Here is a 72,089-nt window from a genome sequence, read left to right on the forward strand (position 1 = left end):
GGGAATGTAAAAACCGCTACACTTGAACTGAATTACAAAACAGAACAGAGACACACGTTTACAAAACACACTATGGCTGCTTGACGGGAAAGGTGAGGTCGGGTGAGGTAGAAAACAGGGGTTTCAAATTAGCTCAGATACCGTTCCATAAACCCAATATGTAATAGACAAGACCTACTCCTTGCTCAGTGAACTGGACTCAACACCCCCTATTCACCGCCCAAGAATATATCTGACTAGGAACAATCTTCAAAGCTATGTATTGATATCCCTCTGTAAATGAGTCAAGTGGGTGTAAAGCAGCATAAACCCAGCAGTGAAAAGCAGCTAAACCCCATTATAAAAATCAATTACTTTTAAAATCCCATGAAACAAAGACAGTGAAAGGGAGAGAAATTCTTACAAAATTCGTTCAGGGGCTGTGATGCCACCTGGATTGACCATATCTAGACCCACAGCTGATTGAGACATAAGGGTGGACACTCTTGGGGCTGAGAGGTTTGGTGAGGTTGGGTGAGCAAACACAGACCCTTTAAAGTAATACTGTGTGGTACCCATCTCATGGGTCCCAAATCTCCAGGTTCAAGGGCATCTTCCTACATCGAAAACATGCATGAGAAACCCAGAAGATGGTACACCGTGTGATCGGGAAAGGTTTCGAAAACGCACCTCATTTCTCATCTCCTTGTGCTCGGGTTCGCCATTCCAGCCGCGTTAGTAGCAATCTCCCTCCGTGGAGAATCAGCACCTTTAACCTCCTGTTCCGTACAGGTTGCAATTTGTCCTGAGGATGAACGGGAAGAGGGGGAACCAATGAGAGACTAGGTCTAGGTGTTGGGACAAGCACAGGTCACTCTATTTTCCAATCAGGAAGAAGAATTAACCACAGGCTCAGCCTGCCGCCCGGAACCAGAATAGGGCCTGTAGCAATCCTACGCTTTTGTGGCCAGCTCCCAAGAAAACGAGTTGAAAAATGGAGTTCAGGGGCACTGCAATTCACAAACCTGCAGAGTTAGAAATGATAACTCTCGTCCACAAATATATTGAGGAAAGGCAACGAAGAGGATTTGAAAGCAAGGCAGAATTACAGGAAACAGATTTCAGGAGGTAGATTCGAATCGCCTTTAAAGCACAGGAAAAGCGGCAAAACCTCGACCATGATGCCCTTGGCCAAAAAGGGCGTCTGCGTTTTTTCCTGAATATATTCAGGAAAAAACGCAGACGCCCTTTTTGGCCAACCAAGCAACCTGGAAAGGCAAATCAGCGCTACAAAGAAGTCTCGCTTCCCATCGGTCAAAAGGGCCATGCTGAATAAAGTGTCAAAACCAGAAATGCAGGACAGGCCATGGAGAAACAGGAGCGTTGCTACGCTGATTGGCGTGATGTAAATTGCCAACAGCCACTCTGGAGAAGTGTACGGTGTGTCCTGAAACCTCTAAAAAACTCAGCTTAGAGAGCATAGGGCACTTCCACTCATGGGCGTATAAATTGGGAAAACTAAAAATCAGCAAGACACAGGCACCCCAAAGTTTAGGGCTGCTCTGTTGACAAGAACCTCCACTTCGTTACACCTTAAATATCCCAGGAAAGAGAAAAATGGATAAAGAAGTTGTGGTCCTTATGTACAATGGAATATCACTCAGCCATGAAATCAACGTCATAAGGCTAGTAGCAGCATGATGAGTGGATTTAGGTACGACGATTCTAAGTGAAATAAGTCAACCAGAAAACGACACTTATCATAAGATATCACTTATAGAGGGAATGTAAAAACCGCTACACTTTAACTGAATTACAAAACAGAACGGAGACACACGTTTACAAAACACACTATGACTGCTTAACGGGAAAGGTGAGGTCGGGTGAGGCAGAAAACAAGGGTTTCAAATTAGCTCAGATACCGTTCCATAAACCCAATATGTAATAGACAAGACCTACTCCTTGCTCAGTGAAGTGGACTCAACGCCCCCTGTTCACCGCCCAAGAATATATCAGACTAGTAAGACTCTTAAAACCAATGTATTGATATCTCTCTGTAAGTGAGTCAAGTGGGTGTAAAGCGGCATAAACACAGCAGTGAAAAGCAGCTAAACCCCATTATAAAAATCAATTACTTTTAAAAACCCGTGAAACAAAGACAGTGAAAGAGAGAGAAATTCATACAGAATTCGTTCAGGGGCTGTGATGACACCTTTATTGACCATCTCTAGACCCACAGCTGATTGAGACATAAGGGTGGACACTCGTGGGGCTGAGAGATTTGGTGAGGTTGGGTGAGCAAACGCAGACCCTTTAAAGTAATACTGCGTGGTACCCATCCCATGGGTCGCAAATCTCCAAGTTCAAGGGCATCTTCCTATATCAAAAACATGCATGAGAAACCCAGAAGACGGTACACCGTGCGATCGGGAAAGGTTTCTAAAACGCACCTCATTTCTCATCTCCTTGTGCTCTGGTTCGCCATTCCAACCGAGTTAGTAGCAATCTCCCTCCATGGAGAATCAGCACCTTTAACCTCCTGTTCCGTACAGGTTGCAATCTGTCCTGAGGATGAAAGGGAAGAGGTGGAACCAATGATAGACTAGCTCTAGGTGTTGGGACAGGCACAGATCACTCTATTTTCCCATCAGGAAGAAGAATTAACCACAGGCTCAGCCTGCCGCCCGGAACCAGAATAGGGCTTGAAGCAATCCTGCGCTTTTGCGGCCAACTCCGAAGAAAGCGAGTTGAAAAATGGAGCTCAGGGGCACTGCAATTCACAGACCTGCAGAGTTAGAAATGATAACTCTCGTCCACAAATATATTGAGGGAAGGCAACGAAGAGGATTTGAAAGCAAGGCAGAATTGCAGGAAACAGATTTCAGGAGGTAGAGTCGAATCGCCTTTAAAGCACAGGAAAAGCGGCAAAACCTCGACCATGATGCCCTTGGCCAAAAAGGGCGTATACGTTTTTTCCTGAATATATTCAGGAAAAAATGCATACGCCCTTTTTGGCCAACCAAGCAACCTGGAAAGGCAAATCAGCGCTACAAAGAAGTCTCGCTTCCCATCGGTCAAAAGGGCCATGCTGAATAAAGTGTCAAAACCAGAAATGCAGGACAGGCCATGGAGAAACGGGAGCCTTGCTACGCTGATGGGCGGGATGTAAATTGCCAACAGCCACTCTGGAGAAGTGTACGGTGTGTCCTGAAACATCTAAAAAACTCAGCTTAGAGAGCATAGGGCACTTCCACTCATGGGCATATAAATTGGGAAAACTAAAAATCAGCAAGACACAGGCACCCCAAAGTTTAGGGCTGCTCTGTTGACAAGAACCTCCACTTCGTTACACCTTAAATATCCCAGGAAAGAGAAAAATGGATAAGGAAGTTGTGGTCCTTATGTACAATGGCATATCACTCAGCCATGAAATTAACGTCATAAGGCTAGTAGCAGCATGATGAGAGGATTTAGGTACGACGATTCTAAGTGAAATAAGTCACACAGAAAAAGACACTTATCATAAGATATCACTTATAGAGGGAATGCAAAAACCACTACACTTGAACGGAATTACAAAACAGAACAGTGTCACACGTTTAGAAGACACACTATGGCTGCTTAACGAGAAAGGTGAGGTGGGTGATGCATAAAACAAGGGTTTCAAATTAGCTCAGATACCGTTCCATAAACCCAATATTTAATAGACAAGACCTACTCCTTGCTCAGTGAACTGGACTCAACACCCCCTGTTCACCGCCCAAGAATATATCTGACTAGTAAGAATCTTAAAACCAATGTATTGATATCCCTCTGTAAGTGAGTCAAGTGGGTGTAAAGCGGCATAAACACAGCAGTGAAAAGCAGCTAAACCCCATTATAAAAATCAATTACTTTTAAAAACCCGTGAAACAAAGACAGTGAAAGAGAGAGAAATTCTTACAAAATTCGTTCAGGGGCTGTGATGCCACCTGGATTGACCATCTCTAGACCCACAGCTGATTGAGACATAAGGGTGGACACTCTTGGGGCTGAGAGGTTTGGTGAGGTTGGGTGAGCAAACGCAGACCCTTTAAAGTAATACTGCGTGGTATCCATCCCATGGGTCCAAAATCTCCAGGTTCAAGGGCATCTTCCTACATCGAAAACATGCATGAGAAACCCAGAAGATGGTACACCGTGTGATCGGGAAAGGTTTCGAAAACGCACCTCATTTCTCATCTCCTTGTGCTCGGGTTGGCCATTACAGCCGCTTTACTAGCAATCTTCCTCCTTCGAGAATCAGCACCTTTAACCTCCTGTTCCGTACAGGTTGCAAATTGTCCTGAGGATGAACGGGAAGAGGGGGAACCAGTGAGAGACTAGCTCTAGGTGTTGGGACAGGCACAGGTCACTCTATTTTCCCATCAGGAAGAAGAATTAACCACAGGCTCAGCCTGCCGCCCGGAAGCAGAACAGGGCCTGAAGCAATCCTGCGCTTTTGCGGCCAGCTCCCAAAAAAGCGAGTTGAAAAATCGAGCTCAGGGGCACTGCAATTCACAAACCTGCAGAGTTATAAATGATAACTCTCGTCCACAAATATATTGAGGGAAGGCAACGAGGAGGATTTGAAAGCAAGGCAGAATTGCAGGAAACAGATTTCAGGAGGTAGAGTCGAATCGCCTTTAAAGCACAGGAAAAGCGGCAAAACCTCGACCATGATGCCCTTGGCCAAAAAGGGCGTATGCGTTTTTTCCTGAATATATTCAGGAAAAAACGCAGACGCCCTTTTTGGCCAACCAAGCAACCTGGAAAGGCAAATCAGCGCTACAAAGAAGTCTCGCTTCCCATCGGTCAAAAGGGCCATGCTGAATAAAGTGTCAAAACCAGAAATGCAGGACAGGCCATGGAGAAACGGGAGCCTTGCTACGCTGATGGGCGGGATGTAAATTGCCAACAGCCACTCTGGAGAAGTGTACGGTGTGTCCTGAAACCTCTAAAAAACTCAGCTTAGAGAGCATAGGGCACTTCCACTCTTGGGCATATAAATTGGGAAAACTAAAAATCAGCAAGACACAGGCACCCCAAAGTTTAGGGCTGCTCTGTTGACAAGAACCTCCACTTCGTTACACCTTAAATATCCCAGGAAAGAAAAAAATGGATAAAGAAGTTGTGGTCCTTATGTACAATGGAATATCACTCAGCCATGAAATCAACGTCATAAGGCTAGTAGCAGCATGATGAGTGGATTTAGGTACGACGATTCTAAGTGAAATAAGTCAACCAGAAAACGACACTTATCATAAGATATTACTTATAGAGGGAATGTAAAAACCGCTACACTTGAACTGAATTACAAAACAGAACAGAGACACACGTTTACAAAACACACTATGGCTGCTTAACGGGAAAGGTGAGGTCGGGTGAGGCAGAAAACAAGGGTTTCAAATTAGCTCAGATACCGTTCAATAAACCCAATATGTAATAGACAAGACCTACCCCTTGCTCAGTGAACTGGACTCGACACCCCCTATTCACCGCCCAAGAATATATCTGACTAGTAAGAATCTTAAAACCAATGTATTGATATCCCTCTGTAAGTGAGTCAAGTGGGTGTAAAGCGGCATAAACACAGCAGTGAAAAGCAGCTAAACCCCATTATAAAAATCAATTACTTTTAAAAACCCGTGAAACAAAGACAGTGAAAGAGAGAGAAATTCTTACAAAATTCGTTCAGGGGCTGTGATGCCACCTGGATTGACCATCTCTAGACCCACAGCTGATTGAGACATAAGGGTGGACACTCTTGGGGCTGAGAGGTTTGGTCAGGTTGGGTGAGCAAACGCAGACCCTTTAAAGTAATACTGCGTGGTATCCATCCCATGGGTCCCAAATCTCCAGGTTCAAGGGCATCTTCCTACATCGAAAACATGCATGAGAAACCCAGAAGATGGTACACCGTGTGATCGGGAAAGGTTTCTAAAACGCACCTCATTTCTCATCTCCTTGTGCTCGGGTTGGCCATTACAGCCGCTTTACTAGCAATCTCCCTCCTTCGAGAATCAGCACCTTTAACCTCCTGTTCCGTACAGGTTGCAGTTTGTCCTGAGGATGAACGGGAAGAGGGGGAACCAGTGAGAGACTAGCTCTAGGTGTTGGGACAGGCACAGGTCACTCTATTTTCCCATCAGGAAGAAGAATTAACCACAGGCTCAGCCTGCCGCCCGGAAGCAGAACAGGCCCTGAAGCAATCCTCTGCTTTTGCGGCCAGCTCCCAAAAAAGCGAGTTGAAAAATGGAGCTCAGGGGCACTGCAATTCACAAACCTGCAGAGTTAGAAATGATAACTCTCGTCCACAAATATATTGAGGGAAGGCAACGAGGAGGATTTGAAAGCAAGGCAGAATTGCAGGAAACAGAATTCAGGAGGTAAAGTCGAATCGCCTTTAAAGCACAGGAAAAGCGGCAAAACCTCGACAATGATGCCCTTGGCCAAAAAGGGCATATGCGTTTTTTCCTGAATATATTCAGGAAAAAACGCATACGCCCTTTTTGGCCAACCAAGCAACCTGGAAAGGCAAATCAGCGCTACAAAGAAGTCTCGCTTCCCATCGGTCAAAAGGGCCATGCTGAATAAAGTGTCAAAACCAGAAATGCAGGACAGGCCATGGAGAAACGGGAGCCTTACTACGCTGATGGGCGGGATGTAAATTGCCAACAGCCACTCTGGAGAAGTGTACGGTGTTTCCTGAAACATCTAAAAAACTCAGCATAGAGAGCATAAGGCACTTCCACTCATGGGCGTATAAATTGGGAAAACTAAAAATCAGCAAGACACAGGCACCCCAAAGTTTAGGGCTGCTCTGTTGACAAGAACCTCCACTTCGTTACACCTTAAATATCCCAGGAAAGAGAAAAATGGATAAGGAAGTTGTGGTCCTTATGTACAATGGCATATCACTCAGCCATGAAATCAACGTCATAGGGCTAGTAGCAGCATGATGAGTGGATTTAGGTACGACGATTTTAAGTGAAATAAGTCAACCAGAAAACAACACTTATCATAAGATATGACTTATAGAGGGAATGTAAAAACCGCTACACTTGAACTGAATTACAAAACAGAACAGAGACACACGTTTACAAAACACACTATGGCTGCTTAACGGGAAAGGTGAGGTCGGGTGAGGTAGAAAACAAGGGTTTCAAATTAGCTCAGATACCGTTCCATAAACCCAATATGTAATAGACAAGACCTACTCCTTGCTCAGTAAACTGGACTCGACACCCCCTATTCACCGCCCAAGAATATATCTGACTAGGAAGAATCTTCAAAGCTATGTATTGATATCCCTCTGTAAATGAGTCAAGTGGGTGTAAAGCAGCATAAACACAGCAGTGAAAAGCAGCTAAACCCCATTATAAAAATCAATTACTTTTAAAATCCCATGAAACAAAGACAGTGAAAGGGAGAGAAATTCTTACAAAATTCGTTCAGGGGCTGTGATGCCACCTGTATTGACCATCTCTAAACCCACAGCTGATTGAGACATAAGGGTGGACACTCTTGGGGCTGAGAGGTTTGGTGAGGTTGGGTGAGCAAACACAGATCCTTTAAAGTAATACTGTGTGGTACCCATCTCATGGGTCCCAAATCTCCAGGTTCAAGGGCATCTTCCTACATCGAAAACATGCATGAGAAACCCAGAAGATGGTACACTGTGTGATCGGGAAAGGTTTCTAAAACGCACGTCATTTCTCATCTCCTTGTGCTCGGGTTCGCCATTCCAGCCGCGTTAGTAGCAATCTCCCTCCGTGGAGAATCAGCACCTTTAACCTCCTGTTCCGTACAGGTTGCAATTTGTCCTGAGGATGAACGGGAAGAGGGGGAAACAATGAGAGACTAGGTCTAGGTGTTGGGACAGGCACAGGTCACTCTATTTTCCCATCAGGAAGAAGAATTAACCACAGGCTCAGCCTGCCGCCCGGAACCAGAATAGGGCCTGAAGCAATCCTACGCTTTTGTGGCCAGCTCCCAAGAAAACGAGTTGAAAAATGGAGCTCAGGGGCACTGCAATTCACAAACCTGCAGAGTTATAAATGATAACTCTCGTCCACAAATATATTGAGGAAAGGCAACGAAGAGGATTTGAAAGCAAGTCAGAATTGCAGGAAACAGATTTCAGGAGGTAGATTCGAATCGCCTTTAAAGCACAGGAAAAGCGGCAAAACCTCGACCATGATGCCCTTGGCCAAAAAGGGCGTCTGCGTTTTTTCCTGAATATATTCAGGAAAAAACGCAGACGCCCTTTTTGGCCAACCAAGCAACCTGGAAAGGCAAATCAGCGCTACAAAGAAGTCTCGCTTCCCTTCTGTCAAAACGGCCGTGCTGAATAAAGTGTCAAAACCAGAAATGCAGGACAGGCCATGGTGAAACGGGAGCCTTGCTACGCTGATGCGCGGGATGTAAATTGTCAACAGCCACTCTGGAGAAGTGTACGGTGTGTCCTGAAACATCTAAAAAACTCAGCTTAGAGAGCATAGGGCACTTCCACTCATGGGCGTATAAATTGGGAAAACTAAAAATCAGGAAGACACAGGCACCCCAAAGTTTAGGGCTGCTCTGTTGACAAGAACCTCCACTTCGTTACACCTTAAATATCCCAGGAAAGAGAAACATGGATAAGGAAGTTGTGGTCCTTATGTACAATGGCATATCACTCAGCCATGAAATTAACGTCATAAGGCTAGTAGCAGCATGATGAGAGGATTTAGGTACGACGATTCTAAGTGAAATAAGTCACACAGAAAAAGACACTTATCATAAGATATCACTTAGAGAGGGAATGCAAAAACCGCTACACTTGAACGGAATTACAAAACAGAACAGCGTCACACGTTTAGAAGACACACTATGGCTGCTTAACGGGAAAGGTGAGGTGGGTGATGCATAAAACAAGGGTTTCAAATTAGCTCAGATACCGTTCCATAAACCCAATATGTAATAGACAAGACCTACTCCTTGCTCAGTGAACTGGACTCAACACCCCCTGTTCACCGCCCAAGAATATATCTGACTAGTAAGAATCTTAAAACCAATGTATTGATATCCCTCTGTAAGTGAGTCAAGTGGGTGTAAAGCGGCATAAACACAGCAGTGAAAAGCAGCTAAACCCCATTATAAAAATCAATTACTTTTAAAAACCCGTGAAACAAAGACAGTGAAAGAGAGAGAAATTCTTACAAAATTCGTTCAGGGGCTGTGATGCCACCTTTATTGACCATCTCTAGACCCACAGCTGATTGAGACATAAGGGTGGACACTCTTGGGGCTGAGAGGTTTGGTGAGGTTGGGTGAGCAAACGCAGACCCTTTAAAGTAATACTGCGTGGTATCCATCCCATGGGTCCAAAATCTCCAGGTTCAAGGGCATCTTCCTACATCGAAAACATGCATGAGAAACCCAGAAGATGGTACACCGTGTGATCGGGAAAGGTTTCGAAAACGCACCTCATTTCTCATCTCCTTGTGCTCGGGTTGGCCATTACAGCCGCTTTACTAGCAATCTCCCTCCTTCGAGAATCAGCACCTTTAACCTCCTGTTCCGTACAGGTTGCAATTTGTCCTGAGGATGAACGGGAAGAGGGGGAACCAGTGAGAGACTAGCTCTAGGTGTTGGGACAGGCACAGGTCACTCTATTTTCCCATCAGGAAGAAGAATTAACCACAGGCTCAGCCTGCCGCCCGGAAGCAGAACAGGGCCTGAAGCAATCCTGCGCTTTTGCGGCCAGCTCCCAAAAAAGCGAGTTGAAAAATCGAGCTCAGGGGCACTGCAATTCACAAACCTGCAGAGTTATAAATGATAACTCTCGTCCACAAATATATTGAGGGAAGGCAACGAGGAGGATTTGAAAGCAAGGCAGAATTGCAGGAAACAGATTTCAGGAGGTAGAGTCGAATCGCCTTTAAAGCACAGGAAAAGCGGCAAAACCTCGACCATGATGCCCTTGGCCAAAAAGGGCGTATGCGTTTTTTCCTGAATATATTCAGGAAAAAACGCAGACGCCCTTTTTGGCCAACCAAGCAACCTGGAAAGGCAAATCAGCGCTACAAAGAAGTCTCGCTTCCCATCGGTCAAAAGGGCCATGCTGAATAAAGTGTCAAAACCAGAAATGCAGGACAGGCCATGGAGAAACGGGAGCCTTGCTACGCTGATGGGCGGGATGTAAATTGCCAACAGCCACTCTGGAGAAGTGTACGGTGTGTCCTGAAACCTCTAAAAAACTCAGCTTAGAGAGCATAGGGCACTTCCACTCTTGGGCATATAAATTGGGAAAACTAAAAATCAGCAAGACACAGGCACCCCAAAGTTTAGGGCTGCTCTGTTGACAAGAACCTCCACTTCGTTACACCTTAAATATCCCAGGAAAGAAAAAAATGGATAAAGAAGTTGTGGTCCTTATGTACAATGGAATATCACTCAGCCATGAAATCAACGTCATAAGGCTAGTAGCAGCATGATGAGTGGATTTAGGTACGACGATTCTAAGTGAAATAAGTCAACCAGAAAACGACACTTATCATAAGATATTACTTATAGAGGGAATGTAAAAACCGCTACACTTGAACTGAATTACAAAACAGAACAGAGACACACGTTTACAAAACACACTATGGCTGCTTAACGGGAAAGGTGAGGTCGGGTGAGGCAGAAAACAAGGGTTTCAAATTAGCTCAGATACCGTTCAATAAACCCAATATGTAATAGACAAGACCTACCCCTTGCTCAGTGAACTGGACTCGACACCCCCTATTCACCGCCCAAGAATATATCTGACTAGTAAGAATCTTAAAACCAATGTATTGATATCCCTCTGTAAGTGAGTCAAGTGGGTGTAAAGCGGCATAAACACAGCAGTGAAAAGCAGCTAAACCCCATTATAAAAATCAATTACTTTTAAAAACCCGTGAAACAAAGACAGTGAAAGAGAGAGAAATTCTTACAAAATTCGTTCAGGGGCTGTGATGCCACCTGGATTGACCATCTCTAGACCCACAGCTGATTGAGACATAAGGGTGGACACTCTTGGGGCTGAGAGGTTTGGTCAGGTTGGGTGAGCAAACGCAGACCCTTTAAAGTAATACTGCGTGGTATCCATCCCATGGGTCCCAAATCTCCAGGTTCAAGGGCATCTTCCTACATCGAAAACATGCATGAGAAACCCAGAAGATGGTACACCGTGTGATCGGGAAAGGTTTCTAAAACGCACCTCATTTCTCATCTCCTTGTGCTCGGGTTGGCCATTACAGCCGCTTTACTAGCAATCTCCCTCCTTCGAGAATCAGCACCTTTAACCTCCTGTTCCGTACAGGTTGCAGTTTGTCCTGAGGATGAACGGGAAGAGGGGGAACCAGTGAGAGACTAGCTCTAGGTGTTGGGACAGGCACAGGTCACTCTATTTTCCCATCAGGAAGAAGAATTAACCACAGGCTCAGCCTGCCGCCCGGAAGCAGAACAGGCCCTGAAGCAATCCTCTGCTTTTGCGGCCAGCTCCCAAAAAAGCGAGTTGAAAAATGGAGCTCAGGGGCACTGCAATTCACAAACCTGCAGAGTTAGAAATGATAACTCTCGTCCACAAATATATTGAGGGAAGGCAACGAGGAGGATTTGAAAGCAAGGCAGAATTGCAGGAAACAGAATTCAGGAGGTAAAGTCGAATCGCCTTTAAAGCACAGGAAAAGCGGCAAAACCTCGACAATGATGCCCTTGGCCAAAAAGGGCATATGCGTTTTTTCCTGAATATATTCAGGAAAAAACGCATACGCCCTTTTTGGCCAACCAAGCAACCTGGAAAGGCAAATCAGCGCTACAAAGAAGTCTCGCTTCCCATCGGTCAAAAGGGCCATGCTGAATAAAGTGTCAAAACCAGAAATGCAGGACAGGCCATGGAGAAACGGGAGCCTTACTACGCTGATGGGCGGGATGTAAATTGCCAACAGCCACTCTGGAGAAGTGTACGGTGTTTCCTGAAACATCTAAAAAACTCAGCATAGAGAGCATAAGGCACTTCCACTCATGGGCGTATAAATTGGGAAAACTAAAAATCAGCAAGACACAGGCACCCCAAAGTTTAGGGCTGCTCTGTTGACAAGAACCTCCACTTCGTTACACCTTAAATATCCCAGGAAAGAGAAAAATGGATAAGGAAGTTGTGGTCCTTATGTACAATGGCATATCACTCAGCCATGAAATCAACGTCATAGGGCTAGTAGCAGCATGATGAGTGGATTTAGGTACGACGATTTTAAGTGAAATAAGTCAACCAGAAAACAACACTTATCATAAGATATGACTTATAGAGGGAATGTAAAAACCGCTACACTTGAACTGAATTACAAAACAGAACAGAGACACACGTTTACAAAACACACTATGGCTGCTTAACGGGAAAGGTGAGGTCGGGTGAGGTAGAAAACAAGGGTTTCAAATTAGCTCAGATACCGTTCCATAAACCCAATATGTAATAGACAAGACCTACTCCTTGCTCAGTAAACTGGACTCGACACCCCCTATTCACCGCCCAAGAATATATCTGACTAGGAAGAATCTTCAAAGCTATGTATTGATATCCCTCTGTAAATGAGTCAAGTGGGTGTAAAGCAGCATAAACACAGCAGTGAAAAGCAGCTAAACCCCATTATAAAAATCAATTACTTTTAAAATCCCATGAAACAAAGACAGTGAAAGGGAGAGAAATTCTTACAAAATTCGTTCAGGGGCTGTGATGCCACCTGTATTGACCATCTCTAAACCCACAGCTGATTGAGACATAAGGGTGGACACTCTTGGGGCTGAGAGGTTTGGTGAGGTTGGGTGAGCAAACACAGATCCTTTAAAGTAATACTGTGTGGTACCCATCTCATGGGTCCCAAATCTCCAGGTTCAAGGGCATCTTCCTACATCGAAAACATGCATGAGAAACCCAGAAGATGGTACACTGTGTGATCGGGAAAGGTTTCTAAAACGCACGTCATTTCTCATCTCCTTGTGCTCGGGTTCGCCATTCCAGCCGCGTTAGTAGCAATCTCCCTCCGTGGAGAATCAGCACCTTTAACCTCCTGTTCCGTACAGGTTGCAATTTGTCCTGAGGATGAACGGGAAGAGGGGGAAACAATGAGAGACTAGGTCTAGGTGTTGGGACAGGCACAGGTCACTCTATTTTCCCATCAGGAAGAAGAATTAACCACAGGCTCAGCCTGCCGCCCGGAACCAGAATAGGGCCTGAAGCAATCCTACGCTTTTGTGGCCAGCTCCCAAGAAAACGAGTTGAAAAATGGAGCTCAGGGGCACTGCAATTCACAAACCTGCAGAGTTATAAATGATAACTCTCGTCCACAAATATATTGAGGAAAGGCAACGAAGAGGATTTGAAAGCAAGTCAGAATTGCAGGAAACAGATTTCAGGAGGTAGATTCGAATCGCCTTTAAAGCACAGGAAAAGCGGCAAAACCTCGACCATGATGCCCTTGGCCAAAAAGGGCGTCTGCGTTTTTTCCTGAATATATTCAGGAAAAAACGCAGACGCCCTTTTTGGCCAACCAAGCAACCTGGAAAGGCAAATCAGCGCTACAAAGAAGTCTCGCTTCCCTTCTGTCAAAACGGCCGTGCTGAATAAAGTGTCAAAACCAGAAATGCAGGACAGGCCATGGTGAAACGGGAGCCTTGCTACGCTGATGCGCGGGATGTAAATTGTCAACAGCCACTCTGGAGAAGTGTACGGTGTGTCCTGAAACATCTAAAAAACTCAGCTTAGAGAGCATAGGGCACTTCCACTCATGGGCGTATAAATTGGGAAAACTAAAAATCAGGAAGACACAGGCACCCCAAAGTTTAGGGCTGCTCTGTTGACAAGAACCTCCACTTCGTTACACCTTAAATATCCCAGGAAAGAGAAACATGGATAAGGAAGTTGTGGTCCTTATGTACAATGGCATATCACTCAGCCATGAAATTAACGTCATAAGGCTAGTAGCAGCATGATGAGAGGATTTAGGTACGACGATTCTAAGTGAAATAAGTCACACAGAAAAAGACACTTATCATAAGATATCACTTAGAGAGGGAATGCAAAAACCGCTACACTTGAACGGAATTACAAAACAGAACAGCGTCACACGTTTAGAAGACACACTATGGCTGCTTAACGGGAAAGGTGAGGTGGGTGATGCATAAAACAAGGGTTTCAAATTAGCTCAGATACCGTTCCATAAACCCAATATGTAATAGACAAGACCTACTCCTTGCTCAGTGAACTGGACTCAACACCCCCTGTTCACCGCCCAAGAATATATCTGACTAGTAAGAATCTTAAAACCAATGTATTGATATCCCTCTGTAAGTGAGTCAAGTGGGTGTAAAGCGGCATAAACACAGCAGTGAAAAGCAGCTAAACCCCATTATAAAAATCAATTACTTTTAAAAACCCGTGAAACAAAGACAGTGAAAGAGAGAGAAATTCTTACAAAATTCGTTCAGGGGCTGTGATGCCACCTTTATTGACCATCTCTAGACCCACAGCTGATTGAGACATAAGGGTGGACACTCTTGGGGCTGAGAGGTTTGGTGAGGTTGGGTGAGCAAACGCAGACCCTTTAAAGTAATACTGCGTGGTATCCATCCCATGGGTCCAAAATCTCCAGGTTCAAGGGCATCTTCCTACATCGAAAACATGCATGAGAAACCCAGAAGATGGTACACCGTGTGATCGGGAAAGGTTTCGAAAACGCACCTCATTTCTCATCTCCTTGTGCTCGGGTTGGCCATTACAGCCGCTTTACTAGCAATCTCCCTCCTTCGAGAATCAGCACCTTTAACCTCCTGTTCCGTACAGGTTGCAATTTGTCCTGAGGATGAACGGGAAGAGGGGGAACCAGTGAGAGACTAGCTCTAGGTGTTGGGACAGGCACAGGTCACTCTATTTTCCCATCAGGAAGAAGAATTAACCACAGGCTCAGCCTGCCGCCCGGAAGCAGAACAGGGCCTGAAGCAATCCTGCGCTTTTGCGGCCAGCTCCCAAAAAAGCGAGTTGAAAAATCGAGCTCAGGGGCACTGCAATTCACAAACCTGCAGAGTTATAAATGATAACTCTCGTCCACAAATATATTGAGGGAAGGCAACGAGGAGGATTTGAAAGCAAGGCAGAATTGCAGGAAACAGATTTCAGGAGGTAGAGTCGAATCGCCTTTAAAGCACAGGAAAAGCGGCAAAACCTCGACCATGATGCCCTTGGCCAAAAAGGGCGTATGCGTTTTTTCCTGAATATATTCAGGAAAAAACGCATACGCCCTTTTTGGCCAACCAAGCAACCTGGAAAGGCAAATCAGCGCTACAAAGAAGTCTCGCTTCCCATCGGTCAAAAGGGCCATGCTGAATAAAGTGTCAAAACCAGAAATGCAGGACAGGCCATGGAGAAACGGGAGCCTTGCTACGCTGATGGGCGGGATGTAAATTGCCAACAGCCACTCTGGAGAAGTGTACGGTGTGTCCTGAAACCTCTAAAAAACTCAGCTTAGAGAGCATAGGGCACTTCCACTCATGGGCATATAAATTGGGAAAACTAAAAATCAGCAAGACACAGGCACCCCAAAGTTTAGGGCTGCTCTGTTGACAAGAACCTCCACTTCGTTACACCTTAAATATCCCAGGAAAGAAAAAAATGGATAAAGAAGTTGTGGTCCTTATGTACAATGGAATATCACTCAGCCATGAAATCAACGTCATAAGGCTAGTAGCAGCATGATGAGTGGATTTAGGTACGACGATTCTAAGTGAAATAAGTCAACCAGAAAACGACACTTATCATAAGATATTACTTATAGAGGGAATGTAAAAACCGCTACACTTGAACTGAATTACAAAACAGAACAGAGACACACGTTTACAAAACACACTATGGCTGCTTAACGGGAAAGGTGAGGTCGGGTGAGGCAGAAAACAAGGGTTTCAAATTAGCTCAGATACCGTTCAATAAACCCAATATGTAATAGACAAGACCTACTCCTTGCTCAGTGAACTGGACTCGACACCCCCTATTCACCGCCCAAGAATATATCTGACTAGGAACAATCTTCAAAGCTATGTATTGATATCTCTCTGTAAATGAGTCAAGTGGGTGTAAAGCAGCATAAACAGAGCAGTGAAAAGCACCTAAACCCCATTATAAAAATCAATTACTTTTAAAATCCCGTGAAACAAAGACAGTGAAAGAGAGAGAAATTCTTACAAAATTCGTTCAGGGGCTGTGATGCCACCTTTATTGACCATCTCTAGACCCACAGCTGATTGAGATATAAGGGTGGACACTCGTGGGGCTGAGAGGTTTGGTGAGGTTGGGTGAGCAAACGCAGACCCTTTAAAGTAATACTGCGTGGTATCCATCCCATGGGGCCAAAATCTCCAGGTTCAAGGGCATCTTCCTACATCGAAAACATGCATGAGAAACCCAGAAGATGGTACACCGTGTGATCGGGAAAGGTTTCTAAAACGCACCTCATTTCTCATCTCCTTGTGCTCGGGTTGGCCATTACAGCCGCTTTACTAGCAATCTCCCTCCTTCGAGAATCAGCACCTTTAACCTCCTGATCCGTACAGGTTGCAATTTGTCCTGAGGATGAACGGGAAGAGGGGGAACCAGTGAGAGACTAGATCTAGGTGTTGGGACAGGCACAGGTCACTCTATTTTCCCATCAGGAAGAAGAATTAACCACAGGCTCAGCCTGCCACCCGGAAGCAGAACAGGGCCTGAAGCAATCCTGCGCTTTTGCGGCCAGCTCCCAAAAAAGCGAGTTGAAAAATCGAGCTCAGGGGCACTGCAATTCACAAACCTGCAGAGTTATAAATGATAACTCTCGTCCACAAATATATTGAGGGAAGGCAACGAGGAGGATTTGAAAGCAAGGCAGAATTGCAGGAAACAGATTTCAGGAGGTAGAGTCGAATCGCCTTTAAAGCACAGGAAAAGCGGCAAAACCTCGACCATGATGCCCTTGGCCAAAAACGGCGTATGCGTTTTTTCCTGAATATATTCAGGAAAAAACGCATACGCGCTTTTTGGCCAACAAAGCAACCTGGAAAGGCAAATCAGCGCTACAAAGAAGTCTCGCTTCCCATCGGTCAAAAGGGCCATGCTGAATAAAGTGTCAAAACCAGAAATGCAGGACAGGCCATGGAGAAACGGGAGCCTTACTACGCTGATGGGCGGGATGTAAATTGCCAACAGCCACTCTGGAGAAGTGTACGGTGTTTCCTGAAACATCTAAAAAACTCAGCATAGAGAGCATAAGGCACTTCCACTCATGGGCGTATAAATTGGGAAAACTAAAAATCAGCAAGACACAGGCACCCCAAAGTTTAGGGCTGCTCTGTTGACAAGAACCTCCACTTCGTTACACCTTAAATATCCCAGGAAAGAGAAAAATGGATAAGGAAGTTGTGGTCCTTATGTACAATGACATATCACTCAGCCATGAAATTAACGTCATAAGGCTAGTAGCAGCATGATGAGAGGATTTAGGTACGACGATTCTAAGTGAAATAAGTCACACAGAAAAAGACACTTATCATAAGATATCACTTATAGAGGGAATGTAAAAACCGCTACACTTGAACGGAATTACAAAACAGAACAGCGTCACATGTTTAGAAGACACACTATGGCTGCTTAACGGGAAAGGTGAGGTGGGTGATGCATAAAACAAGGGTTTCAAATTAGCTCAGATACCGTTCCATAAACCCAATATGTAATAGGCAAGACCTACTCCTTGCTCAGTGAACTGGACTCAACACCCCCTGTTCACCGCCCAAGAATATATCTGACTAGTAAGAATCTTAAAACCAATGTATTGATATCCCTCTGTAAGTGAGTCAAGTGGGTGTAAAGCGGCATAAACACAGCAGTGAAAAGCAGCTAAACCCCATTATAAAAATCAATTACTTTTAAAAACCCGTGAAACAAAGACAGTGAAAGAGAGAGAAATTCTTACAAAATTCGTTCAGGGGCTGTGATGCCACCTGGATTGACCATCTCTAGACCCACAGCTGATTGAGACATAAGGGTGGACACTCTTGGGGCTGAGAGGTTTGGTGAGGTTGGGTGAGCAAACGCAGACCCTTTAAAGTAATACTGCGTGGTATCCATCCCATGGGTCCAAAATCTCCAGGTTCAAGGGCATCTTCCTACATCGAAAACATGCATGAGAAACCCAGAAGATGGTACACCGTGTGATCGGGAAAGGTTTCTACAACGCACCTCATTTCTCATCTCCTTGTTCTCGGGTTGGCCATTACAGCCGCTTTACTAGCAATCTCCCTCCTTCGAGAATCAGCACCTTTAACCTCCTGTTCCGTACAGGTTGCAATATGTCCTGAGGATGAACGGGAAGAGGGGGAACCAGTGAGAGACTAGCTCTAGGTGTTGGGACAGGCACAGGTCACTCTATTTTCCCATCAGGAAGAAGAATTAACCACAGGCTCAGCCTGCCGCCCGGAAGCAGAACAGGGCATGAAGCAATCCTGTGCTTTTGCCGCCAGCTCCCAAAAAAGCGAGTTGAAAAATCGAGCTCAGGGGCACTGCAATTCACAAACATGCAGAGTTATAAATGATAACTCTCGTCCACAAATATATTGAGGGAAGGCAACGCAGAGGATTTGAAAGCAAGGCAGAATTGCAGGAAAGAGATTTCAGGAGGTACAGTTGAATCGCCTTTAAAGCTCGGGAAAAGCGGCAAAACCTCGACAATGATGCCCTTGGCCAAAAAGGGCGTTTGCTTTTTTTCCTGAATATATTCAGGAAAAAACGCAAACGCCCTTTTTGGCCAACCAAGCAACCTGGAAAGGCAAATCAGTGCTACAAAGAAGTCTCGCTTCCCATCGGTCAAAAGGGCCATGCTGAATAAAGTGTCAAAACCAGAAATGCAGGACAGGCCATGGAGAAACGGGAGCCTTGCTACGCTGATGCGCGGGATGTAAATTGCCAACACCCACTCTGGAGAAGTGTACGGTGTGTCCTGAAACATCTAAAAAACTCAGCTTAGAGAGCATAGGGCACTTCCACTCATGGGCGTATAAATTGGGAAAACTAAAAATCAGCAAGACACAGGCACCCCAAAGTTTAGGGCTGCTCTGTTGACAAGAACCTCCACTTCGTTACACCTTAAATATCCCAGGAAAGAGAAAAATGGATAAGGAAGTTGTGGTCCTTATGTACAATGGCATATCACTCAGCCATGAAATTAACGTCATAAGGCTAGTAGCAGCATGATGAGAGGATTTAGGTATGACGATTCTAAGTGAAATAAGTCACACAGAAAAAGACACTTATCATAAGATATCACTTATAGAGGGAATGTAAAAACCGCTACACTTGAACTGAATTACAAAACAGAACAGCGTCACACGTTTAGAAGACACACTATGGCTGCTTAACGGGAAAGGTGAGGTGGGGTGATGCATAAAACAAGGGTTTCAAATAGGCTCAGATACCGTTCCATACACCCAATATGTAATAGACAAGACCTACTCCTTGCTCAGTGAAGTGGACTAAACACCCCCTGTTCACCGCCCAAGAATATATCTGACTAGTAAGAATCTTAAAACCAATGTATTGATATCCCTCTGTAAGTGAGTCAAGTGGGTGTAAAGCGGCATAAACACAGCAGTGAAAAGCAGCTAAACCCCATTATAAAAATCAATTACTTTTAAAAACCCGTGAAACAAAGACAGTGAAAGAGAGAGAAATTCTTACAAAATTCGTTCAGGGGCTGTGATGCCACCTGGATTGACCATCTCTAGACCCACAGCTGATTGAGACATAAGGGTGGACACTCTTGGGGCTGAGAGGTTTGGTGAGGTTGGGTGAGCAAACGCAGACCTTTTAAAGTAATACTGCGTGGTATCCATCCCATGGGTCCAAAATCTCCAGGTTCAAGGGCATCTTCCTACATCGAAAACATGCATGAGAAACCCAGAAGATGGTACACCGTGTGATCGGGAAAGGTTTCTAAAACGCACCTCATTTCTCATCTCCTTGTGCTCGGGTTGGCCATTACAGCCGCTTTACTAGCAATCTCCCTCCTTCGAGAATCAGCACCTTTAACCTCCTGTTCCGTACAGGTTGCAATTTGTCCTGAGGATGAACGGGAAGAGGGGGAACCAATGAGAAACTAGCTCTAGGTGTTGGGACAGGCACAGGTCACTCTATTTTCCCATCAGGAAGAAGAATTAACCACAGGCTCAGCCTGCCGCACGGAAGCAGAACAGGGCCTGAAGCAATCCTGTGCTTTTGCCGCCAGCTCCCAAAAAAGCGAGTTGAAAAATCGAGCTCAGGGGCACTGCAATTCACAAACATGCAGAGTTATAAATGATAACTCTCGTCCACAAATATATTGAGGGAAGGCAACACAGAGGATTTGAAAGCAAGGCAGAATTGCAGGAAAGAGATTTCAGGAGGTACAGTTGAATCGCCTTTAAAGCTCGGGAAAAGCGGCAAAACCTCGACAATGATGCCCTTGGCCAAAAAGGGCGTTTGCGTTTTTTCCTGAATATATTCAGGAAAAAACGCAAACGCCCTTTTTGGCCAACCAAGCAACCTGGAAAGGCAAATCAGCGCTACAAAGAAGTCTCGCTTCCCATCGGTCAAAAGGGCCATGCTGAATAAAGTGTCAAAACCAGAAATGCAGGACAGGCCATGGAGAAATGGGAGCCTTACTACGCTGATGGGCGGGATGTAAATTGCCAACAGCCACTCTGGAGAAGTGTACGGTGTTTCCTGAAACATCTAAAGAACTCAGCATAGAGAGCATAAGGCACTTCCACTCATGGGCGTATAAATTGGGAAAACTAAAAATCAGCAAGACACAGGCACCCCAAAGTTTAGGGCTGCTCTGTTGACAAGAACCTCCACTTCGTTACACCTTAAATATCCCAGGAAAGAGAAAAATGGATAAGGAAGTTGTGGTCCTTATGTACAATGGCATATCACTCAGCCATGAAATCAACGTCATAAGGCTAGTAGCAGCATGATGAGTGGATTTAGGTACGACGATTCTAAGTGAAATAAGTCAACCAGAAAACAACACTTATCATAAGATATGACTTATAGAGGGAATGTAAAAACCGCTACACTTGAACTGAATTACAAAACAGAACAGAGACACACGTTTACAAAACACACTATGGCTGCTTGACGGGAAAGGTGAGGTCGGGTGAGGTAGAAAACAGGGGTTTCAAATTAGCTCAGATACCGTTCCATAAACCCAATATGTAATAGACAAGACCTACTCCTTGCTCAGTGAACTGGACTCAACACCCCCTATTCACCGCCCAAGAATATATCTGACTAGGAACAATCTTCAAAGCTATGTATTGATATCCCTCTGTAAATGAGTCAAGTGGGTGTAAAGCAGCATAAACCCAGCAGTGAAAAGCAGCTAAACCCCATTATAAAAATCAATTACTTTTAAAATCCCATGAAACAAAGACAGTGAAAGGGAGAGAAATTCTTACAAAATTCGTTCAGGGGCTGTGATGCCACCTGGATTGACCATATCTAGACCCACAGCTGATTGAGACATAAGGGTGGACACTCTTGGGGCTGAGAGGTTTGGTGAGGTTGGGTGAGCAAACACAGACCCTTTAAAGTAATACTGTGTGGTACCCATCTCATGGGTCCCAAATCTCCAGGTTCAAGGGCATCTTCCTACATCGAAAACATGCATGAGAAACCCAGAAGATGGTACACCGTGTGATCGGGAAAGGTTTCTAAAACGCACCTCATTTCTCATCTCCTTGTGCTCGGGTTCGCCATTCCAGCCGCGTTAGTAGCAATCTCCCTCCGTGGAGAATCAGCACCTTTAACCTCCTGTTCCGTACAGGTTGCAATTTGTCCTGAGGATGAACGGGAAGAGGGGGAACCAATGAGAGACTAGGTCTAGGTGTTTGGACAAGCACAGGTCACTCTATTTTCCAATCAGGAAGAAGAATTAACCACAGGCTCAGCCTGCCGCCCGGAACCAGAATAGGGCCTGTAGCAATCCTACGCTTTTGTGGCCAGCTCCCAAGAAAACGAGTTGAAAAATGGAGTTCAGGGGCACTGCAATTCACAAACCTGCAGAGTTAGAAATGATAACTCTCGTCCACAAATATATTGAGGAAAGGCAACGAAGAGGATTTGAAAGCAAGGCAGAATTACAGGAAACAGATTTCAGGAGGTAGATTCGAATCGCCTTTAAAGCACAGGAAAAGCGGCAAAACCTCGACCATGATGCCCTTGGCCAAAAAGGGCGTCTGCGTTTTTTCCTGAATATATTCAGGAAAAAACGCAGACGCCCTTTTTGGCCAACCAAGCAACCTGGAAAGGCAAATCAGCGCTACAAAGAAGTCTCGCTTCCCATCGGTCAAAAGGGCCATGCTGAATAAATTGTCAAAACCAGAAATGCAGGACAGGCCATGGAGAAACAGGAGCGTTGCTACGCTGATTGGCGTGATGTAAATTGCCAACAGCCACTCTGGAGAAGTGTACGGTGTGTCCTGAAACCTCTAAAAAACTCAGCTTAGAGAGCATAGGGCACTTCCACTCATGGGCGTATAAATTGGGAAAACTAAAAATCAGCAAGACACAGGCACCCCAAAGTTTAGGGCTGCTCTGTTGACAAGAACCTCCACTTCGTTACACCTTAAATATCCCAGGAAAGAGAAAAATGGATAAAGAAGTTGTGGTCCTTATGTACAATGGAATATCACTCAGCCATGAAATCAACGTCATAAGGCTAGTAGCAGCATGATGAGTGGATTTAGGTACGACGATTCTAAGTGAAATAAGTCAACCAGAAAACGACACTTATCATAAGATATCACTTATAGAGGGAATGTAAAAACCGCTACACTTGAACTGAATTACAAAACAGAACAGAGACACACGTTTACAAAACACACTATGACTGCTTAACGGGAAAGGTGAGGTCGGGTGAGGCAGAAAACAAGGGTTTCAAATTAGCTCAGATACCGTTCCATAAACCCAATATGTAATAGACAAGACCTACTCCTTGCTCAGTGAAGTGGACTCAACGCCCCCTGTTCACCGCCCAAGAATATATCAGACTAGTAAGACTCTTAAAACCAATGTATTGATATCTCTCTGTAAGTGAGTCAAGTGGGTGTAAAGCGGCATAAACACAGCAGTGAAAAGCAGCTAAACCCCATTATAAAAATCAATTACTTTTAAAAACCCGTGAAACAAAGACAGTGAAAGAGAGAGAAATTCATACAGAATTCGTTCAGGGGCTGTGATGACACCTTTATTGACCATCTCTAGACCCACAGCTGATTGAGACATAAGGGTGGACACTCGTGGGGCTGAGAGATTTGGTGAGGTTGGGTGAGCAAACGCAGACCCTTTAAAGTAATACTGCGTGGTACCCATCCCATGGGTCCCAAATCTCCAAGTTCAAGGGCATCTTCCTATATCAAAAACATGCATGAGAAACCCAGAAGACGGTACACCGTGCGATCGGGAAAGGTTTCTAAAACGCACCTCATTTCTCATCTCCTTGTGCTCTGGTTCGCCATTCCAACCGAGTTAGTAGCAATCTCCCTCCATGGAGAATCAGCACCTTTAACCTCCTGTTCCGTACAGGTTGCAATCTGTCCTGAGGATGAAAGGGAAGAGGTGGAACCAATGATAGACTAGCTCTAGGTGTTGGGACAGGCACAGATCACTCTATTTTCCCATCAGGAAGAAGAATTAACCACAGGCTCAGCCTGCCGCCCGGAACCAGAATAGGGCTTGAAGCAATCCTGCGCTTTTGCGGCCAACTCCGAAGAAAGCGAGTTGAAAAATGGAGCTCAGGGGCACTGCAATTCACAGACCTGCAGAGTTAGAAATGATAACTCTCGTCCACAAATATATTGAGGGAAGGCAACGAAGAGGATTTGAAAGCAAGGCAGAATTGCAGGAAACAGATTTCAGGAGGTAGAGTCGAATCGCCTTTAAAGCACAGGAAAAGCGGCAAAACCTCGACCATGATGCCCTTGGCCAAAAAGGGCGTATACGTTTTTTCCTGAATATATTCAGGAAAAAATGCATACGCCCTTTTTGGCCAACCAAGCAACCTGGAAAGGCAAATCAGCGCTACAAAGAAGTCTCGCTTCCCATCGGTCAAAAGGGCCATGCTGAATAAAGTGTCAAAACCAGAAATGCAGGACAGGCCATGGAGAAACGGGAGCCTTGCTACGCTGATGGGCGGGATGTAAATTGCCAACAGCCACTCTGGAGAAGTGTACGGTGTGTCCTGAAACCTCTAAAAAACTCAGCTTAGAGAGCATAGGGCACTTCCACTCATGGGCATATAAATTGGGAAAACTAAAAATCAGCAAGACACAGGCACCCCAAAGTTTAGGGCTGCTCTGTTGACAAGAACCTCCACTTCGTTACACCTTAAATATCCCAGGAAAGAGAAAAATGGATAAGGAAGTTGTGGTCCTTATGTACAATGGCATATCACTCAGCCATGAAATTAACGTCATAAGGCTAGTAGCAGCATGATGAGAGGATTTAGGTACGACGATTCTAAGTGAAATAAGTCACACAGAAAAAGACACTTATCATAAGATATCACTTATAGAGGGAATGCAAAAACCACTACACTTGAACGGAATTACAAAACAGAACAGTGTCACACGTTTAGAAGACACACTATGGCTGCTTAACGAGAAAGGTGAGGTGGGTGATGCATAAAACAAGGGTTTCAAATTAGCTCAGATACCGTTCCATAAACCCAATATGTAATAGACAAGACCTACTCCTTGCTCAGTGAACTGGACTCAACACAGCCTGTTCACCGCCCAAGAATATATCTGACTAGTAAGAATCTTAAAACCAATGTATTGATATCCCTCTGTAAGTGAGTCAAGTGGGTGTAAAGCGGCATAAACACAGCAGTGAAAAGCAGCTAAACCCCATTATAAAAATCAATTACTTTTAAAAACCCGTGAAACAAAGACAGTGAAAGAGAGAGAAATTCTTACAAAATTCGTTCAGGGGCTGTGATGCCACCTGGATTGACCATCTCTAGACCCACAGCTGATTGAGACATAAGGGTGGACACTCTTGGGGCTGAGAGGTTTGGTGAGGTTGGGTGAGCAAACGCAGACCCTTTAAAGTAATACTGCGTGGTATCCATCCCATGGGTCCAAAATCTCCAGGTTCAAGGGCATCTTCCTACATCGAAAACATGCATGAGAAACCCAGAAGATGGTACACCGTGTGATCGGGAAAGGTTTCGAAAACGCACCTCATTTCTCATCTCCTTGTGCTCGGGTTGGCCATTACAGCCGCTTTACTAGCAATCTTCCTCCTTCGAGAATCAGCACCTTTAACCTCCTGTTCCGTACAGGTTGCAATTTGTCCTGAGGATGAACGGGAAGAGGGGGAACCAGTGAGAGACTAGCTCTAGGTGTTGGGACAGGCACAGGTCACTCTATTTTCCCATCAGGAAGAAGAATTAACCACAGGCTCAGCCTGCCGCCCGGAAGCAGAACAGGGCCTGAAGCAATACTGCGCTTTTGCGGCCAGCTCCCAAAAAAGCGAGTTGAAAAATCGAGCTCAGGGGCACTGCAATTCACAAACCTGCAGAGTTATAAATGATAACTCTCGTCCACAAATATATTGAGGGAAGGCAACGAGGAGGATTTGAAAGCAAGGCAGAATTGCAGGAAACAGATTTCAGGAGGTAGAGTCGAATCGCCTTTAAAGCACAGGAAAAGCGGCAAAACCTCGACCATGATGCCCTTGGCCAAAAAGGGCGTATGCGTTTTTTCCTGAATATATTCAGGAAAAAACGCAGACGCCCTTTTTGGCCAACCAAGCAACCTGGAAAGGCAAATCAGCGCTACAAAGAAGTCTCGCTTCCCATCGGTCAAAAGGGCCATGCTGAATAAAGTGTCAAAACCAGAAATGCAGGACAGGCCATGGAGAAACGGGAGCCTTGCTACGCTGATGGGCGGGATGTAAATTGCCAACAGCCACTCTGGAGAAGTGTACGGTGTGTCCTGAAACCTCTAAAAAACTCAGCTTAGAGAGCATAGGGCACTTCCACTCATGGGCATATAAATTGGGAAAACTAAAAATCAGCAAGACACAGGCACCCCAAAGTTTAGGGCTGCTCTGTTGACAAGAACCTCCACTTCGTTACACCTTAAATATCCCAGGAAAGAAAAAAATGGATAAAGAAGTTGTGGTCCTTATGTACAATGGAATATCACTCAGCCATGAAATCAACGTCATAAGGCTAGTAGCAGCATGATGAGTGGATTTAGGTACGACGATTCTAAGTGAAATAAGTCAACCAGAAAACGACACTTATCATAAGATATTACTTATAGAGGGAATGTAAAAACCGCTACACTTGAACTGAATTACAAAACAGAACAGAGACACACGTTTACAAAACACACTATGGCTGCTTAACGGGAAAGGTGAGGTCGGGTGAGGCAGAAAACAAGGGTTTCAAATTAGCTCAGATACCGTTCAATAAACCCAATATGTAATAGACAAGACCTACCCCTTGCTCAGTGAACTGGACTCGACACCCCCTATTCACCGCCCAAGAATATATCTGACTAGGAAGAATCTTCAAAGCTATGTATTGATATCTCTCTGTAAGTGAGTCAAGTGGGTGTAAAGCGGCATAAACACAGCAGTGAAAAGCAGCTAAACCCCATTATAAAAATCAATTACTTTTAAAAACCCGTGAAACAAAGACAGTGAAAGAGAGAGAAATTCTTACAAAATTCGTTCAGGGGCTGTGATGCCACCTTTATTGACCATCTCTAGACCCACAGCTGATTGAGACATAAGGGTGGACACTCTTGGGGCTGAGAGGTTTGGTGAGGTTGGGTGAGCAAACGCAGACCCTTTAAAGTAATACTGCGTGGTATCCATCCCATGGGTCCAAAATCTCCAGGTTCAAGGGCATCTTCCTACATCGAAAACATGCATGAGAAACCCAGAAGATGGTACACCGTGTGATCGGGAAAGGTTTCGAAAACGCACCTCATTTCTCATCTCCTTGTGCTCGGGTTGGCCATTACAGCCGCTTTACTAGCAATCTCCCTCCTTCGAGAATCAGCACCTTTAACCTCCTGTTCCGTACAGGTTGCAGTTTGTCCTGAGGATGAACGGGAAGAGGGGGAACCAGTGAGAGACTAGCTCTAGGTGTTGGGACAGGCACAGGTCACTCTATTTTCCCATCAGGAAGAAGAATTAACCACAGGCTCAGCCTGCCGCCCGGAAGCAGAACAGGGCCTGAAGCAATCCTGCGCTTTTGCGGCCAGCTCCCAAAAAAGCGAGTTGAAAAATCGAGCTCAGGGGCACTGCAATTCACAAACCTACAGAGTTAGAAATGATAACTCTCGTCCACAAATATATTGAGGGAAGGCAACGAGGAGGATTTGAAAGCAAGGGAGAATTGCAGGAAACAGATTTCAGGAGGTAGAGTCGAATCGCCTTTAAAGCACAGGAAAAGCGGCAAAACCTCGACCATGATGCCCTTGGCCAAAAAGGGCGTATGCGTTTTTTCCTGAATATATTCAGGAAAAAACGCATACGCCCTTTTTGGCCAACCAAGCAACCTGGAAAGGCAAATCAGCGCTACAAAGAAGTCTCGCTTCCCATCGGTCAAAAGGGCCATGCTGAATAAAGTGTCAAAACCAGAAATGCAGGACAGGCCATGGAGAAACGGGAGCCTTACTACGCTGATGGGCGGGATGTAAATTGCCAACAGCCACTCTGGAGAAGTGTACGGTGTTTCCTGAAACATCTAAAGAACTAAGCATAGAGAGCATAAGGCACTTCCACTCATGGGCGTATAAATTGGGAAAACTAAAAATCAGCAAGACACAGGCACCCCAAAGTTTAGGGCTGCTCTGTTGACAAGAACCTCCACTTCGTTACACCTTAAATATCCCAGGAAAGAGAAAAATGGATAAGGAAGTTGTGGTCCTTATGTACAATGGCATATCACTCAGCCATGAAATCAACGTCATAAGGCTAGTAGCAGCATGATGAGTGGATTTAGGTACGACGATTCTAAGTGAAATAAGTCAACCAGAAAACAACACTTATCATAAGATATGACTTATAGAGGGAATGTAAAAACCGCTACACTTGAACTGAATTACAAAACAGAACAGAGACACACGTTTACAAAACACACTATGGCTGCTTGACGGGAAAGGTGAGGTCGGGTGAGGTAGAAAACAGGGGTTTCAAATTAGCTCAGATACCGTTCCATAAACCCAATATGTAATAGACAAGACCTACTCCTTGCTCAGTGAACTGGACTCAACACCCCCTATTCACCGCCCAAGAATATATCTGACTAGGAACAATCTTCAAAGCTATGTATTGATATCCCTCTGTAAATGAGTCAAGTGGGTGTAAAGCAGCATAAACCCAGCAGTGAAAAGCAGCTAAACCCCATTATAAAAATCAATTACTTTTAAAATCCCATGAAACAAAGACAGTAAAAGGGAGAGAAATTCTTACAAAATTCGTTCAGGGGCTGTGATGCCACCTGGATTGACCATATCTAGACCCACAGCTGATTGAGACATAAGGGTGGACACTCTTGGGGCTGAGAGGTTTGGTGAGGTTGGGTGAGCAAACACAGACCCTTTAAAGTAATACTGTGTGGTACCCATCTCATGGGTCCCAAATCTCCAGGTTCAAGGGCATCTTCCTACATCGAAAACATGCATGAGAAACCCAGAAGATGGTACACCGTGTGATCGGGAAAGGTTTCTAAAACACACCTCATTTCTCATCTCCTTGTGCTCGGGTTCGCCATTCCAGCCGCGTTAGTAGCAATCTCCCTCCGTGGAGAATCAGCACCTTTAACCTCCTGTTCCGTACAGGTTGCAATTTGTCCTGAGGATGAACGGGAAGAGGGGGAACCAATGAGAGACTAGCTCTAGGTGTTGGGACAGGCACAGGTCACTCTATTTTCCCATCAGGAAGAAGAATTAACCACAGGCTCAGCCTGCCGCCCGGAACCAGAATAGGGCCTGTAGCAATCCTACGCTTTTGTGGCCAGCTCCCAAGAAAACGAGTTGAAAAATGGAGCTCAGGGGCACTGCAATTCACAGACCTGCAGAGTTAGAAATGATAACTCTCGTCCACAAATATATTGAGGGAAGGCAACGAAGAGGATTTGAAAGCAAGGCAGAATTGCAGGAAACAGATTTCAGGAGGTAGATTCGAATCGCCTTTAAAGCACAGGAAAAGCGGCAAAACCTCGACCATGATGCCCTTGGCCAAAAAGGGCGTATACGTTTTTTCCTGAATATATTTAGGAAAAAACGCATACGCCCTTTTTGGCCAACCAAGCAACCTGGAAAGGCAAATCAGCGCTACAAAGAAGTCTCGCTTCCCATCGGTCAAAAGGGCCATGCTGAATAAAGTGTCAAAACCAGAAATGCAGGACAGGCCATGGAGAAACGGGAGCCTTGCTACGCTGATGGGCGGGATGTAAATTGCCAACAGCCACTCTGGAGAAGTGTACGGTGTGTCCTGAAACCTCTAAAAAACTCAGCTTAGAGAGCATAGGGCACTTCCACTCATGGGCATATAAATTGGGAAAACTAAAAATCAGCAAGACACAGGCACCCCAAAGTTTAGGGCTGCTCTGTTGACAAGAACCTCCACTTCGTTACACCTTAAATATCCCAGGAAAGAGAAAAATGGATAAGGAAGTTGTGGTCCTTATGTACAATGGCATATCACTCAGCCATGAAATTAACGTCATAAGGCTAGTAGCAGCATGATGAGAGGATTTAGGTACGACGATTCTAAGTGAAATAAGTCACACAGAAAAAGACACTTATCATAAGATATCACTTATAGAGGGAATGCAAAAACCACTACACTTGAACGGAATTACAAAACAGAACAGCGTCACACGTTTAGAAGACACACTATGGCTGCTTAACGAGAAAGGTGAGGTGGGTGATGCATAAAACAAGGGTTTCAAATTAGCTCAGATACCGTTCCATAAACCCAATATGTAATAGACAAGACCTACTCCTTGCTCAGTGAACTGGACTCAACACCCCCTGTTCACCGCCCAAGAATATATCTGACTAGTAAGAATCTTAAAACCAATGTATTGATATCCCTCTGTAAGTGAGTCAAGTGGGTGTAAAGCGGCATAAACACAGCAGTGAAAAGCAGCTAAACCCCATTATAAAAATCAATTACTTTTAAAAACCCGTGAAACAAAGACAGTGAAAGAGAGAGAAATTCTTACAAAATTCGTTCAGGGGCTGTGATGCCACCTGGATTGACCATCTCTAGACCCACAGCTGATTGAGACATAAGGGTGGACACTCTTGGGGCTGAGAGGTTTGGTGAGGTTGGGTGAGCAAACGCAGACCCTTTAAAGTAATACTGCGTGGTATCCATCCCATGGGTCCAAAATCTCCAGGTTCAAGGGCATCTTCCTACATCGAAAACATGCATGAGAAACCCAGAAGATGGTACACCGTGTGATCGGGAAAGGTTTCGAAAACGCACCTCATTTCTCATCTCCTTGTGCTCGGGTTGGCCATTACAGCCGCTTTACTAGCAATCTTCCTCCTTCGAGAATCAGCACCTTTAACCTCCTGTTCCGTACAGGTTGCAATTTGTCCTGAGGATGAACGGGAAGAGGGGGAACCAGTGAGAGACTAGCTCTAGGTGTTGGGACAGGCACAGGTCACTCTATTTTCCCATCAGGAAGAAGAATTAACCACAGGCTCAGCCTGCCGCCCGGAAGCAGAACAGGGCCTGAAGCAATACTGCGCTTTTGCGGCCAGCTCCCAAAAAAGCGAGTTGAAAAATCGAGCTCAGGGGCACTGCAATTCACAAACCTGCAGAGTTATAAATGATAACTCTCGTCCACAAATATATTGAGGGAAGGCAACGAGGAGGATTTGAAAGCAAGGCAGAATTGCAGGAAACAGATTTCAGGAGGTAGAGTCGAATCGCCTTTAAAGCACAGGAAAAGCGGCAAAACCTCGACCATGATGCCCTTGGCCAAAAAGGGCGTATGCGTTTTTTCCTGAATATATTCAGGAAAAAACGCAGACGCCCTTTTTGGCCAACCAAGCAACCTGGAAAGGCAAATCAGCGCTACAAAGATGTCTCGCTTCCCATCGGTCAAAAGGGCCATGCTGAATAAAGTGTCAAAACCAGAAATGCAGGACAGGCCATGGAGAAACGGGAGCCTTGCTACGCTGATGGGCGGGATGTAAATTGCCAACAGCCACTCTGGAGAAGTGTACGGTGTGTCCTGAAACCTCTAAAAAACTCAGCTTAGAGAGCATAGGGCACTTCCACTCATGGGCATATAAATTGGGAAAACTAAAAATCAGCAAGACACAGGCACCCCAAAGTTTAGGGCTGCTCTGTTGACAAGAACCTCCACTTCGTTACACCTTAAATATCCCAGGAAAGAAAAAAATGGATAAAGAAGTTGTGGTCCTTATGTACAATGGAATATCACTCAGCCATGAAATCAACGTCATAAGGCTAGTAGCAGCATGATGAGTGGATTTAGGTACGACGATTCTAAGTGAAATAAGTCAACCAGAAAACGACACTTATCATAAGATATTACTTATAGAGGGAATGTAAAAACCGCTACACTTGAACTGAATTACAAAACAGAACAGAGACACACGTTTACAAAACACACTATGGCTGCTTAACGGGAAAGGTGAGGTCGGGTGAGGCAGAAAACAAGGGTTTCAAATTAGCTCAGATACCGTTCAATAAACCCAATATGTAATAGACAAGACCTACCCCTTGCTCAGTGAACTGGACTCGACACCCCCTATTCACCGCCCAAGAATATATCTGACTAGGAAGAATCTTCAAAGCTATGTATTGATATCTCTCTGTAAGTGAGTCAAGTGGGTGTAAAGCGGCATAAACACAGCAGTGAAAAGCAGCTAAACCCCATTATAAAAATCAATTACTTTTAAAAACCCGTGAAACAAAGACAGTGAAAGAGAGAGAAATTCTTACAAAATTCGTTCAGGGGCTGTGATGCCACCTTTATTGACCATCTCTAGACCCACAGCTGATTGAGACATAAGGGTGGACACTCTTGGGGCTGAGAGGTTTGGTGAGGTTGGGTGAGCAAACGCAGACCCTTTAAAGTAATACTGCGTGGTATCCATCCCATGGGTCCAAAATCTCCAGGTTCAAGGGCATCTTCCTACATCGAAAACATGCATGAGAAACCCAGAAGATGGTACACCGTGTGATCGGGAAAGGTTTCGAAAACGCACCTCATTTCTCATCTCCTTGTGCTCGGGTTGGCCATTACAGCCGCTTTACTAGCAATCTCCCTCCTTCGAGAATCAGCACCTTTAACCTCCTGTTCCGTACAGGTTGCAGTTTGTCCTGAGGATGAACGGGAAGAGGGGGAACCAGTGAGAGACTAGCTCTAGGTGTTGGGACAGGCACAGGTCACTCTATTTTCCCATCAGGAAGAAGAATTAACCACAGGCTCAGCCTGCCGCCCGGAAGCAGAACAGGGCCTGAAGCAATCCTGCGCTTTTGCGGCCAGCTCCCAAAAAAGCGAGTTGAAAAATCGAGCTCAGGGGCACTGCAATTCACAAACCTACAGAGTTAGAAATGATAACTCTCGTCCACAAATATATTGAGGGAAGGCAACGAGGAGGATTTGAAAGCAAGGGAGAATTGCAGGAAACAGATTTCAGGAGGTAGAGTCGAATCGCCTTTAAAGCACAGGAAAAGCGGCAAAACCTCGACCATGATGCCCTTGGCCAAAAAGGGCGTATGCGTTTTTTCCTGAATATATTCAGGAAAAAACGCATACGCCCTTTTTGGCCAACCAAGCAACCTGGAAAGGCAAATCAGCGCTACAAAGAAGTCTCGCTTCCCATCGGTCAAAAGGGCCATGCTGAATAAAGTGTCAAAACCAGAAATGCAGGACAGGCCATGGAGAAACGGGAGCCTTACTACGCTGATGGGCGGGATGTAAATTGCCAACAGCCACTCTGGAGAAGTGTACGGTGTTTCCTGAAACATCTAAAGAACTAAGCATAGAGAGCATAAGGCACTTCCACTCATGGGCGTATAAATTGGGAAAACTAAAAATCAGCAAGACACAGGCACCCCAAAGTTTAGGGCTGCTCTGTTGACAAGAACCTCCACTTCGTTACACCTTAAATATCCCAGGAAAGAGAAAAATGGATAAGGAAGTTGTGGTCCTTATGTACAATGGCATATCACTCAGCCATGAAATCAACGTCATAAGGCTAGTAGCAGCATGATGAGTGGATTTAGGTACGACGATTCTAAGTGAAATAAGTCAACCAGAAAACAACACTTATCATAAGATATGACTTATAGAGGGAATGTAAAAACCGCTACACTTGAACTGAATTACAAAACAGAACAGAGACACACGTTTACAAAACACACTATGGCTGCTTGACGGGAAAGGTGAGGTCGGGTGAGGTAGAAAACAGGGGTTTCAAATTAGCTCAGATACCGTTCCATAAACCCAATATGTAATAGACAAGACCTACTCCTTGCTCAGTGAACTGGACTCAACACCCCCTATTCACCGCCCAAGAATATATCTGACTAGGAACAATCTTCAAAGCTATGTATTGATATCCCTCTGTAAATGAGTCAAGTGGGTGTAAAGCAGCATAAACCCAGCAGTGAAAAGCAGCTAAACCCCATTATAAAAATCAATTACTTTTAAAATCCCATGAAACAAAGACAGTAAAAGGGAGAGAAATTCTTACAAAATTCGTTCAGGGGCTGTGATGCCACCTGGATTGACCATATCTAGACCCACAGCTGATTGAGACATAAGGGTGGACACTCTTGGGGCTGAGAGGTTTGGTGAGGTTGGGTGAGCAAACACAGACCCTTTAAAGTAATACTGTGTGGTACCCATCTCATGGGTCCCAAATCTCCAGGTTCAAGGGCATCTTCCTACATCGAAAACATGCATGAGAAACCCAGAAGATGGTACACCGTGTGATCGGGAAAGGTTTCTAAAACACACCTCATTTCTCATCTCCTTGTGCTCGGGTTCGCCATTCCAGCCGCGTTAGTAGCAATCTCCCTCCGTGGAGAATCAGCACCTTTAACCTCCTGTTCCGTACAGGTTGCAATTTGTCCTGAGGATGAACGGGAAGAGGGGGAACCAATGAGAGACTAGCTCTAGGTGTTGGGACAGGCACAGGTCACTCTATTTTCCCATCAGGAAGAAGAATTAACCACAGGCTCAGCCTGCCGCCCGGAACCAGAATAGGGCCTGTAGCAATCCTACGCTTTTGTGGCCAGCTCCCAAGAAAACGAGTTGAAAAATGGAGCTCAGGGGCACTGCAATTCACAGACCTGCAGAGTTAGAAATGATAACTCTCGTCCACAAATATATTGAGGGAAGGCAACGAAGAGGATTTGAAAGCAAGGCAGAATTGCAGGAAACAGATTTCAGGAGGTAGATTCGAATCGCCTTTAAAGCACAGGAAAAGCGGCAAAACCTCGACCATGATGCCCTTGGCCAAAAAGGGCGTATACGTTTTTTCCTGAATATATTTAGGAAAAAACGCATACGCCCTTTTTGGCCAACCAAGCAACCTGGAAAGGCAAATCAGCGCTACAAAGAAGTCTCGCTTCCCATCGGTCAAAAGGGCCATGCTGAATAAAGTGTCAAAACCAGAAATGCAGGACAGGCCATGGAGAAACGGGAGCCTTGCTACGCTGATGGGCGGGATGTAAATTGCCAACAGCCACTCTGGAGAAGTGTACGGTGTGTCCTGAAACCTCTAAAAAACTCAGCTTAGAGAGCATAGGGCACTTCCACTCATGGGCATATAAATTGGGAAAACTAAAAATCAGCAAGACACAGGCACCCCAAAGTTTAGGGCTGCTCTGTTGACAAGAACCTCCACTTCGTTACACCTTAAATATCCCAGGAAAGAGAAAAATGGATAAGGAAGTTGTGGTCCTTATGTACAATGGCATATCACTCAGCCATGAAATTAACGTCATAAGGCTAGTAGCAGCATGATGAGAGGATTTAGGTACGACGATTCTAAGTGAAATAAGTCACACAGAAAAAGACACTTATCATAAGATATCACTTATAGAGGGAATGCAAAAACCACTACACTTGAACGGAATTACAAAACAGAACAGCGTCACACGTTTAGAAGACACACTATGGCTGCTTAACGAGAAAGGTGAGGTGGGTGATGCATAAAACAAGGGTTTCAAATTAGCTCAGATACCGTTCCATAAACCCAATATGTAATAGACAAGACCTACTCCTTGCTCAGTGAACTGGACTCAACACCCCCTGTTCACCGCCCAAGAATATATCTGACTAGTAAGAATCTTAAAACCAATGTATTGATATCCCTCTGTAAGTGAGTCAAGTGGGTGTAAAGCGGCATAAACACAGCAGTGAAAAGCAGCTAAACCCCATTATAAAAATCAATTACTTTTAAAAACCCGTGAAACAAAGACAGTGAAAGAGAGAGAAATTCTTACAAAATTCGTTCAGGGGCTGTGATGCCACCTTTATTGACCATCTCTAGACCCACAGCTGATTGAGACATAAGGGTGGACACTCTTGGGGCTGAGAGGTTTGGTGAGGTTGGGTGAGCAAACGCAGACCCTTTAAAGTAATACTGCGTGGTATCCATCCCATGGGTCCAAAATCTCCAGGTTCAAGGGCATCTTCCTACATCGAAAACATGCATGAGAAACCCAGAAGATGGTACACCGTGTGATCGGGAAAGGTTTCGAAAACGCACCTCATTTCTCATCTCCTTGTGCTCGGGTTGGCCATTACAGCCGCTTTACTAGCAATCTTCCTCCTTCGAGAATCAGCACCTTTAACCTCCTGTTCCGTACAGGTTGCAATTTGTCCTGAGGATGAACGGGAAGAGGGGGAACCAGTGAGAGACTAGCTCTAGGTGTTGGGACAGGCACAGGTCACTCTATTTTCCCATCAGGAAGAAGAATTAACCACAGGCTCAGCCTGCCGCCCGGAAGCAGAACAGGGCCTGAAGCAATCCTGCGCTTTTGCGGCCAGCTCCCAAAAAAGCGAGTTGAAAAATCGAGCTCAGGGGCACTGCAATTCACAAACCTGCAGAGTTATAAATGATAACTCTCGTCCACAAATATATTGAGGGAAGGCAACGAGGAGGATTTGAAAGCAAGGCAGAATTGCAGGAAACAGATTTCAGGAGGTAGAGTCGAATCGCCTTTAAAGCACAGGAAAAGCGGCAAAACCTCGACCATGATGGCCTTGGCCAAAAAGGGCGTATGCGTTTTTTCCTGAATATATTCAGGAAAAAACGCATACGCCCTTTTTGGCCAACCAAGCAACCTGGAAAGGCAAATCAGCGCTACAAAGAAGTCTCGCTTCCCATCGGTCAAAAGGGCCATGCTGAATAAAGTGTCAAAACCAGAAATGCAGGACAGGCCATGGAGAAACGGGAGCCTTGCTACGCTGATGGGCGGGATGTAAATTGCCAACAGCCACTCTGGAGAAGTGTACGGTGTGTCCTGAAACCTCTAAAAAACTCAGCTTAGAGAGCATAGGGCACTTCCACTCATGGGCATATAAATTGGGAAAACTAAAAATCAGCAAGTCACAGGCACCCCAAAGTTTAGGGCTGCTCTGTTGACAAGAACCTCCACTTCGTTATACCTTAAATATCCCAGGAAAGAAAAAAATGGATAAAGAAGTTGTGGTCCTTATGTACAATGGAATATCACTCAGCCATGAAATCAACGTCATAAGGCTAGTAGCAGCATGATGAGTGGATTTAGGTACGACGATTCTAAGTGAAATAAGTCAACCAGAAAACGACACTTATCATAAGATATTACTTATAGAGGGAATGTAAAAACCGCTACACTTGAACTGAATTACAAAACAGAACAGAGACACACGTTTACAAAACACACTATGGCTGCTTAACGGGAAAGGTGAGGTCGGGTGAGGCAGAAAACAAGGGTTTCAAATTAGCTCAGATACCGTTCAATAAACCCAATATGTAATAGACAAGACCTACTCCTTGCTCAGTGAAGTGGACTAAACACCCCCTGTTCACCGCCCAAGAATATATCTGACTAGTAAGAATCTTAAAACCAATGTATTGATATCCCTCTGTAAGTGAGTCAAGTGGGTGTAAAGCGGCATAAACACAGCAGTGAAAAGCAGCTAAACCCCATTATAAAAATCAATTACTTTTAAAAACCCGTGAAACAAAGACAGTGAAAGAGAGAGAAATTCTTACAAAATTCGTTCAGGGGCTGTGATGCCACCTGGATTGACCATCTCTAGACCCACAGCTGATTGAGACATAAGGGTGGACACTCTTGGGGCTGAGAGGTTTGGTGAGGTTGGGTGAGCAAACGCAGACCCTTTAAAGTAATACTGCGTGGTATCCATCCCATGGGTCCAAAATCTCCAGGTTCAAGGGCATCTTCCTACATCGAAAACATGCATGAGAAACCCAGAAGATGGTACACCGTGTGATCGGGAAAGGTTTCTAAAACGCACCTCATTTCTCATCTCCTTGTGCTCGGGTTGGCCATTACAGCCGCTTTACTAGCAATCTCCCTCCTTCGAGAATCAGCACCTTTAACCTCCTGTTCCGTACAGGTTGCAATTTGTCCTGAGGATGAACGGGAAGAGGGGGAACCAGTGAGAGACTAGCTCTAGGTGTTGGGACAGGCACAGGTCACTCTATTTTCCCATCAGGAAGAAGAATTAACCACAGGCTCAGCCTGCCGCACGGAAGCAGAACAGGGCCTGAAGCAATCCTGTGCTTTTGCCGCCAGCTCCCAAAAAAGCGAGTTGAAAAATCGAGCTCAGGGGCACTGCAATTCACAAACATGCAGAGTTATAAATGATAACTCTCGTCCACAAATATATTGAGGGAAGGCAACGCAGAGGATTTGAAAGCAAGGCAGAATTGCAGGAAAGAGATTTCAGGAGGTACAGTTGAATCGCCTTTAAAGCTCGGGAAAAGCGGCAAAACCTCGACAATGATGCCCTTGGCCAAAAAGGGCGTTTGCGTTTTTTCCTGAATATATTCAGGAAAAAACGCAAACGCCCTTTTTGGCCAGCCAAGCAACCTGGAAAGGCAAATCAGCGCTACAAAGAAGTCTCGCTTCCCATCGGTCAAAAGGGCCATGCTGAATAAAGTGTCAAAACCAGAAATGCAGGACAGGCCATGGAGAAATGGGAGCCTTACTACGCTGATGGGCGGGATGTAAATTGCCAACAGCCACTCTGGAGAAGTGTACGGTGTTTCCTGAAACATCTAAAGAACTCAGCATAGAGAGCATAAGGCACTTCCACTCATGGGCGTATAAATTGGGAAAACTAAAAATCAGCAAGACACAGGCACCCCAAAGTTTAGGGCTGCTCTGTTGACAAGAACCTCCACTTCGTTACACCTTAAATATCCCAGGAAAGAGAAAAATGGATAAGGAAGTTGTGGTCCTTATGTACAATGGCATATCACTCAGCCATGAAATCAACGTCATAAGGCTAGTAGCAGCATGATGAGTGGATTTAGGTACGACGATTCTAAGTGAAATAAGTCAACCAGAAAACAACACTTATCATAAGATATGACTTATAGAGGGAATGTAAAAACCGCTACACTTGAACTGAATTACAAAACAGAACAGAGACACACGTTTACAAAACACACTATGGCTGCTTGACGGGAAAGGTGAGGTCGGGTGAGGTAGAAAACAGGGGTTTCAAATTAGCTCAGATACCGTTCCATAAACCCAATATGTAATAGACAAGACCTACTCCTTGCTCAGTGAACTGGACTCAACACCCCCTATTCACCGCCCAAGAATATATCTGACTAGGAACAATCTTCAAAGCTATGTATTGATATCCCTCTGTAAATGAGTCAAGTGGGTGTAAAGCAGCATAAACCCAGCAGTGAAAAGCAGCTAAACCCCATTATAAAAATCAATTACTTTTAAAATCCCATGAAACAAAGACAGTGAAAGGGAGAGAAATTCTTACAAAATTCGTTCAGGGGCTGTGATGCCACCTGGATTGACCATATCTAGACCCACAGCTGATTGAGACATAAGGGTGGACACTCTTGGGGCTGAGAGGTTTGGTGAGGTTGGGTGAGCAAACACAGACCCTTTAAAGTAATACTGTGTGGTACCCATCTCATGGGTCCCAAATCTCCAGGTTCAAGGGCATCTTCCTACATCGAAAACATGCATGAGAAACCCAGAAGATGGTACACCGTGTGATCGGGAAAGGTTTCGAAAACGCACCTCATTTCTCATCTCCTTGTGCTCGGGTTCGCCATTCCAGCCGCGTTAGTAGCAATCTCCCTCCGTGGAGAATCAGCACCTTTAACCTCCTGTTCCGTACAGGTTGCAATTTGTCCTGAGGATGAACGGGAAGAGGGGGAACCAATGAGAGACTAGGTCTAGGTGTTGGGACAAGCACAGGTCACTCTATTTTCCAATCAGGAAGAAGAATTAACCACAGGCTCAGCCTGCCGCCCGGAACCAGAATAGGGCCTGTAGCAATCCTACGCTTTTGTGGCCAGCTCCCAAGAAAACGAGTTGAAAAATGGAGTTCAGGGGCACTGCAATTCACAAACCTGCAGAGTTAGAAATGATAACTCTCGTCCACAAATATATTGAGGAAAGGCAACGAAGAGGATTTGAAAGCAAGGCAGAATTACAGGAAACAGATTTCAGGAGGTAGATTCGAATCGCCTTTAAAACACAGGAAAAGCGGCAAAACCTCGACCATGATGCCCTTGGCCAAAAAGGGCGTCTGCGTTTTTTCCTGAATATATTCAGGAAAAAACGCAGACGCCCTTTTTGGCCAACCAAGCAACCTGGAAAGGCAAATCAGCGCTACAAAGAAGTCTCGCTTCCCATCGGTCAAAAGGTCCATGCTGAATAAAGTGTCAAAACCAGAAATGCAGGACAGGCCATGGAGAAACAGGAGCGTTGCTACGCTGATTGGCGTGATGTAAATTGCCAACAGCCACTCTGGAGAAGTGTACGGTGTGTCCTGAAACCTCTAAAAAACTCAGCTTAGAGAGCATAGGGCACTTCCACTCATGGGCGTATAAATTGGGAAAACTAAAAATCAGCAAGACACAGGCACCCCAAAGTTTAGGGCTGCTCTGTTGACAAGAACCTCCACTTCGTTACACCTTAAATATCCCAGGAAAGAGAAAAATGGATAAAGAAGTTGTGGTCCTTATGTACAATGGAATATCACTCAGCCATGAAATCAACGTCATAAGGCTAGTAGCAGCATGATGAGTGGATTTAGGTACGACGATTCTAAGTGAAATAAGTCAACCAGAAAACGACACTTATCATAAGATATCACTTATAGAGGGAATGTAAAAACCGCTACACTTTAACTGAATTACAAAACAGAACAGAGACACACGTTTACAAAACACACTATGACTGCTTAACGGGAAAGGTGAGGTCGGGTGAGGCAGAAAACAAGGGTTTCAAATTAGCTCAGATACCGTTCCATAAACCCAATATGTAATAGACAAGACCTACTCCTTGCTCAGTGAAGTGGACTCAACGCCCCCTGTTCACCGCCCAAGAATATATCAGACTAGTAAGACTCTTAAAACCAATGTATTGATATCTCTCTGTAAGTGAGTCAAGTGGGTGTAAAGCGGCATAAACACAGCAGTGAAAAGCAGCTAAACCCCATTATAAAAATCAATTACTTTTAAAAACCCGTGAAACAAAGACAGTGAAAGAGAGAGAAATTCATACAGAATTCGTTCAGGGGCTGTGATGACACCTTTATTGACCATCTCTAGACCCACAGCTGATTGAGACATAAGGGTGGACACTCGTGGGGCTGAGAGATTTGGTGAGGTTGGGTGAGCAAACGCAGACCCTTTAAAGTAATACTGCGTGGTACCCATCCCATGGGTCCCAAATCTCCAAGTTCAAGGGCATCTTCCTATATCAAAAACATGCATGAGAAACCCAGAAGACGGTACACCGTGCGATCGGGAAAGGTTTCTAAAACGCACCTCATTTCTCATCTCCTTGTGCTCTGGTTCGCCATTCCAACCGAGTTAGTAGCAATCTCCCTCCATGGAGAATCAGCACCTTTAACCTCCTGTTCCGTACAGGTTGCAATCTGTCCTGAGGATGAAAGGGAAGAGGTGGAACCAATGATAGACTAGCTCTAGGTGTTGGGACAGGCACAGATCACTCTATTTTCCCATCAGGAAGAAGAATTAACCACAGGCTCAGCCTGCCGCCCGGAACCAGAATAGGGCTTGAAGCAATCCTGCGCTTTTGCGGCCAACTCCGAAGAAAGCGAGTTGAAAAATGGAGCTCAGGGGCACTGCAATTCACAGACCTGCAGAGTTAGAAATGATAACTCTCGTCCACAAATATATTGAGGGAAGGCAACGAAGAGGATTTGAAAGCAAGGCAGAATTGCAGGAAACAGATTTCAGGAGGTAGAGTCGAATCGCCTTTAAAGCACAGGAAAAGCGGCAAAACCTCGACCATGATGCCCTTGGCCAAAAAGGGCGTATACGTTTTTTCCTGAATATATTCAGGAAAAAATGCATACGCCCTTTTTGGCCAACCAAGCAACCTGGAAAGGCAAATCAGCGCTACAAAGAAGTCTCGCTTCCCATCGGTCAAAAGGGCCATGCTGAATAAAGTGTCAAAACCAGAAATGCAGGACAGGCCATGGAGAAACGGGAGCCTTGCTACGCTGATGGGCGGGATGTAAATTGCCAACAGCCACTCTGGAGAAGTGTACGGTGTGTCCTGAAACCTCTAAAAAACTCAGCTTAGAGAGCATAGGGCACTTCCACTCATGGGCATATAAATTGGGAAAACTAAAAATCAGCAAGACACAGGCACCCCAAAGTTTAGGGCTGCTCTGTTGACAAGAACCTCCACTTCGTTACACCTTAAATATCCCAGGAAAGAGAAAAATGGATAAGGAAGTTGTGGTCCTTATGTACAATGGCATATCACTCAGCCATGAAATTAACGTCATAAGGCTAGTAGCAGCATGATGAGAGGATTTAGGTACGACGATTCTAAGTGAAATAAGTCACACAGAAAAAGACACTTATCATAAGATATCACTTATAGAGGGAATGCAAAAACCACTACACTTGAACGGAATTACAAAACAGAACAGTGTCACACGTTTAGAAGACACACTATGGCTGCTTAACGAGAAAGGTGAGGTGGGTGATGCATAAAACAAGGGTTTCAAATTAGCTCAGATACCGTTCCATAAACCCAATATGTAATAGACAAGACCTACTCCTTGCTCAGTGAACTGGACTCAACACAGCCTGTTCACCGCCCAAGAATATATCTGACTAGTAAGAATCTTAAAACCAATGTATTGATATCCCTCTGTAAGTGAGTCAAGTGGGTGTAAAGCGGCATAAACACAGCAGTGAAAAGCAGCTAAACCCCATTATAAAAATCAATTACTTTTAAAAACCCGTGAAACAAAGACAGTGAAAGAGAGAGAAATTCTTACAAAATTCGTTCAGGGGCTGTGATGCCACCTGGATTGACCATCTCTAGACCCACAGCTGATTGAGACATAAGGGTGGACACTCTTGGGGCTGAGAGGTTTGGTGAGGTTGGGTGAGCAAACGCAGACCCTTTAAAGTAATACTGCGTGGTATCCATCCCATGGGTCCAAAATCTCCAGGTTCAAGGGCATCTTCCTACATCGAAAACATGCATGAGAAACCCAGAAGATGGTACACCGTGTGATCGGGAAAGGTTTCGAAAACGCACCTCATTTCTCATCTCCTTGTGCTCGGGTTGGCCATTACAGCCGCTTTACTAGCAATCTTCCTCCTTCGAGAATCAGCACCTTTAACCTCCTGTTCCGTACAGGTTGCAATTTGTCCTGAGGATGAACGGGAAGAGGGGGAACCAGTGAGAGACTAGCTCTAGGTGTTGGGACAGGCACAGGTCACTCTATTTTCCCATCAGGAAGAAGAATTAACCACAGGCTCAGCCTGCCGCCCGGAAGCAGAACAGGGCCTGAAGCAATACTGCGCTTTTGCGGCCAGCTCCCAAAAAAGCGAGTTGAAAAATCGAGCTCAGGGGCACTGCAATTCACAAACCTGCAGAGTTATAAATGATAACTCTCGTCCACAAATATATTGAGGGAAGGCAACGAGGAGGATTTGAAAGCAAGGCAGAATTGCAGGAAACAGATTTCAGGAGGTAGAGTCGAATCGCCTTTAAAGCACAGGAAAAGCGGCAAAACCTCGACCATGATGCCCTTGGCCAAAAAGGGCGTATGCGTTTTTTCCTGAATATATTCAGGAAAAAACGCAGACGCCCTTTTTGGCCAACCAAGCAACCTGGAAAGGCAAATCAGCGCTACAAAGAAGTCTCGCTTCCCATCGGTCAAAAGGGCCATGCTGAATAAAGTGTCAAAACCAGAAATGCAGGACAGGCCATGGAGAAACGGGAGCCTTGCTACGCTGATGGGCGGGATGTAAATTGCCAACAGCCACTCTGGAGAAGTGTACGGTGTTTCCTGAAACATCTAAAAAACTCAGCATAGAGAGCATAAGGCACTTCCACTCATGGGCGTATAAATTGGGAAAACTAAAAATCAGCAAGACACAGGCACCCCAAAGTTTAGGGCTGCTCTGTTGACAAGAACCTCCACTTCGTTACACCTTAAATATCCCAGGAAAGAGAAAAATGGATAAGGAAGTTGTGGTCCTTATGTACAATGGCATATCACTCAGCCATGAAATTAACGTCATAAGGCTAGTAGCAGCATGATGAGAGGATTTAGGTACGACGATTCTAAGTGAAATAAGTCACACAGAAAAAGACACTTATCATAAGATATCACTTATAGAGGGAATGCAAAAACCACTACACTTGAACGGAATTACAAAACAGAACAGCGTCACACGTTTAGAAGACACACTATGGCTGCTTAACGAGAAAGGTGAGGTGGGTGATGCATAAAACAAGGGTTTCAAATTAGCTCAGATACCGTTCCATAAACCCAATATGTAATAGACAAGACCTACTCCTTGCTCAGTGAACTGGACTCAACACCCCCTGTTCACCGCCCAAGAATATATCTGACTAGTAAGAATCTTAAAACCAATGTATTGATATCCCTCTGTAAGTGAGTCAAGTGGGTGTAAAGCGGCATAAACACAGCAGTGAAAAGCAGCTAAACCCCATTATAAAAATCAATTACTTTTAAAAACCCGTGAAACAAAGACAGTGAAAGAGAGAGAAATTCTTACAAAATTCGTTCAGGGGCTGTGATGCCACCTTTATTGACCATCTCTAGACCCACAGCTGATTGAGACATAAGGGTGGACACTCTTGGGGCTGAGAGGTTTGGTGAGGTTGGGTGAGCAAACGCAGACCCTTTAAAGTAATACTGCGTGGTATCCATCCCATGGGTCCAAAATCTCCAGGTTCAAGGGCATCTTCCTACATCGAAAACATGCATGAGAAACCCAGAAGATGGTACACCGTGTGATCGGGAAAGGTTTCGAAAACGCACCTCATTTCTCATCTCCTTGTGCTCGGGTTGGCCATTACAGCCGCTTTACTAGCAATCTTCCTCCTTCGAGAATCAGCACCTTTAACCTCCTGTTCCGTACAGGTTGCAATTTGTCCTGAGGATGAACGGGAAGAGGGGGAACCAGTGAGAGACTAGCTCTAGGTGTTGGGACAGGCACAGGTCACTCTATTTTCCCATCAGGAAGAAGAATTAACCACAGGCTCAGCCTGCCGCCCGGAAGCAGAACAGGGCCTGAAGCAATCCTGCGCTTTTGCGGCCAGCTCCCAAAAAAGCGAGTTGAAAAATCGAGCTCAGGGGCACTGCAATTCACAAACCTGCAGAGTTATAAATGATAACTCTCGTCCACAAATATATTGAGGGAAGGCAACGAGGAGGATTTGAAAGCAAGGCAGAATTGCAGGAAACAGATTTCAGGAGGTAGAGTCGAATCGCCTTTAAAGCACAGGAAAAGCGGCAAAACCTCGACCATGATGGCCTTGGCCAAAAAGGGCGTATGCGTTTTTTCCTGAATATATTCAGGAAAAAACGCATACGCCCTTTTTGGCCAACCAAGCAACCTGGAAAGGCAAATCAGCGCTACAAAGAAGTCTCGCTTCCCATCGGTCAAAAGGGCCATGCTGAATAAAGTGTCAAAACCAGAAATGCAGGACAGGCCATGGAGAAACGGGAGCCTTGCTACGCTGATGGGCGGGATGTAAATTGCCAACAGCCACTCTGGAGAAGTGTACGGTGTGTCCTGAAACCTCTAAAAAACTCAGCTTAGAGAGCATAGGGCACTTCCACTCATGGGCATATAAATTGGGAAAACTAAAAATCAGCAAGTCACAGGCACCCCAAAGTTTAGGGCTGCTCTGTTGACAAGAACCTCCACTTCGTTATACCTTAAATATCCCAGGAAAGAAAAAAATGGATAAAGAAGTTGTGGTCCTTATGTACAATGGAATATCACTCAGCCATGAAATCAACGTCATAAGGCTAGTAGCAGCATGATGAGTGGATTTAGGTACGACGATTCTAAGTGAAATAAGTCAACCAGAAAACGACACTTATCATAAGATATTACTTATAGAGGGAATGTAAAAACCGCTACACTTGAACTGAATTACAAAACAGAACAGAGACACACGTTTACAAAACACACTATGGCTGCTTAACGGGAAAGGTGAGGTCGGGTGAGGCAGAAAACAAGGGTTTCAAATTAGCTCAGATACCGTTCAATAAACCCAATATGTAATAGACAAGACCTACTCCTTGCTCAGTGAAGTGGACTAAACACCCCCTGTTCACCGCCCAAGAATATATCTGACTAGTAAGAATCTTAAAACCAATGTATTGATATCCCTCTGTAAGTGAGTCAAGTGGGTGTAAAGCGGCATAAACACAGCAGTGAAAAGCAGCTAAACCCCATTATAAAAATCAATTACTTTTAAAAACCCGTGAAACAAAGACAGTGAAAGAGAGAGAAATTCTTACAAAATTCGTTCAGGGGCTGTGATGCCACCTGGATTGACCATCTCTAGACCCACAGCTGATTGAGACATAAGGGTGGACACTCTTGGGGCTGAGAGGTTTGGTGAGGTTGGGTGAGCAAACGCAGACCCTTTAAAGTAATACTGCGTGGTATCCATCCCATGGGTCCAAAATCTCCAGGTTCAAGGGCATCTTCCTACATCGAAAACATGCATGAGAAACCCAGAAGATGGTACACCGTGTGATCGGGAAAGGTTTCTAAAACGCACCTCATTTCTCATCTCCTTGTGCTCGGGTTGGCCATTACAGCCGCTTTACTAGCAATCTCCCTCCTTCGAGAATCAGCACCTTTAACCTCCTGTTCCGTACAGGTTGCAATTTGTCCTGAGGATGAACGGGAAGAGGGGGAACCAGTGAGAGACTAGCTCTAGGTGTTGGGACAGGCACAGGTCACTCTATTTTCCCATCAGGAAGAAGAATTAACCACAGGCTCAGCCTGCCGCACGGAAGCAGAACAGGGCCTGAAGCAATCCTGTGCTTTTGCCGCCAGCTCCCAAAAAAGCGAGTTGAAAAATCGAGCTCAGGGGCACTGCAATTCACAAACATGCAGAGTTATAAATGATAACTCTCGTCCACAAATATATTGAGGGAAGGCAACGCAGAGGATTTGAAAGCAAGGCAGAATTGCAGGAAAGAGATTTCAGGAGGTACAGTTGAATCGCCTTTAAAGCTCGGGAAAAGCGGCAAAACCTCGACAATGATGCCCTTGGCCAAAAAGGGCGTTTGCGTTTTTTCCTGAATATATTCAGGAAAAAACGCAAACGCCCTTTTTGGCCAACCAAGCAACCTGGAAAGGCAAATCAGCGCTACAAAGAAGTCTCGCTTCCCATCGGTCAAAAGGGCCATGCTGAATAAAGTGTCAAAACCAGAAATGCAGGACAGGCCATGGAGAAATGGGAGCCTTACTACGCTGATGGGCGGGATGTAAATTGCCAACAGCCACTCTGGAGAAGTGTACGGTGTTTCCTGAAACATCTAAAGAACTCAGCATAGAGAGCATAAGGCACTTCCACTCATGGGCGTATAAATTGGGAAAACTAAAAATCAGCAAGACACAGGCACCCCAAAGTTTAGGGCTGCTCTGTTGACAAGAACCTCCACTTCGTTACACCTTAAATATCCCAGGAAAGAGAAAAATGGATAAGGAAGTTGTGGTCCTTATGTACAATGGCATATCACTCAGCCATGAAATCAACGTCATAAGGCTAGTAGCAGCATGATGAGTGGATTTAGGTACGACGATTCTAAGTGAAATAAGTCAACCAGAAAACAACACTTATCATAAGATATGACTTATAGAGGGAATGTAAAAACCGCTACACTTGAACTGAATTACAAAACAGAACAGAGACACACGTTTACAAAACACACTATGGCTGCTTGACGGGAAAGGTGAGGTCGGGTGAGGTAGAAAACAGGGGTTTCAAATTAGCTCAGATACCGTTCCATAAACCCAATATGTAATAGACAAGACCTACTCCTTGCTCAGTGAACTGGACTCAACACCCCCTATTCACCGCCCAAGAATATATCTGACTAGGAACAATCTTCAAAGCTATGTATTGATATCCCTCTGTAAATGAGTCAAGTGGGTGTAAAGCAGCATAAACCCAGCAGTGAAAAGCAGCTAAACCCCATTATAAAAATCAATTACTTTTAAAATCCCATGAAACAAAGACAGTGAAAGGGAGAGAAATTCTTACAAAATTCGTTCAGGGGCTGTGATGCCACCTGGATTGACCATATCTAGACCCACAGCTGATTGAGACATAAGGGTGGACACTCTTGGGGCTGAGAGGTTTGGTGAGGTTGGGTGAGCAAACACAGACCCTTTAAAGTAATACTGTGTGGTACCCATCTCATGGGTCCCAAATCTCCAGGTTCAAGGGCATCTTCCTACATCGAAAACATGCATGAGAAACCCAGAAGATGGTACACCGTGTGATCGGGAAAGGTTTCGAAAACGCACCTCATTTCTCATCTCCTTGTGCTCGGGTTCGCCATTCCAGCCGCGTTAGTAGCAATCTCCCTCCGTGGAGAATCAGCACCTTTAACCTCCTGTTCCGTACAGGTTGCAATTTGTCCTGAGGATGAACGGGAAGAGGGGGAACCAATGAGAGACTAGGTCTAGGTGTTGGGACAAGCACAGGTCACTCTATTTTCCAATCAGGAAGAAGAATTAACCACAGGCTCAGCCTGCCGCCCGGAACCAGAATAGGGCCTGTAGCAATCCTACGCTTTTGTGGCCAGCTCCCAAGAAAACGAGTTGAAAAATGGAGTTCAGGGGCACTGCAATTCACAAACCTGCAGAGTTAGAAATGATAACTCTCGTCCACAAATATATTGAGGAAAGGCAACGAAGAGGATTTGAAAGCAAGGCAGAATTACAGGAAACAGATTTCAGGAGGTAGATTCGAATCGCCTTTAAAACACAGGAAAAGCGGCAAAACCTCGACCATGATGCCCTTGGCCAAAAAGGGCGTCTGCGTTTTTTCCTGAATATATTCAGGAAAAAACGCAGACGCCCTTTTTGGCCAACCAAGCAACCTGGAAAGGCAAATCAGCGCTACAAAGAAGTCTCGCTTCCCATCGGTCAAAAGGTCCATGCTGAATAAAGTGTCAAAACCAGAAATGCAGGACAGGCCATGGAGAAACAGGAGCGTTGCTACGCTGATTGGCGTGATGTAAATTGCCAACAGCCACTCTGGAGAAGTGTACGGTGTGTCCTGAAACCTCTAAAAAACTCAGCTTAGAGAGCATAGGGCACTTCCACTCATGGGCGTATAAATTGGGAAAACTAAAAATCAGCAAGACACAGGCACCCCAAAGTTTAGGGCTGCTCTGTTGACAAGAACCTCCACTTCGTTACACCTTAAATATCCCAGGAAAGAGAAAAATGGATAAAGAAGTTGTGGTCCTTATGTACAATGGAATATCACTCAGCCATGAAATCAACGTCATAAGGCTAGTAGCAGCATGATGAGTGGATTTAGGTACGACGATTCTAAGTGAAATAAGTCAACCAGAAAACGACACTTATCATAAGATATCACTTATAGAGGGAATGTAAAAACCGCTACACTTTAACTGAATTACAAAACAGAACAGAGACACACGTTTACAAAACACACTATGACTGCTTAACGGGAAAGGTGAGGTCGGGTGAGGCAGAAAACAAGGGTTTCAAATTAGCTCAGATACCGTTCCATAAACCCAATATGTAATAGACAAGACCTACTCCTTGCTCAGTGAAGTGGACTCAACGCCCCCTGTTCACCGCCCAAGAATATATCAGACTAGTAAGACTCTTAAAACCAATGTATTGATATCTCTCTGTAAGTGAGTCAAGTGGGTGTAAAGCGGCATAAACACAGCAGTGAAAAGCAGCTAAACCCCATTATAAAAATCAATTACTTTTAAAAACCCGTGAAACAAAGACAGTGAAAGAGAGAGAAATTCATACAGAATTCGTTCAGGGGCTGTGATGACACCTTTATTGACCATCTCTAGACCCACAGCTGATTGAGACATAAGGGTGGACACTCGTGGGGCTGAGAGATTTGGTGAGGTTGGGTGAGCAAACGCAGACCCTTTAAAGTAATACTGCGTGGTACCCATCCCATGGGTCCCAAATCTCCAAGTTCAAGGGCATCTTCCTATATCAAAAACATGCATGAGAAACCCAGAAGACGGTACACCGTGCGATCGGGAAAGGTTTCTAAAACGCACCTCATTTCTCATCTCCTTGTGCTCTGGTTCGCCATTCCAACCGAGTTAGTAGCAATCTCCCTCCATGGAGAATCAGCACCTTTAACCTCCTGTTCCGTACAGGTTGCAATCTGTCCTGAGGATGAAAGGGAAGAGGTGGAACCAATGATAGACTAGCTCTAGGTGTTGGGACAGGCACAGATCACTCTATTTTCCCATCAGGAAGAAGAATTAACCACAGGCTCAGCCTGCCGCCCGGAACCAGAATAGGGCTTGAAGCAATCCTGCGCTTTTGCGGCCAACTCCGAAGAAAGCGAGTTGAAAAATGGAGCTCAGGGGCACTGCAATTCACAGACCTGCAGAGTTAGAAATGATAACTCTCGTCCACAAATATATTGAGGGAAGGCAACGAAGAGGATTTGAAAGCAAGGCAGAATTGCAGGAAACAGATTTCAGGAGGTAGAGTCGAATCGCCTTTAAAGCACAGGAAAAGCGGCAAAACCTCGACCATGATGCCCTTGGCCAAAAAGGGCGTATACGTTTTTTCCTGAATATATTCAGGAAAAAATGCATACGCCCTTTTTGGCCAACCAAGCAACCTGGAAAGGCAAATCAGCGCTACAAAGAAGTCTCGCTTCCCATCGGTCAAAAGGGCCATGCTGAATAAAGTGTCAAAACCAGAAATGCAGGACAGGCCATGGAGAAACGGGAGCCTTGCTACGCTGATGGGCGGGATGTAAATTGCCAACAGCCACTCTGGAGAAGTGTACGGTGTGTCCTGAAACCTCTAAAAAACTCAGCTTAGAGAGCATAGGGCACTTCCACTCATGGGCATATAAATTGGGAAAACTAAAAATCAGCAAGACACAGGCACCCCAAAGTTTAGGGCTGCTCTGTTGACAAGAACCTCCACTTCGTTACACCTTAAATATCCCAGGAAAGAGAAAAATGGATAAGGAAGTTGTGGTCCTTATGTACAATGGCATATCACTCAGCCATGAAATTAACGTCATAAGGCTAGTAGCAGCATGATGAGAGGATTTAGGTACGACGATTCTAAGTGAAATAAGTCACACAGAAAAAGACACTTATCATAAGATATCACTTATAGAGGGAATGCAAAAACCACTACACTTGAACGGAATTACAAAACAGAACAGTGTCACACGTTTAGAAGACACACTATGGCTGCTTAACGAGAAAGGTGAGGTGGGTGATGCATAAAACAAGGGTTTCAAATTAGCTCAGATACCGTTCCATAAACCCAATATGTAATAGACAAGACCTACTCCTTGCTCAGTGAACTGGACTCAACACAGCCTGTTCACCGCCCAAGAATATATCTGACTAGTAAGAATCTTAAAACCAATGTATTGATATCCCTCTGTAAGTGAGTCAAGTGGGTGTAAAGCGGCATAAACACAGCAGTGAAAAGCAGCTAAACCCCATTATAAAAATCAATTACTTTTAAAAACCCGTGAAACAAAGACAGTGAAAGAGAGAGAAATTCTTACAAAATTCGTTCAGGGGCTGTGATGCCACCTGGATTGACCATCTCTAGACCCACAGCTGATTGAGACATAAGGGTGGACACTCTTGGGGCTGAGAGGTTTGGTGAGGTTGGGTGAGCAAACGCAGACCCTTTAAAGTAATACTGCGTGGTATCCATCCCATGGGTCCAAAATCTCCAGGTTCAAGGGCATCTTCCTACATCGAAAACATGCATGAGAAACCCAGAAGATGGTACACCGTGTGATCGGGAAAGGTTTCGAAAACGCACCTCATTTCTCATCTCCTTGTGCTCGGGTTGGCCATTACAGCCGCTTTACTAGCAATCTTCCTCCTTCGAGAATCAGCACCTTTAACCTCCTGTTCCGTACAGGTTGCAATTTGTCCTGAGGATGAACGGGAAGAGGGGGAACCAGTGAGAGACTAGCTCTAGGTGTTGGGACAGGCACAGGTCACTCTATTTTCCCATCAGGAAGAAGAATTAACCACAGGCTCAGCCTGCCGCCCGGAAGCAGAACAGGGCCTGAAGCAATACTGCGCTTTTGCGGCCAGCTCCCAAAAAAGCGAGTTGAAAAATCGAGCTCAGGGGCACTGCAATTCACAAACCTGCAGAGTTATAAATGATAACTCTCGTCCACAAATATATTGAGGGAAGGCAACGAGGAGGATTTGAAAGCAAGGCAGAATTGCAGGAAACAGATTTCAGGAGGTAGAGTCGAATCGCCTTTAAAGCACAGGAAAAGCGGCAAAACCTCGACCATGATGCCCTTGGCCAAAAAGGGCGTATGCGTTTTTTCCTGAATATATTCAGGAAAAAACGCAGACGCCCTTTTTGGCCAACCAAGCAACCTGGAAAGGCAAATCAGCGCTACAAAGAAGTCTCGCTTCCCATCGGTCAAAAGGGCCATGCTGAATAAAGTGTCAAAACCAGAAATGCAGGACAGGCCATGGAGAAACGGGAGCCTTGCTACGCTGATGGGCGGGATGTAAATTGCCAACAGCCACTCTGGAGAAGTGTACGGTGTGTCCTGAAACCTCTAAAAAACTCAGCTTAGAGAGCATAGGGCACTTCCACTCATGGGCATATAAATTGGGAAAACTAAAAATCAGCAAGACACAGGCACCCCAAAGTTTAGGGCTGCTCTGTTGACAAGAACCTCCACTTCGTTACACCTTAAATATCCCAGGAAAGAAAAAAATGGATAAAGAAGTTGTGGTCCTTATGTACAATGGAATATCACTCAGCCATGAAATCAACGTCATAAGGTTAGTAGCAGCATGATGAGTGGATTTAGGTACGACGATTCTAAGTGAAATAAGTCAACCAGAAAACGACACTTATCATAAGATATTACTTATAGAGGGAATGTAAAAACCGCTACACTTGAACTGAATTACAAAACAGAACAGAGACACACGTTTACAAAACACACTATGGCTGCTTAACGGGAAAGGTGAGGTCGGGTGAGGCAGAAAACAAGGGTTTCAAATTAGCTCAGATACCGTTCAATAAACCCAATATGTAATAGACAAGACCTACCCCTTGCTCAGTGAACTGGACTCGACACCCCCTATTCACCGCCCAAGAATATATCTGACTAGGAAGAATCTTCAAAGCTATGTATTGATATCTCTCTGTAAGTGAGTCAAGTGGGTGTAAAGCGGCATAAACACAGCAGTGAAAAGCAGCTAAACCCCATTATAAAAATCAATTACTTTTAAAAACCCGTGAAACAAAGACAGTGAAAGAGAGAGAAATTCTTACAAAATTCGTTCAGGGGCTGTGATGCCACCTTTATTGACCATCTCTAGACCCACAGCTGATTGAGACATAAGGGTGGACACTCTTGGGGCTGAGAGGTTTGGTGAGGTTGGGTGAGCAAACGCAGACCCTTTAAAGTAATACTGCGTGGTATCCATCCCATGGGTCCAAAATCTCCAGGTTCAAGGGCATCTTCCTACATCGAAAACATGCATGAGAAACCCAGAAGATGGTACACCGTGTGATCGGGAAAGGTTTCGAAAACGCACCTCATTTCTCATCTCCTTGTGCTCGGGTTGGCCATTACAGCCGCTTTACTAGCAATCTCCCTCCTTCGAGAATCAGCACCTTTAACCTCCTGTTCCGTACAGGTTGCAGTTTGTCCTGAGGATGAACGGGAAGAGGGGGAACCAGTGAGAGACTAGCTCTAGGTGTTGGGACAGGCACAGGTCACTCTATTTTCCCATCAGGAAGAAGAATTAACCACAGGCTCAGCCTGCCGCCCGGAAGCAGAACAGGGCCTGAAGCAATCCTGCGCTTTTGCGGCCAGCTCCCAAAAAAGCGAGTTGAAAAATCGAGCTCAGGGGCACTGCAATTCACAAACCTACAGAGTTAGAAATGATAACTCTCGTCCACAAATATATTGAGGGAAGGCAACGAGGAGGATTTGAAAGCAAGGGAGAATTGCAGGAAACAGATTTCAGGAGGTAGAGTCGAATCGCCTTTAAAGCACAGGAAAAGCGGCAAAACCTCGACCATGATGCCCTTGGCCAAAAAGGGCGTATGCGTTTTTTCCTGAATATATTCAGGAAAAAACGCATACGCCCTTTTTGGCCAACCAAGCAACCTGGAAAGGCAAATCAGCGCTACAAAGAAGTCTCGCTTCCCATCGGTCAAAAGGGCCATGCTGAATAAAGTGTCAAAACCAGAAATGCAGGACAGGCCATGGAGAAACGGGAGCCTTACTACGCTGATGGGCGGGATGTAAATTGCCAACAGCCACTCTGGAGAAGTGTACGGTGTTTCCTGAAACATCTAAAGAACTAAGCATAGAGAGCATAAGGCACTTCCACTCATGGGCGTATAAATTGGGAAAACTAAAAATCAGCAAGACACAGGCACCCCAAAGTTTAGGGCTGCTCTGTTGACAAGAACCTCCACTTCGTTACACCTTAAATATCCCAGGAAAGAGAAAAATGGATAAGGAAGTTGTGGTCCTTATGTACAATGGCATATCACTCAGCCATGAAATCAACGTCATAAGGCTAGTAGCAGCATGATGAGTGGATTTAGGTACGACGATTCTAAGTGAAATAAGTCAACCAGAAAACAACACTTATCATAAGATATGACTTATAGAGGGAATGTAAAAACCGCTACACTTGAACTGAATTACAAAACAGAACAGAGACACACGTTTACAAAACACACTATGGCTGCTTGACGGGAAAGGTGAGGTCGGGTGAGGTAGAAAACAGGGGTTTCAAATTAGCTCAGATACCGTTCCATAAACCCAATATGTAATAGACAAGACCTACTCCTTGCTCAGTGAACTGGACTCAACACCCCCTATTCACCGCCCAAGAATATATCTGACTAGGAACAATCTTCAAAGCTATGTATTGATATCCCTCTGTAAATGAGTCAAGTGGGTGTAAAGCAGCATAAACCCAGCAGTGAAAAGCAGCTAAACCCCATTATAAAAATCAATTACTTTTAAAATCCCATGAAACAAAGACAGTAAAAGGGAGAGAAATTCTTACAAAATTCGTTCAGGGGCTGTGATGCCACCTGGATTGACCATATCTAGACCCACAGCTGATTGAGACATAAGGGTGGACACTCTTGGGGCTGAGAGGTTTGGTGAGGTTGGGTGAGCAAACACAGACCCTTTAAAGTAATACTGTGTGGTACCCATCTCATGGGTCCCAAATCTCCAGGTTCAAGGGCATCTTCCTACATCGAAAACATGCATGAGAAACCCAGAAGATGGTACACCGTGTGATCGGGAAAGGTTTCTAAAACACACCTCATTTCTCATCTCCTTGTGCTCGGGTTCGCCATTCCAGCCGCGTTAGTAGCAATCTCCCTCCGTGGAGAATCAGCACCTTTAACCTCCTGTTCCGTACAGGTTGCAATTTGTCCTGAGGATGAACGGGAAGAGGGGGAACCAATGAGAGACTAGGTCTAGGTGTTGGGACAAGCACAGGTCACTCTATTTTCCAATCAGGAAGAAGAATTAACCACAGGCTCAGCCTGCCGCCCGGAACCAGAATAGGGCCTGTAGCAATCCTACGCTTTTGTGGCCAGCTCCCAAGAAAACGAGTTGAAAAATGGAGCTCAGGGGCACTGCAATTCACAGACCTGCAGAGTTAGAAATGATAACTCTCGTCCACAAATATATTGAGGGAAGGCAACGAAGAGGATTTGAAAGCAAGGCAGAATTGCAGGAAACAGATTTCAGGAGGTAGATTCGAATCGCCTTTAAAGCACAGGAAAAGCGGCAAAACCTCGACCATGATGCCCTTGGCCAAAAAGGGCGTATACGTTTTTTCCTGAATATATTTAGGAAAAAACGCATACGCCCTTTTTGGCCAACCAAGCAACCTGGAAAGGCAAATCAGCGCTACAAAGAAGTCTCGCTTCCCATCGGTCAAAAGGGCCATGCTGAATAAAGTGTCAAAACCAGAAATGCAGGACAGGCCATGGAGAAACGGGAGCCTTGCTACGCTGATGGGCGGGATGTAAATTGCCAACAGCCACTCTGGAGAAGTGTACGGTGTGTCCTGAAACCTCTAAAAAACTCAGCTTAGAGAGCATAGGGCACTTCCACTCATGGGCGTATAAATTGGGAAAACTAAAAATCAGCAAGACACAGGCACCCCAAAGTTTAGGGCTGCTCTGTTGACAAGAACCTCCACTTCGTTACACCTTAAATATCCCAGGAAAGAGAAAAATGGATAAGGAAGTTGTGGTCCTTATGTACAATGGCATATCACTCAGCCATGAAATTAACGTCATAAGGCTAGTAGCAGCATGATGAGAGGATTTAGGTACGACGATTCTAAGTGAAATAAGTCACACAGAAAAAGACACTTATCATAAGATATCACTTATAGAGGGAATGCAAAAACCACTACACTTGAACGGAATTACAAAACAGAACAGCGTCACACGTTTAGAAGACACACTATGGCTGCTTAACGAGAAAGGTGAGGTGGGTGATGCATAAAACAAGGGTTTCAAATTAGCTCAGATACCGTTCCATAAACCCAATATGTAATAGACAAGACCTACTCCTTGCTCAGTGAACTGGACTCAACACCCCCTGTTCACCGCCCAAGAATATATCTGACTAGTAAGAATCTTAAAACCAATGTATTGATATCCCTCTGTAAGTGAGTCAAGTGGGTGTAAAGCGGCATAAACACAGCAGTGAAAAGCAGCTAAACCCCATTATAAAAATCAATTACTTTTAAAAACCCGTGAAACAAAGACAGTGAAAGAGAGAGAAATTCTTACAAAATTCGTTCAGGGGCTGTGATGCCACCTGGATTGACCATCTCTAGACCCACAGCTGATTGAGACATAAGGGTGGACACTCTTGGGGCTGAGAGGTTTGGTGAGGTTGGGTGAGCAAACGCAGACCCTTTAAAGTAATACTGCGTGGTATCCATCCCATGGGTCCAAAATCTCCAGGTTCAAGGGCATCTTCCTACATCGAAAACATGCATGAGAAACCCAGAAGATGGTACACCGTGTGATCGGGAAAGGTTTCGAAAACGCACCTCATTTCTCATCTCCTTGTGCTCGGGTTGGCCATTACAGCCGCTTTACTAGCAATCTTCCTCCTTCGAGAATCAGCACCTTTAACCTCCTGTTCCGTACAGGTTGCAATTTGTCCTGAGGATGAACGGGAAGAGGGGGAACCAGTGAGAGACTAGCTCTAGGTGTTGGGACAGGCACAGGTCACTCTATTTTCCCATCAGGAAGAAGAATTAACCACAGGCTCAGCCTGCCGCCCGGAAGCAGAACAGGGCCTGAAGCAATCCTGCGCTTTTGCGGCCAGCTCCCAAAAAAGCGAGTTGAAAAATCGAGCTCAGGGGCACTGCAATTCACAAACCTGCAGAGTTATAAATGATAACTCTCGTCCACAAATATATTGAGGGAAGGCAACGAGGAGGATTTGAAAGCAAGGCAGAATTGCAGGAAACAGATTTCAGGAGGTAGAGTCGAATCGCCTTTAAAGCACAGGAAAAGCGGCAAAACCTCGACCATGATGGCCTTGGCCAAAAAGGGCGTATGCGTTTTTTCCTGAATATATTCAGGAAAAAACGCATACGCCCTTTTTGGCCAACCAAGCAACCTGGAAAGGCAAATCAGCGCTACAAAGAAGTCTCGCTTCCCATCGGTCAAAAGGGCCATGCTGAATAAAGTGTCAAAACCAGAAATGCAGGACAGGCCATGGAGAAACGGGAGCCTTGCTACGCTGATGGGCGGGATGTAAATTGCCAACAGCCACTCTGGAGAAGTGTACGGTGTGTCCTGAAACCTCTAAAAAACTCAGCTTAGAGAGCATAGGGCACTTCCACTCATGGGCATATAAATTGGGAAAACTAAAAATCAGCAAGTCACAGGCACCCCAAAGTTTAGGGCTGCTCTGTTGACAAGAACCTCCACTTCGTTACACCTTAAATATCCCAGGAAAGAAAAAAATGGATAAAGAAGTTGTGGTCCTTATGTACAATGGAATATCACTCAGCCATGAAATCAACGTCATAAGGCTAGTAGCAGCATGATGAGTGGATTTAGGTACGACGATTCTAAGTGAAATAAGTCAACCAGAAAACGACACTTATCATAAGATATTACTTATAGAGGGAATGTAAAAACCGCTACACTTGAACTGAATTACAAAACAGAACAGAGACACACGTTTACAAAACACACTATGGCTGCTTAACGGGAAAGGTGAGGTCGGGTGAGGCAGAAAACAAGGGTTTCAAATTAGCTCAGATACCGTTCAATAAACCCAATATGTAATAGACAAGACCTACTCCTTGCTCAGTGAAGTGGACTAAACACCCCCTGTTCACCGCCCAAGAATATATCTGACTAGTAAGAATCTTAAAACCAATGTATTGATATCCCTCTGTAAGTGAGTCAAGTGGGTGTAAAGCGGCATAAACACAGCAGTGAAAAGCAGCTAAACCCCATTATAAAAATCAATTACTTTTAAAAACCCGTGAAACAAAGACAGTGAAAGAGAGAGAAATTCTTACAAAATTCGTTCAGGGGCTGTGATGCCACCTGGATTGACCATCTCTAGACCCACAGCTGATTGAGACATAAGGGTGGACACTCTTGGGGCTGAGAGGTTTGGTGAGGTTGGGTGAGCAAACGCAGACCCTTTAAAGTAATACTGCGTGGTATCCATCCCATGGGTCCAAAATCTCCAGGTTCAAGGGCATCTTCCTACATCGAAAACATGCATGAGAAACCCAGAAGATGGTACACCGTGTGATCGGGAAAGGTTTCTAAAACGCACCTCATTTCTCATCTCCTTGTGCTCGGGTTGGCCATTACAGCCGCTTTACTAGCAATCTCCCTCCTTCGAGAATCAGCACCTTTAACCTCCTGTTCCGTACAGGTTGCAATTTGTCCTGAGGATGAACGGGAAGAGGGGGAACCAGTGAGAGACTAGCTCTAGGTGTTGGGACAGGCACAGGTCACTCTATTTTCCCATCAGGAAGAAGAATTAACCACAGGCTCAGCCTGCCGCACGGAAGCAGAACAGGGCCTGAAGCAATCCTGTGCTTTTGCCGCCAGCTCCCAAAAAAGCGAGTTGAAAAATCGAGCTCAGGGGCACTGCAATTCACAAACATGCAGAGTTATAAATGATAACTCTCGTCCACAAATATATTGAGGGAAGGCAACGCAGAGGATTTGAAAGCAAGGCAGAATTGCAGGAAAGAGATTTCAGGAGGTACAGTTGAATCGCCTTTAAAGCTCGGGAAAAGCGGCAAAACCTCGACAATGATGCCCTTGGCCAAAAAGGGCGTTTGCGTTTTTTCCTGAATATATTCAGGAAAAAACGCAAACGCCCTTTTTGGCCAACCAAGCAACCTGGAAAGGCAAATCAGCGCTACAAAGAAGTCTCGCTTCCCATCGGTCAAAAGGGCCATGCTGAATAAAGTGTCAAAACCAGAAATGCAGGACAGGCCATGGAGAAACGGGAGCCTTGCTACGCTGATGCGCGGGATGTAAATTGCCAACAGCCACTCTGGAGAAGTGTACGGTGTGTCCTGAAACATCTAAAAAACTCAGCTTAGAGAGCATAGGGCACTTCCACTCATGGGCGTATAAATTGGGAAAACTAAAAATCAGCAAGACACAGGCACCCCAAAGTTTAGGGCTGCTCTGTTGACAAGAACCTCCACTTCGTTACACCTTAAATATCCCAGGAAAGAGAAAAATGGATAAGGAAGTTGTGGTCCTTATGTACAATGGCATATCACTCAGCCATGAAATTAACGTCATAAGGCTAGTAGCAGCATGATGAGAGGATTTAGGTACGACGATTCTAAGTGAAATAAGTCACACAGAAAAAGACACTTATCATAAGATATCACTTATAGAGGGAATGTAAAAACCGCTACACTTGAACTGAATTACAAAACAGAACAGCGTCACACGTTTAGAAGACACACTATGGCTGCTTAACAGGAAAGGTGAGGTGGGGTGATGCATAAAACAAGGGTTTCAAATAGGCTCAGATACCGTTCCATAAACCCAATATGTAATAGACAAGACCTACTCCTTGCTCAGTGAACTGGACTCAACACCCCCTGTTCACCGCCCAAGAATATATCTGACTAGTAAGAATCTTAAAACCAATGTATTGATATCCCTCTGTAAGTGAGTCAAGTGGGTGTAAAGCGGCATAAACACAGCAGTGAAAAGCAGCTAAACCCCATTATAAAAATCAATTACTTTTAAAAACCCGTGAAACAAAGACAGTGAAAGAGAGAGAAATTCTTACAAAATTCGTTCAGGGGCTGTGATGCCACCTGGATTGACCATCTCTAGACCCACAGCTGATTGAGACATAAGGGTGGACACTCTTGGGGCTGAGAGGTTTGGTGAGGTTGGGTGAGCAAACGCAGACCCTTTAAAGTAATACTGCGTGGTATCCATCCCATGGGTCCAAAATCTCCAGGTTCAAGGGCATCTTCCTACATCGAAAACATGCATGAGAAACCCAGAAGATGGTACACCGTGTGATCGGGAAAGGTTTCGAAAACGCACCTCATTTCTCATCTCCTTGTGCTCGGGTTGGCCATTACAGCCGCTTTACTAGCAATCTCCCTCCTTCGAGAATCAGCACCTTTAACCTCCTGTTCCGTACAGGTTGCAATTTGTCCTGAGGATGAACGGGAAGAGGGGGAACCAGTGAGAGACTAGCTCTAGGTGTTGGGACAGGCACAGGTCACTCTATTTTCCCATCAGGAAGAAGAATTAACCACAGGCTCAGCCTGCCGCCCGGAAGCAGAACAGGGCCTGAAGCAATCCTGCGCTTTTGCGGCCAGCTCCCAAAAAAGCGAGTTGAAAAATCGAGCTCAGGGGCACTGCAATTCACAAACCTGCAGAGTTATAAATGATAACTCTCGTCCACAAATATATTGAGGGAAGGCAACGAGGAGGATTTGAAAGCAAGGCAGAATTGCAGGAAACAGATTTCAGGAGGTAGAGTCGAATCGCCTTTAAAGCACAGGAAAAGCGGCAAAACCTCGACCATGATGCCCTTGGCCAAAAAGGGCGTATGCGTTTTTTCCTGAATATATTCAGGAAAAAACGCATACGCCCTTTTTGGCCAACCAAGCAACCTGGAAAGGCAAATCAGCGCTACAAAGAAGTCTCGCTTCCCATCGGTCAAAAGGGCCATGCTGAATAAAGTGTCAAAACCAGAAATGCAGGACAGGCCATGGAGAAACGGGAGCCTTGCTACGCTGATGGGCGGGATGTAAATTGCCAACAGCCACTCTGGAGAAGTGTACGGTGTGTCCTGAAACCTCTGAAAAACTCAGCTTAGAGAGCATAGGGCACTTCCACTCATGGGCATATAAATTGGGAAAACTAAAAATCAGCAAGTCACAGGCACCCCAAAGTTTAGGGCTGCTCTGTTGACAAGAACCTCCACTTCGTTACACCTTAAATATCCCAGGAAAGAAAAAACTGGATAAAGAAGTTGTGGTCCTTATGTACAATGGAATATCACTCAGCCATGAAATCAACGTCATAAGGCTAGTAGCAGCATGATGAGTGGATTTAGGTACGACGATTCTAAGTGAAATAAGTCAACCAGAAAACGACACTTATCATAAGATATTACTTATAGAGGGAATGTAAAAACCGCTACACTTGAACTGAATTACAAAACAGAACAGAGACACACGTTTACAAAACACACTATGGCTGCTTAACGGGAAAGGTGAGGTCGGGTGAGGCAGAAAACAAGGGTTTCAAATTAGCTCAGATACCGTTCAATAAACCCAATATGTAATAGACAAGACCTACTCCTTGCTCAGTGAAGTGGACTAAACACCCCCTGTTCACCGCCCAAGAATATATCTGACTAGTAAGAATCTTAAAAACAATGTATTGATATCCCTCTGTAAGTGAGTCAAGTGGGTGTAAAGCGGCATAAACACAGCAGTGAAAAGCAGCTAAACCCCATTATAAAAATCAATTACTTTTAAAAACCCGTGAAACAAAGACAGTGAAAGAGAGAGAAATTCTTACAAAATTCGTTCAGGGGCTGTGATGCCACCTGGATTGACCATCTCTAGACCCACAGCTGATTGAGACATAAGGGTGGACACTCTTGGGGCTGAGAGGTTTGGTGAGGTTGGGTGAGCAAACGCAGACCCTTTAAAGTAATACTGCGTGGTATCCATCCCATGGGTCCAAAATCTCCAGGTTCAAGGGCATCTTCCTACATCGAAAACATGCATGAGAAACCCAGAAGATGGTACACCGTGTGATCGGGAAAGGTTTCTAAAACGCACCTCATTTCTCATCTCCTTGTGCTCGGGTTGCCCATTACAGCCGCTTTACTAGCAATCTCCCTCCTTCGAGAATCAGCACCTTTAACCTCCTGTTCCGTACAGGTTGCAATTTGTCCTGAGGATGAACGGGAAGAGGGGGAACCAGTGAGAGACTAGCTCTAGGTGTTGGGACAGGCACAGGTCACTCTATTTTCCCATCAGGAAGAAGAATTAACCACAGGCTCAGCCTGCCGCACGGAAGCAGAACAGGGCCTGAAGCAATCCTGTGCTTTTGCCGCCAGCTCCCAAAAAAGCGAGTTGAAAAATCGAGCTCAGGGGCACTGCAATTCACAAACATGCAGAGTTATAAATGATAACTCTCATCCACAAATATATTGAGGGAAGGCAACGCAGAGGATTTGAAAGCAAGGCAGAATTGCAGGAAAGAGATTTCAGGAGGTACAGTTGAATCGCCTTTAAAGCTCGGGAAAAGCGGCAAAACCTCGACAATGATGCCCTTGGCCAAAAAGGGCGTTTGCGTTTTTTCCTGAATATATTCAGGAAAAAACGCAAACGCCCTTTTTGGCCAACCAAGCAACCTGGAAAGGCAAATCAGCGCTACAAAGAAGTCTCGCTTCCCATCGGTCAAAAGGGCCATGCTGAATAAAGTGTCAAAACCAGAAATGCAGGACAGGCCATGGAGAAACGGGAGCCTTGCTACGCTGATGCGCGGGATGTAAATTGCCAACAGCCACTCTGGAGAAGTGTACGGTGTGTCCTGAAACATCTAAAAAACTCAGCTTAGAGAGCATAGGGCACTTCCACTCATGGGCGTATAAATTGGGAAAACTAAAAATCAGCAAGACACAGGCACCCCAAAGTTTAGGGCTGCTCTGTTGACAAGAACCTCCACTTCGTTACACCTTAAATATCCCAGGAAAGAGAAAAATGGATAAGGAAGTTGTGGTCCTTATGTACAATGGCATATCACTCAGCCATGAAATTAACGTCATAAGGCTAGTAGCAGCATGATGAGAGGATTTAGGTACGACGATTCTAAGTGAAATAAGTCACACAGAAAAAGACACTTATCATAAGATATCACTTATAGAGGGAATGTAAAAACCGCTACACTTGAACTGAATTACAAAACAGAACAGCGTCACACGTTTAGAAGACACACTATGGCTGCTTAACAGGAAAGGTGAGGTGGGGTGATGCATAAAACAAGGGTTTCAAATAGGCTCAGATACCGTTCCATACACCCAATATGTAATAGACAAGACCTACTCCTTGCTCAGTGAAGTGGACTAAACACCCCCTGTTCACCGCCCAAGAATATATCTGACTAGTAAGAATCTTAAAACCAATGTATTGATATCCCTCTGTAAGTGAGTCAAGTGGGTGTAAAGCGGCATAAACACAGCAGTGAAAAGCAGCTAAACCCCATTATAAAAATCAATTACTTTTAAAAACCCGTGAAACAAAGACAGTGAAAGAGAGAGAAATTCTTACAAAATTCGTTCAGGGGCTGTGATGCCACCTGGATTGACCATCTCTAGACCCACAGCTAATTGAGACATAAGGGTGGACACTCTTGGGGCTGAGAGGTTTGGTGAGGTTGGGTGAGCAAACGCAGACCCTTTAAAGTAATACTGCGTGGTATCCATCCCATGGGTCCAAAATCTCCAGGTTCAAGGGCATCTTCCTACATCGAAAACATGCATGAGAAACCCAGAAGATGGTACACCGTGTGATCGGGAAAGGTTTCGAAAACGCACCTCATTTCTCATCTCCTTGTGCTCGGGTTGGCCATTACAGCCGCTTTACTAGCAATCTCCCTCCTTCGAGAATCAGCACCTTTAACCTCCTGTTCCGTACAGGTTGCAATTTGTCCTGAGGATGAACGGGAAGAGGGGGAACCAGTGAGAGACTAGCTCTAGGTGTTGGGACAGGCACAGGTCACTCTATTTTCCCATCAGGAAGAAGAATTAACCACAGGCTCAGCCTGCCGCCCGGAACCAGAATAGGGCCTGAAGCAATCCTGCGCTTTTGCGGCCAGCTCCCAAAAAAGCGAGTTGAAAAATCGAGCTCAGGGGCACTGCAATTCACAAACCTGCAGAGTTATAAATGATAACTCTCGTCCACAAATATATTGAGGGAAGGCAACGAGGAGGATTTGAAAGCAAGGCAGAATTGCAGGAAACAGATTTCAGGAGGTAGAGTCGAATCGCCTTTAAAGCACAGGAAAAGCGGCAAAACCTCGACCATGATGCCCTTGGCCAAAAAGGGCGTATGCGTTTTTTCCTGAATATATTCAGGAAAAAACGCATACGCCCTTTTTGGCCAACCAAGCAACCTGGAAAGGCAAATCAGCGCTACAAAGAAGTCTCGCTTCCCATCGGTCAAAAGGGCCATGCTGAATAAAGTGTCAAAACCAGAAATGCAGGACAGGCCATGGAGAAACGGGAGCCTTGCTACGCTGATGGGCGGGATGTAAATTGCCAACAGCCACTCTGGAGAAGTGTACGGTGTGTCCTGAAACCTCTAAAAAACTCAGCTTAGAGAGCATAGGGCACTTCCACTCATGGGCATATAAATTGGGAAAACTAAAAATCAGCAAGACACAGGCACCCCAAAGTTTAGGGCTGCTCTGTTGACAAGAACCTCCACTTCGTTACACCTTAAATATCCCAGGAAAGAAAAAAATGGATAAAGAAGTTGTGGTCCTTATGTACAATGGAATATCACTCAGCCATGAAATCAACGTCATAAGGCTAGTAGCAGCATGATGAGTGGATTTAGGTACGACGATTCTAAGTGAAATAAGTCAACCAGAAAACGACACTTATCATAAGATATTACTTATAGAGGGAATGTAAAAACCGCTACACTTGAACTGAATTACAAAACAGAACAGAGACACACGTTTACAAAACACACTATGGCTGCTTAACGGGAAAGGTGAGGTCGGGTGAGGCAGAAAACAAGGGTTTCAAATTAGCTCAGATACCGTTCAATAAACCCAATATGTAATAGACAAGACCTACTCCTTGCTCAGTGAACTGGACTCGACACCCCCTATTCACCGCCCAAGAATATATCTGACTAGGAAGAATCTTCAAAGCTATGTATTGATATCTCTCTGTAAGTGAGTCAAGTGGGTGTAAAGCGGCATAAACACAGCAGTGAAAAGCAGCTAAACCCCATTATAAAAATCAATTACTTTTAAAAACCCGTGAAACAAAGACAGTGAAAGAGAGAGAAATTCTTACAAAATTCGTTCAGGGGCTGTGATGCCACCTTTATTGACCATCTCTAGACCCACAGCTGATTGAGACATAAGGGTGGACACTCTTGGGGCTGAGAGGTTTGGTGAGGTTGGGTGAGCAAACGCAGACCCTTTAAAGTAATACTGCGTGGTATCCATCCCATGGGTCCAAAATCTCCAGGTTCAAGGGCATCTTCCTACATCGAAAACATGCATGAGAAACCCAGAAGATGGTTCACCGTGTGATCGGGAAAGGTTTCGAAAACGCACCTCATTTCTCATCTCCTTGTGCTCGGGTTGGCCATTACAGCCGCTTTACTAGCAATCTCCCTCCTTCGAGAATCAGCACCTTTAACCTCCTGTTCCGTACAGGTTGCAAATTGTCCTGAGGATGAACGGGAAGAGGGGGAACCAGTGAGAGACTAGCTCTAGGTGTTGGGACAGGCACAGGTCACTCTATTTTCCCATCAGGAAGAAGAATTAACCACAGGCTCAGCCTGCCGCCCGGAAGCAGAACAGGGCCTGAAGCAATCCTACGCTTTTGCGGCCAGCTCCCAAAAAAGTGAGTTGAAAAATCGAGCTCAGGGGCACTGCAATTCACAAACCTGCAGAGTTATAAATGATAACTCTCGTCCACAAATATATTGAGGGAAGGCAACGAGGAGGATTTGAAAGCAAGGCAGAATTGCAGGAAACAGATTTCAGGAGGTAGAGTCGAATCGCCTTTAAAGCACAGGAAAAGCGGCAAAACCTCGACCATGATGCCCTTGGCCAAAAAGGGCGTATGCGTTTTTTCCTGAATATATTCAGGAAAAAACGCATACGCCCTTTTTGGCCAAGCAAGCAACCTGGAAAGGCAAATTAGCGCTAAAAAGAAGTCTCGCTTCCCATCGGTCAAAAGGGCCATGCTGAATAAAGTGTCAAAACCAGAAATGCAGGACAGGCCATGGAGAAACGGGAGCCTTGCTACGCTGATGGGCGGGATGTAAATTGCCAACAGCCACTCTGGAGAAGTGTACGGTGTGTCCTGAAACATCTAAAAAACTCAGCTTAGAGAGCATAGGGCACTTCCACTCATGGGTGTATAAATTGGGAAAACTAAAAATCAGCAAGACACAGGCACCCCAAAGTTTAGGGCTGCTCTGTTGACAAGAACCTCCACTTCGTTACACCTTAAATATCCAATGAAAGAGAAAAATGGATAAAGAAGTTGTGGTCCATATGTATAATGGCATATCACTCAGCAATGAAATCAACATCATAAGGCTAGTAGCAGCATGATGAGAAGATTTAGGTACGACGATTCTAAGTGAAATAAGTCACACAGAAAAAGGCACTTATCATAAGATATGACTTATAGAGGGAATGTAAAAACCGCTACACTTGAACTGAATTACAAAACAGAACAGCGTCACACGTTTAGAAAACACACTATGGCTGCTTAACGGGAAAGGTGAGGTGGGGTGTTGCATAAAACAAGGGTATCAAATTAGCTCAGATACTGTTCCATAAACCCAATATGTAACAGACAAGACCTACTCCTTGCTCAGTGAACTGGATTCAACACCCCCTGTTCACCGCCCAAGAATATATCTGACTAGTAAGACTCTTAAAACCAATGTATTGATATCTCTCTGTAAGTGAGTCAAGTGGGTGTAAAGAGGCATAAACACAGCAGTGAAAAGCAGCTAAACCCCATTATAAAAATCAATTACTTTTAAAAACCCGTGAAACAAAGACAGTGAAAGAGAGAGAAATTCATACAGAATTCGTTCAGGGGCTGGGATGCCACCTTTATTGACCATCTCTAGACCCACAGCTGATTGAGTCATAAGGGTGGACACTCTTGGGGCTGAGAGGTTTGCTGAGGTTGGGTGAGAAAACGGAGACCCTTTAAAGTAATATTGCGTGGTACCCATCCCATGGGTCCAAAATCTCCAGGTTCAAGGGCATCTTCCTACATCGAAAACATGCATGAGAAACCCAGAAGATGGTACACCGTGTGATCGGGAAAGGTTTCTAAAACGCACCTCATTTCTCATCTCCTTGTGCTCGGGTTGGCCATTACAGCCGCTTTACTAGCAATCTCCGTCCTTGGAGAATCAGCCCCTTTAACCTTCTGTTCTGTACAGGTTGCAATTTGTCCTGAGGATAAACGGGAAGAGGGGGAACCAATGAGAGACTAGCTCTAGGTGTTGGGACAGCCACAGGTCACTCTATTTTCCCATCAGGAAGAAGGATTAACCACAGGCTCAGCCTGCCGCCCGGAAGCAGAACAGGGCCTGAAGCAATCCTGTGCTTTTGCGGCCAGCTCCCAAAAAAGCGAGTTGAAAAATCGCGCTCAGGGGCACTGCAATTCACAAACCTGCAGAGTTAGAAATGATAACTCTCGTCCACAAATATATTGAGGGAAGGCAACGAAGAGGATTTGAAAGCAAGGCAGAATTGCAGGAAACAGATTTCAGGAGGTAGAGTCGAATCGCCTTTAAAGCACAGGAAAAGCGGCAAAACCTCGACAATGATGCCCTTGGCCAAAAAGGGCGTATGCGTTTTTTCCTGAATATATTCAGGAAAAAACGCATACGCCCTTTTTGGCCAACCAAGCAACCTGGAAAGGCAAATCAGCGCTACAAAGAAGTCTCGCTTCCCATCGGTCAAAAGGGCCATGCTGAATAAAGTGTCAAAACCAGAAATGCAGGACAGGCCATGGAGAAACGGGAGCCTTGCTACACTGATGGGCGGGATTTAAATTGCCAACAGCCACTCTGGAGAAGTGTACAGTGTGTCCTGAAACATCTAAAACACTCAGCTTAGAGAGCATAGGGCACTTCCACTCATGGGCGTATAAATTGGGAAAACTAAAAATCAGCAAGACACAGGCACCCCAAAGTTTAGGGCTGCTCTGTTGACAAGAACCTCCACTTCATTACACCTTAAATATCCCAGGAAAGAGAAAAATGGATAAAGAAGTTGTGGTCCTTATGTACAATGGAATATCACTCAGGCATGAAATCAACGTCATAAGGCTAGTAGCAGCATGATGAGAGGATTTAGGTACGACGATTCTAAGTGAAATAAGTCACACAGAAAAAGACACTTATCATAAGATATCACTTAGAGAGGGAATGTAAAAACCGCTACACTTGAACTGAATTACAAAACAGAACAGCGTCACACGTTTAGAAGACACACTATGGCTGCTTAACGGGAAAGGTGAGGTGGGGTGATGCATAAAACAAGGGTTTCAAATTAGCTCAGATACCGTTCCATAAACCCAATATGTAATAGACAAGACCTACTCCTTGCTCAGTGAACTGGACTCAACACCCCCTGTTCACCGCCCAAGAATATATCTGACTAGTAAGACTCTTTAAACCAATGTATTGATATCCCTCTGTAAGTGAGTCAAGTGGGTGTAAAGCGGCATAAACACAGCAGTGAAAAGCAGCTAAACCCCATTATAAAAATCAATTACTTTTAAAAACCCGTGAAACAAAGACAGTGAAAGAGAGAGAAATTCATACAGAATTCGTTCAGGGGCTGGGATGCCACCTTTATTGACCATCTCTAGACCCACAGCTGATTGAGACATAAGGGTGGACACTCTTCGGGCTGAGAGGTTTGGTGAGGTTGGGTGAGCAAACGCAGACCCTTTAAAGTAATACTGCGTGGTACCCATCCCATGGGTCCAAAATCTCCAGATTCAAGGGCATCTTCCTACATCGAAAACATGCATGCGAAACCCAGAAGATGGTACACCGTGTGATCGGGAAAGGTTTCTAAAACGCACCTCATTTCTCATCTCCTTGTGCTCGGGTTGGCCATTACAGCCGCTTTACTAGCAATCTCCCTCCTTTGAGAATCAGCACCTTTAACCTTCTGTTCCGTACAGGTTGCAATTTGTCCTGAGGATAAACGGGAAGAGGGGGAACCAATGAGAGACTAGCTCTAGGTGTTGGGACAGCCACATGTCACTCTATTTTCCCATCAGGAAGAAGGATTAACCACAGGCTCAGCCTGCCGCCCGGAAGCAGAACAGGGCCTGAAGCAATACTGTGCTTTTGCGGCCAGCTCCCAAAAAAGCGAGTTGAAAAATGGAGCTCAGGGGCACTGCAATTCACAAACCTGCAGAGTTAGAAATGGTAACTCTCGTCCACAAATATATTGAGGGAAGGCAACGAAGAGGATTTGAAAGCATAGCAGAATTGCAGGAAACTGATTTCAGGAGGTAGAGTCGAATCGCCTTTAAAGCACAGGAAAAGCGGCAAAACCTCGACAATGATGCCCTTGGCCAAAAAGGGCGTATGCGTTTTTTCCTGAATATATTCAGGAAAAAACGCATACGCCCTTTTTGACCAACCAAGCAACCTGGAAAGGCAAATCAGCGCTACAAAGAAGTCTCGCTTCCCATCGGTCAAAAGGGCCATGCTGAATAAAGTGTCAAAACCAGAAATGCAGGACAGGCCATGGAGAAACGGGAGCCTTGCTACGCTGATGGGCGGGATGTAAATTGCCAACAGCCACTCTGGAGAAGTGTACGGTGTGTCCTGAAACACCTAAAAAACTCTGCTTAGAGAACATAGGGCACTTCCACTCATGGGCGTATAAATTGGGAAAACTAAAAATCAGCAAGACACAGGCACCCCAAAGTTTAGGGCTGCTCTGTTGACAAGAACCTCCACTTCATTACACCTTAAATATCCCAGGAAAGAGAAAAATGGATAAAGAAGTTGTGGTCCTTATGTACAATGGAATATCACTCAGGCATGAAATCAACGTCATAAGGCTGGTAGCAGCATGATGAGTGGATTTAGGTACGACGATTCTAAGTGAAATAAGTCACAGAGAAAGACACTTATCGTAAGATATCACTTATAGAGGGAATGTAAAATCCGCTACACTTGAACTGAATTACAAAACAGAACAGCGTCACACGTTTAGAAAACACACTATGGCTGCTTAACGGGAAAGGTGAGGTGGGGTGATGCATAAAACAAGGGTATCAAATTAGCTCAGATACTGTTCCATAAACCCAAAATGTAACAGACAAGACCTACTCCTTGCTCAGTGAACTGGACTCAACACCCCCTGTTCACCGCCCAAGAATATATCTGACTAGTAAGACTCTTAAAACCAATGTATTGATATCTCTCTGTAAGTGAGTCAAGTGGGTGTAAAGCGGCATAAACACAGCAGTGAAAAGCAGCTAAACCCCATTATAAAAATCAATTACTTTTAAAAACCCGTGAAACAAAGACAGTGAAAGAGAGAGAAATTCATACAGAATTCGTTCAGGGGCTGGGATGCCACCTTTATTAACCATCTCTAGACCCACAGCTGATTGAGACATAAGGGTGGACACTCTTGGGGCTGAGAGGTTTGGTGAGGTTGGGTGAGCAAACGCAGACCCTTTAAAGTAATACTGCGTGGTACCCATCCCATGGGTCCAAAATCTCCAGGTTCAAGGGCATCTTCCTACATCGAAAACATGCATGAGAAACCCAGAAGATGGTACACCGTGTGATCGGGAAAGGTTTCTAAAACGCACCTCATTTCTCATCTCCTTGTGCTCGGGCTCGCCATTCCAGCCGCTTTACTAGCAATCTCCCTCCTTGGAGAATGAGCACCTTTAACCTCCTGTTCTGTACAGGTTGCAAATTTGTCCTGAGGATGAACGGGAAGAGGGGGAACCAATGAGAGACTAGGTCTAGGTGTGGGGACAGGCACAGGTCACTCTATTTTCCCATCAGGAAGAAGAATTAACCACAGGCTCAGCCTGCCGCCCGGAACCACAATAGGGCCTGAAGCAATCCTGCGCTTTTGCGGCCAGCTCCCAAGAAAGCGAGTTGAAAAATGGAGCTCAGGGGCACTGCAATTCACAAACCTGCAGAGTTAGAAATGATAACTCTCGTCCACAAATATATTGAGGGAAGGCAACAAAGAGGATTTGAAAGCAAGGCAGAATTGCAGGAAACAGATTTCAGGAGGTAGATTCGAATCGCCTTTAAAGCACAGGAAAAGCGGCAAAACCTCGACCATGATGCCCTTGGCCAAAAAGGGCGTATGCGTTTTTTCCTGAATATATTCAGGAAAAACGCATACGCCCTTTTTGGCCAACCAAGCAACCTGGAAAGGCAGATCAGCGCTACAATGAAGTCTCGCTTCCCATCGGTCAAAAGGGCCATGCTGAATAAAGTGTCAAAACCAGAAATGCAGGACAGGCCATGGAGAAACGGGAGCCTTGCTACACTGATGGGCGGGATTTAAATTGCCAACAGCCACTCTGGAGAAGTGTACAGTGTGTCCTGAAACATCTAAAACACTCAGCTTAGAGAGCATAGGGCACTTCCACTCATGGGCGTATAAATTGGGAAAACTAAAAATCAGCAAGACACAGGCACCCCAAAGTTTAGGGCTGCTCTATTGACAAGAACCTCCACTTCATTACACCTTAAATATCCCAGGAAAGAGAAAAATGGATAAAGAAGTTGTGGTCCTTATGTACAATGGAATATCACTCAGGCATGAAATCAACGTCATAAGGCTAGTAGCAGCATGATGAGAGGATTTAGGTACGACGA

Source organism: Balaenoptera borealis (assembly GCF_965194805.1).
Source record: "Balaenoptera borealis genome assembly, chromosome: 6".
NCBI classification, from domain to species: domain Eukaryota; kingdom Metazoa; phylum Chordata; class Mammalia; order Artiodactyla; family Balaenopteridae; genus Balaenoptera; species Balaenoptera borealis.